General features: G+C 36.9%; 2 protein-coding genes across 4 annotated transcripts; one reads left to right on the top strand and one right to left on the bottom strand.

Annotated features, from left to right (window-relative positions):
* Window positions 1–19,454: 19,454 nt before the first annotated feature.
* On the top strand, window positions 19,455–21,411 carry LOC129237448 (39S ribosomal protein L38, mitochondrial). The gene is made up of 7 exons (XM_054872215.1): window positions 19,455–19,654; window positions 19,754–19,909; window positions 19,967–20,112; window positions 20,185–20,304; window positions 20,430–20,521; window positions 20,597–20,895; window positions 20,969–21,411. Exons 1-7 carry the CDS (start codon window positions 19,510–19,512, stop codon window positions 21,256–21,258), a joined length of 1,248 nt encoding a protein of 415 aa, XP_054728190.1. The 5' UTR covers window positions 19,455–19,509; the 3' UTR covers window positions 21,259–21,411.
* Window positions 21,412–26,689: 5,278 nt separating this feature from the next.
* LOC129239716 (inositol polyphosphate-4-phosphatase type I A) lies at window positions 26,690–62,937 on the bottom strand. 3 transcript variants are annotated; one of them, XM_054875486.1, is made up of 16 exons: window positions 62,514–62,937; window positions 55,270–55,446; window positions 51,571–51,729; window positions 51,220–51,504; window positions 43,853–44,172; window positions 43,645–43,783; window positions 43,483–43,577; window positions 41,744–41,844; window positions 35,733–35,902; window positions 32,741–32,924; window positions 32,234–32,534; window positions 31,136–32,165; window positions 29,406–29,599; window positions 29,117–29,331; window positions 28,471–29,034; window positions 26,690–28,395 (listed from the first exon to the last, which is right to left on the bottom strand). In XM_054875486.1, the coding sequence occupies exons 2-16, from the start codon at window positions 55,385–55,387 to the stop codon at window positions 28,263–28,265; spliced, it is 4,008 nt and encodes a 1,335-aa protein (XP_054731461.1). In that variant the 5' UTR covers window positions 55,388–55,446; window positions 62,514–62,937; the 3' UTR covers window positions 26,690–28,262. The 3 variants fall into 3 exon arrangements, with proteins under 3 accessions (XP_054731461.1, XP_054731458.1, XP_054731460.1); XM_054875483.1 differs by lacking the exon at window positions 26,690–28,395 and having other exon boundaries at window positions 28,444–29,037; XM_054875485.1 differs by lacking the exon at window positions 26,690–28,395 and having other exon boundaries at window positions 28,444–29,037; window positions 62,681–62,937.
* Between the last annotated feature and the right edge of the window lie 9,152 nt (window positions 62,938–72,089).

Raw genomic sequence — 72,089 nt, 5'->3', positions numbered from 1 at the left:
CTAATCAAACATTAAGGATGTGCAATACGGCAGGAAAATCAAGGCGCTGAAATCGTCGATTAATCATTGGAGACCTTGTTGATATTGGTGACAAATCGTATTATTTGAGACCTCACGTGCGCCTTACCTCGTTTGGTTCTAAAAACTTGCCATTTATTTGAAGAGTTACGTCGCATTAAAAACTGCTGGTATCGCCCGTGATAGAAAATTTGACTAGTAACAATTCTCACTGTAGTAGGTTTTATCAAATTTCAATTGAATTTCCGTTGCGTAATTATAAACGCACGAAAATCTCACATATATTTTTTATTGTGTTTTAGAGAAAATATTATATTTTGTATGCACTTACAAGATAAATAAGTTTACATTATAAGCAAAATAAACAACATCATTCGTATTAGGGAAGAAGAGAGTAGGCAAATATAACTGTTGCAAAACTATAAAAGCATAATAAGCTGAAGTGACAGCCCTTGGCCGGATATAAATCCGGATAGTTGCCGTAACGTAGCACCGATTGGCGTGGGAACGCTGAGCTGATAGTCTGACATCCCAGTTTTGCGGATAACATATACTCGTATACGGGTCTTTCCGGTAATGTAGAATCGGCTGCCGGGGTTCTCTAATACCTTTAAAGCCTTTGATGCTTCCATATTGCATTTTCTTGTTTCTCAATGTGTTTTTCTGAGAGCAGTGGTTTTGATGATGTGGGACGGTAGGATATGTTGGCCTCCTTCAGTCGACGTTTCGATGGTGTTAATACTCACACCTACTACCTTTTTAGCAAGAACTGATCGTGCTTGGCGGGGACACAAAGAACGGTCCCGCCTAAAAAGTCGCACAATCACTTTATCCTGCTTTTTTCGTCACTCACTTCAAGCCGAGCTCGGAAAAGTCATCAACATTTTTGTACATTTTGTACCGCTGATTCCACATCCCAACAAACTTTTTTGATTTTTTAATTACTTTTGCAGCCGCGGCGTAAGATTATTTCGGCCCTTTCGAATGCGTGCATAAAAATACCGTCTCAAAACTCTTCGCGTACTTCTCACTCATTTTTATTTGGTTGCATTTACGGGAAAGTTTCGAACGGCGCTAACCTGAGATAGCACTGGCGTCGTAGCCCTTGAGTGGGACTATTATGCAGCAACGAAATATATCTTGAAGTTACAAGAAAAAAACCGATTCTTTTCTTCTGACACATACTGTATATTATACTTATATGCATAATAGTATACATATAGCGGGTGATCAGATTGTAGGCACTTTTTCCAATAGGGTTTTTTTGGCAGATCATGAATGTCTACTGTCAAACTAAATGCATAATTTTTTTCAGTATTTATTGGCAATTAATCTTGGAAAGCCTTAACCTCAACAACGTACATTTGTATTACGAAAATCGACACTACATAACCGTCCTAGGTTTTGCCCTAATAGGTACGTCAATAAGCGAAATTGGCGTATGTAAGCTGAAGAGTAATCCGAAGCCATTCAAGAACAGCCATTAGATCCATCGAAAACAACTGTTTGGTGCGGCTTATGAGCTGGAGGAATTATCGGCCCATATTTCTTCAAAAACGGGGCTGGCGAAATGTATGGTAGCAGTGAATGGCTAACGCTATCGCGTCATGATAAACAACTTTGCCTAAAATTGAAGCCCGTGATCTCCACAACATTTGGTTCCAACAAGGTGGCGCTACTTTACTGCGTCGTCGTTTCGGTGTGCCATTTATTTCTCGTCTACTGGTCCGGATTGGCCACCAAGAACGTGTGATATCACATCTTTGCATTTTTATTTGTGAGGGTATGCAAACTCTAAATGCTTTGTGGATATACCAGCTTCGGTTGAGGCATTGGAAGCCAACATTACTAAAGTTATTCACGCGATACCGACCGAAGTCCTCCAGCGAGTCATTCAAAATTGGTGCTTACGGATGGCCAAATTACGGCGCAGTTGCGGCCAACAATTGAAAGGGATTATCTTAAAAAAATAAATTTCACGAATTGTTTTACACAAAAATAATAAGGATTGCTCATTCATTTAGAATTTTCGTTGTTTTATTTCAATTTAAAATCCGATGTCTTTAAATTGATCACCCTTTACATACATACATATGTATGTATGCATACTGTTGATTGAAGAATTCACAACGTATTATATTTACTCTGCATACTCAAAAATGTACGCAAGTGTGTCGCCATATAAAGATAATTCATTATTTTCGTGATATCAGCGGAAAAGCAATGTCAGAGTAGTTTTTTTTATAAAATTACGTGTATTGTATCGGGTGTTTTTTTAGTTGCATGAAAACTATCGTTAACGATAACTATTACTTGACAGCTGAGAAGAGCAAACTGTGTTGGCATTTCTGTTCAGTAAGATTTGGCAAGTCATAAAAAAAAAATCATTCCAACAATATTGCTGTTTTGTATTATCATTTTAAGTTCTCAAGCCCTAAAAACACAGCCGATATATATATGTTAGTATGTAGGCATATACTACAAGTACATACATATGTACATATATGCGATTTAGCCACCGCCTATCCGCTCATACCGTTCTATTTAGTTTTTATCATCACAAACTGCTGAATTCCATATGTGGATATGTATTATACTCGTATGTACCTACATATGTATGTGTGTATGCGTGATTTTTTATATATAAATTTATATACAAACATATAAGAAATTAATTATATTGAATTGTGTGGCGTTAAACATTACCATAAAAGGAAATTTATTTTGGCTTACATATCATCACTAATATGGCAGCAGAAAACCATTCGTTATCGCGGAATAAGCGAGTAATGAAATTTTTTTATTGCGTCTATTCTGATAAAACAATATTTTAATCAATACGTCATAACAAAGCATAGTTTATGAACGAGTCATTAAAGTAAGTGAAATAAAATATGCGATTACATGCCGAGGTACATACATGCATACATACATTCAGATGTATTATGTATTTACACACTTAATCTAGAGAAATCGGAAGCTTCCTTAATATACATACATTCTGTCAAAAAAATATCGGGAATTGTTCGTTTAAAAAGCGCGCGTTACACATACGTCTAAATTTTGCTGTTTTTCTGCTGGAATGTTGGTACAACTGTCCTCTATATATAATGTCGTAAAGTTTGAGTGGGATCTGTCAATTAGCTTCTTTTGGCATTTAATTATATCACTCAACCGCAGGTGTGTAGATAAAAATATCGAAAAAAGAATTTGTCTTAAATTTTGTGTTTGTAACGGGGTTTCATGTACCAAATCATTGAATATCTTACAGAAAGCCTATGGCGAGTGTGCCTTATCAGAAACACTGGTCCACGAGTGGTATGAGGCTTTTGCAGAGGGCCGAGAAGTCGTGGAAGATTTGCCCCGATCTGATCTGATCGCCCGTCAACGGCTTCAACGGATGAAAACATCGACAAAGTCAGGGAAATGGCGACGAAAAACCATTATTTAAGTTTGATGGAGGGAGCTCGTGACATTAGCGTGTCTCACGAATCATTTTGCAACATTTTACACCATCAATTGGGCATGAGACGCGTGGCTGCTCGACTCATTCCAAGAAAAATGAATTTCATTCAAAAATTTCATTGGAAGATGGTGGCTGAAGACATGCTTCATAATAGGTGATGATACGTGGGAATATGAGTTTGCCATGCAAACCAGCCAACAGGTGGCTGAATGGCGCTATCCACATGAGCCGAAACCCAAAAAACCATGTCTAGGTCGGTCAAAAGTGAAAGTCATGCTACTCGTTTTCTTTGATTATCATGGTGATGTGCAGTCGGAATTCATTCCAAATGGTTCTACGGTGAATAAAGAATATTGCTTGGAAGTTATGCGAAATTTGAGAGAGAATATGGGTAGGGAAGGGCCCAATTTTTGGAAAGAAAACTCATGGATCTTGCACTATGACAACGCACCGTCTCACAAGGCTCATATTGTGTATACTTTTTTGACCAAAAACTCGACAAATATCATCGAACAACCCCAGTAGTCACCGGATTTAGCCTCTTGTGACTTTTTACTTTTCACAAAACTTAAATTGGCGCTCCGCGGACGCCGCTTTGAATCAATCATTGAGGAGAATTCGTTGAAGGAGCTGAAGAAGATCTCTTCAAATGCGTTTAAAAGGTGTTTTGATGACAGGTCTAATTGTTGGCATATGTGTATTGCTTCGAGTGGAGCCTATTTTGAAGGCGACAAAACAAATTTTTTATGATTAAACAATTATTTTTTTTTAATGGAACAATTCCTGGTACTTTTTTGACAGATTGTATTACTAAAATATTATAAATTAGGTTATTAAATTTCTACATAAATAACACATATTTTACTCATAACCATAACACATACATACATATAATACATACGAGTATTGTAGCACATGCATAGATATGAAAATACGTTCCTTTGTATTTCGTATTATGCACTTAAAAATGACTCATTTAAGTTCTCCTGTTATTTCATTTAATGTTATTGGATTCATATGCACTTACATATGCACGTACGCTCCGTAGACATGTGTGGCTTCCCTCCCTCATAACTTTATTTGGTATTTATTTGGTGCTCCTTTATACGAATATGCCTCTCCTTCGTTGTCTGTCTATCAAAAGGGTGACAAAATGCATCTGCGGTTAAAGGCTTGATGAATCATCTGTGCGTTGAAAAAAATAAGTATGCACTAATGTCTGCGTGAAAAGTCGCATATGGAATGGGACATGACTTCCTTCGAATCGCAATTTCATTTCGAAAAGCAAACAAAAAAATGTATTTTTTCAAATAATAATTTACTCCTTCTAAATGCTATGAATGGCACAGAGTGTTGAGAAGATTTCTTTAATATAATACACTAATTTTACTAATTAATTGAAATACGCTAATTTTTACAATCTTGCGAGGTTTTAGCTAAAGTTTTCTTAGTCGGCAACACTGGGCAATTTTTTCGACAAATCAGAAATTGTCAGATGATTAGCGTGCCTTGCGATATTTCATTTTATGGTTCATTGCAAACTGTCCAGAAAGAGTGGATTTTTTCTGTGGAGGCCGATGAACAATTAAAATTGATCGACTAAATTAAATTGAATTTTATCCTTTAATTTAAAACCCTTCTTTACTGATATTTCGAAAACTACGTGACTGAAAAAACAAGTAGACTCGAAACAGAATTGCAGCGGGACAGCGGGTAATGGGTGGACGGATTGTGATCAGCTCATCCAATTCCATTGGAAAATTCGCTCAGTTAAACACAATTGCGACGGAATGGCTTTCAGCTGAAATTTTGAGGATTGAATAAACTTAATTTTTTTAGAGAAATCTTTTCGTTTGCTATATTTGTGAAGCAACTCGTTGAAGTTCATTGTTACAAAAAAGAACTTATTTTTAAATTATTGATATTTTGCGGGTTTTCTTTTGCAAATCGAATAAATATTAGTTGCTTGATATTTGCCTGCTATTGCTTGTAAATAATATCATAGTCATCAACGATTAAAAAAGCAACCCTGAGTCTTCAAACCGTTGGAAAAAATAGACATAAATCTAATTATTTAGATGCCGTAAAAAGAACCGATTTTCATGCTATTAAATGAGTACTAATTTTAACAGCGGGTAACGGGTTGACTGGCTGACATGACCCGCTGCGATTCTGTTCAAGCGGTTATGTGAATTTTCTTTAGAAGTGTATGGCACGGGTTTTTGGGGTTTTTTGTGCCTGTAGATTGGTGAAATCAACGATCTACCAAGAAGACCAAGAAGGTGCATGTTGAGCTACGGCACTTGAACGCAATGGTTGTGAATATTATTGTTTGGATACACAAAAACATCAGCATGATGCGTTCTGCGAAGGTTAGGTTACGTTGAAGCGGTTGCCCTGTGGGACACATTCGGGCTCATAGCCCATTCTGATGACTGGCTATTAGGCATAGGTAGGTAGGTAGGTAGGGTGGTTGTCGTAAGACACACTTAGACCTTCAGCAGGTCCATTGTGATACCACTGGAGCTCATCCTTACTCTACGTGTTCCCTTTCAAACCATCCGGTTGCTTTAATAAACGAGCAGAGCTTCGTTAGTTTTAGATGGGCTATATCCGCTACATTGGTCAGAAATGCTGTATCAAGAGTGCGCAGCCTTCTCCTAGCTAGGCTTTCACACTCACATAAAAGGTGTCTGACTGTTTCCTCTTCTTCTGTATTTAGACAGCTTCTACAGAAATCGAAGTAAGGTAGTCCTAACCTTCTAGCGTGGCTGCCTATTAAACAATGACCTGTTAATACACCTATCATTTTTCTTATAGATTCTCTGTTGAATCTTAGCAAGATCTTAGATCGGCCGCTGTTCCAGTTCGGCCATGTCTGTCTGCTTAGTTCGCATGTTGTGAGGTTTTGCCAGATTGTATTTACCTTTTTGATGGTTTCCCTGTCTATAAGTAATTTACAAGTGGCTATGGGCATAGGTATCAGCGCCTTATCCGTTTCGAGATCGAGCGTTGTACCGGTTCTTGCAAGTTCATCCGCCTTACAATTTCCTGCAATGTTCCTGTGGCCTGGTACCCAGATAAGGTGCACCTTGTAGCACTTAGAAACGTCATCTAGTAGTTTAAAACATTCTAGAACTGTTTTTGACGAGTGCGTTTTTGATTCCAGCGCTTTTATTGCTGCTTGACTGTCCGAGTAAATGAAGACTTCGTTTGTGGATAATACTGTCGTTTTTATTTCTTTAAGCCTCTCTTTTATGGCAGTGACTTCCGCCTGAAATACACTGCAATGATCAGGTAAGCGAAATGATTGGCTTACTCCGAGTTTGTCGGAGTAGACCCCTCCACCTACTTTGTTATCCAGTTTTGAGCCATCTGTGTAGATGTTTAAGTCATTTATCTTAACAATGAGCCCGTTATCCCATTCCTCTTTGGAAGGAAATACTGGGACAAAGGATTTATTAAAATTGATGTCCTTGGTCCTACAGAAATCCGTTGTGCTGGGAATGCAGGGGAATTGTTCTAAAATTGAGGAGTGTCCTCTTTGGTTCGTTCTGAGTAGGCCGATTTCTCTTAGTCTGAGAGCTGCTTTGGCAGCTGTTTGCTTACCGTACTGCTCTATTGGTAAAATGTTAAGCATGATATTTAATGCATCTGTGGGTGTGGTTCTGAGGGCCCCGCAGATGCAAAGACTGGCCATTCTTTGTACGTGTGCCATGGTTCTTTTGACGTACAATTTATCTAAAGCTGGCCACCATACTAATATGCCGTATGTTAGGATAGGTCTGACAATTGCCGTGTAAAGCTAGTATACGATAGATGGGGAGAGACCCCAACTTAGTCCTATCAGCTGTTTACAAGAGTATAGTGCTATTGTCACTCTTTTTACTCTATCTTCGACATTTGCCTTCCATGTTAGCTTTCGGTCTAGTATTAGACCTAAGTAGCGGGCCTCATCACTAAATAACAGTGCCGTTCCACCTAGAGTCGGAGGAGTTATATTTGGAATTTTGTGTTTCCTGGTAAATAGGATGAGTTCAGTTTTATTGGGGTTGACCTATAGCCCATTTGCTTTTGACCAGTTTTCAACCATGTTTAGTAAATCCTGCATGACTTCTATAAGTGTATTGGGGAATTTCCCCCTTACTACCATTGCAACATCGTCCGCATATGCTACAACGTGTTGTCCTCTCTCCTCTAGGCTCTTTAGCAATGAGTTTAGTGCCAGCACCCACCAAACGTCATAAAATTGATTTTGATTGCGCCATCTTTTTAATGAGTTTGTGCGTTGGAAGTTACATTCCTAACTGACTTCCAGTGAAAGCTTGGTGACATTCAGTTCAGTGGAAGCGAAGTTATTGCGTCTAAAGTGTCAGTATGTTTGCGTCATCGGTACAAAAATGAGTTTCGAACAAATATCTAGTATCAAATTTTGTTTTAAAATCGGTAAAACGTTTACCGAAACATTTGAATTGATCAAAAAAGTTTACGACAATGATTGTCTATCTCGTGCCAGAGTTCATGAGTGGTTTTCACGTTTCAGAGATGGTTGTGAGGACATAAATGACAATGAACATACGGGTCCCTCAAAATCAGTAATCACCAAGTAATCAAAACTCCATCGAAATTGTTCGTAAATTTATCAAAAATGAAGCGAAATCATCATTGAAATTCATGGAATCGAAGTTGAATATCTCCAAAACATCGATTTATCGCATTTTAACTGATCATTTGGGCTTACACAGACCTTTCACACGTTTCATTCCGCACAAGATAACTAACCAAAAATTGCTCAGAATTCAACATCCGAAAGACTTCATTAATTGTCCACAAAGAGTTCATGCCAATGCGCCAAACCGTCAATGCAATTTTCTATATATATTTTTTTTAATATTATTATATACTTTTTTTAAATCTCATCAAATTTATTCGATTCTAGGTATTATCTAATATTTTTAAGTAATTGGAAAGCATCGAACTTTACTATTATTTTTCAAATTTTAATTAGTACAAAAGCAACAAACTTCCTATCCAACATACACAAGAAAGTTCATTAAACGTCTACGGATATCCATTTCTCGCCGGTAAAATTTTATATAATTTTTTCTTAAACGCTTTCAGCAAAAATATTGCCCTCTAAAAAGCCATTTATGTCAACTTTATGTGTTAAGGATTTAAAAATAAACATGCCAACGGATGTACGTAATAAATTATTTATGCTAGGCACATGCAAGAGTTATTATTGAAAGGTTGGTATGAAGAAAATAAAATCTAAAGAAATATGAACATTTTGTAAAACTACGTGCAAGCGCACTTACACATCGACATGCACAGTGTGAGTGTACATCTAAAAAATTACAGCTCAGAACACTTAAATTGCAGAACCTCGAAGTCAGATAGTTCACAATATTATTTTATGTACCATAAAAATAAAAGTTTACACCTTCGGAACAGAATTAGTATGTAAAAATAAAATACAAATACAAGTAATAAATTGTCCCATAAAGTTCTCAATCAAGGAGAAGAATTATAAATTGTGCTTTTTGTTTTAAAAAATATACTAAGTTTATATGAGGCTTGATTTTCTTCGCTTACATCATTGCTTGACACTTAAGAAAAAAAAATTGAATATTGAAGAAAAATAATGTATCTGTGCATGCATAAGTAGTCTCTTTCTTAGAAGGTAGTTGAGAGAGAGATGGAGATATCCGATCGTTACTGCTTGAGGTCTCTTTGGGAAATTACTGGTAATCCTGATCAGTTCACGAGAGTGTGAACCAGTTTAACAAGCGGCTTAGAATGTCCCTCATCTAATAGATTATATACGGTGTGTTTTAAGAGCTTGAGAGCTTAAAATGTTAATACAATGCAGAAATATTGTTGGAATGAATTTTCTTATTATAATCTGGTAGATAATTTCATGGCATTTCTTTTTGTAATATGATATCCGGCATATGGCCTCCGTGGTCACAAGTTACATGGTCCATTCAATCAGTCCAATTTTTGATTACTCTTTCCAATAAATCTTGCCGTATGGCGTCAATGGTGGCTTGAATATTGCAATAAATCGATTGTTATAAATCGCGCTGTTTGGCAAGTTGCACCGTCTTGTTGAAACCAAATGTCGTTGCTGTTTAGCTGATTAATTTTTAGAAACAAAAATTCAGTCGCATAGCTCGATAGGACTCCCCATTCATCGCAACGGCAGCTCATTTCTCATTTCGAAAGAAATAAGGACCGATATGCCGCCAGTATTCTATGAACTTCGCGAACAGATTTTTTTTTTTCAAAGTAAATTTCCACAATTTGGAAGCATTAAATGATCCTGGCATTATACGATTCCTGATGGCCTGCCCAACCTTGGTTGGAGGTTTGCCAAACCTTACTGATCAGAAATGTGAATACGGTTCACCATTCTGAGCTGTCAATCCATAGTTATTGATAGTTATCCTTCAGCCACGCGATATAAGGTGGCACAAAATTAACCACCCTATCGAAAGATTTATTATTTTTGAAAATGGCGTCGGCATATGTCAATCATATTTGACAGTTACGAACTAGACTGCTGCAGTATACCAACAGACAAACAAATAAAGGTCAAAATAAATATTTCTATAACTCAAAGTCATTTTGTTTTTATTTAATGAAAAAAATATTCAAAAACAAAATTAGATGGTTAATGTTCTGCCACCTTATACAGTCCATCGTCTATTTGTCTATCCTAGAAAGTAAGCTTTAAGACAAACTTTGAGAAAGATAGCGATATGCTAGCGTAGAGGGGCTTCTTCTGTTCAGTTCATCTATCAAATCTCTTTAGCCAAGGCGAATCTATTCAAGGTGCTAACATTCGAGCCAAAACAACATTTTTTAACTTAGAACTGTCAAGGGAAAGAGAAAAGAAGAATGGAATGAATGGTAAATGGATAAAATTAATTTGTTGGACATTCACAACAACTTTCCGTCATTCTGTTTTACTGACATTTCAAAATTAAACGCGATTTGAAGAACCAGCAATCAAGTACTCTAATCACACCACCTTCTAGTACGCCTTGTCTGTTGCCATCTTCTGCACTAATGCATGTGACGGTCATCGTCGGAAGAGGTCTTGCGACAGTACTTCAACCTTATGTTACATCGACCATTGAAATAAATGGTTAGGACAAAATTAGTCTTAATCTTCATAACCAATAAAAATTAAAAAAAAAAAAAATTGGAAATATATTAAAAATATATCAAATAATTTACTTATTATATTGTTTATTTATATATATATTATATTATTGTTAATTTAATTTTATTTGTGTTACTTTTTAATTAATTGTGTTACTACATTTATAAACAACTTTCAATTGGTATTTGAAAATCATCCATATACTTTATTCAACTTGAATTTTGTCAATAGACCATTTTTTTCATTGGCTGTCGTCATAACTCGAAAACTATTTAAAAGAAAAAATTATATAAAACGTCTTCATAGTTTAATGGATTTAAATTTACATATTTATAATTAAAATGGAAATCTCCACAAAAGCAAAAAGGGACCTAGATTACTTAGGTACAATTTTTTTCTGTGTGAATGATGGATATTTTTATGAGAAAACTACACGATTTATTGAGGAAAGAACTTTTATTTAAAAAATTATTTAGTATAACTTCAAAACAAATAAATTATTATTCGGCTATTTGTATGTTCGGACGAATAAATGGGCGAATATCGAAATGTGTGTTATATTGGGCAAGGGTTTGGTTGCTATTCATAAATTTTTAAATCATATCAAAGGGAATGAGTTTATAGAATTTGAGATAGTAGTTTTTCAATGAGAAGCATATAACAGAAGGGGGGGCATGAAAGAAGTTGAATTTCGTTGAGGGATCTAAATTTTTAATTGAGTTATTCATTGCATGGACGAATATCAAAATATCTGTTTGTGGGAGGAGGGTATGGATGTGGATTTTCCCCGTATTTTTTAGCTTTTAAGAGCTATCGTCATGTGAAATGTGGGCGTGTCTCGTACGCGATTTATCTCATTTTTAATTCAATGCAATTCAATTTTCATTTGAGTTATCTTGTACATAGTGACGGCAAGATAGACATGAGTTAATCATTTCCTCTCACCATTTTGCTACACCTACATACATACATATCTCTCCATCTGTTTCGATTCCGTCAGTCTTTTACAAACAGCCGTTATATGTACAAAGTTATAATGCACTTGTGCTTGGTGAAAAAATTCAGAAGGTGTGTGGACCGTTAAGTGGCTCTCAGCGAATTTGATGACGTAACCCGGGTGACAGCTGTTTGATTACGAGAAAACTTACGTGAGATAGCTGTCAAAAGTGTTTTTTATAACATTCGTCAGTAATGCCACACTGGAAAAAACATTGAATGGGTATTTTTTTAAACAAAAAATGGGAAATTTTCAGTTTTCCCACCCGCATTGAGGTTAGTATTTAGTGCGTAGTTGACCAATAGGCTTATATCACCCGTATACAGCTACATATTATAAAAATAAGCACATTCAGTATGAAATAAATAAATAAGCAAAAAATTTGTATGTAAATTAAATTTTTTAAAAATTTAAATACAAAAATAATGAAATAGTAATAAAGTAATGAACACGAAAAACATAATTAAAGTAAAAAATAAAATATTAAACAACGAACAAAGTAAGTTAAAGCAGAAAACCTTTAATTTTTTATAACTTACAAATAGTTAAGGGGTTAGGGGTAGTCGGAGACCAGAAAAAATTATGATTTTGAATAATTTTTTTTTGCTAGTCAATTACTTTATTTAACAAAAATAAAAAAATAGCATTAATACACCGTTTTCGACTTGACTTTAGCAAAATTTAAAAAAGGAAAAAGTTAGTAATTGTAAAAGTTATCGCTGTTTGTGTGGATCCCGTTTCTCTAGAAGTCGCTTGCGGTGATCATCACAAGTCCGTGGAGATTCATCTAAAATCAATCGGACAAGAGAAATTAATTTTATTTATAGATAATATTGTGCCTGATCGAAGTTTTGTTTGTTTTCAAAATTAACAATATGGCGACCTCAGGAGATATTTTTTAGATTTTCGAGAAAAAAAAATCGAAATTTTTGAAAAAAAAAATCCTTCGGTCAGGCACGAATTTTTTAAATTTTTTCAAAAATAGTATGTATACATTTTCTTGAAATCTACCAAAGCGGTTTTTAAGTTACAGTAATCACCAGTTCGAAAAACATAGTTTTGAGAAAAACGCATTTAAAGTTTTGCGAAGGCTTCTGTGCGCCCGAGTGCCCTTTGTTAATTGTTGAATAACTCGAAAAAAATTTGTCGGATTCACTTCGAATTTTCACACAATATGTTTGAGATATTAATTTTTTTTAATTCTGACTACTCCTAACGCCTTAACAAAAGTATGTTTGTTAAATATCTCAAACTCAATTCCTTACCCAGGCTTTTCAACCATAAAAAATTTACATATACAGTTTTCAGTAAAATTACATGTATGCAAAATGTATTCATTTATTCACACAAGACGAATTAAAAGTAGCAGCCGAAGAGGCTTTGAGAAATTCTAAAAACACACTTTTATTTAAATTATTATGTTTCAATTGAATTTATTTTAAAACAAATAATTATAAATATTTAAATCGCGACATTTTTCCATTAACGCAAAAACTAACTGTTTTCGTCAGTTATTTTTGGTGAATTACTCCTGGCAGCCCGCCATTTGGACTATCAGCTGTTTATCAGTCCATGGATTGTCAATGGTGCCAAGTATTGAAACGAGTTTTGGGGGCTACTTTGGACTAAGTAGGCAACTGAGTAGTAAAGTCCTCTCTCGACGAACAAAACTAACACTTTATAAGGCTCTCATCACGCCCGTCCTAACGTATGGCGCAGAAACTTAGACGATGACAACATCGCATGAGGCGTCACTTGGGGTGTTTGAGAGAAAGATTCTGCGGAAGGTTTTTTGACCTTTGCACATTGGCAACGGCGAATATCGCAGGTGATAGAACGTTGAGCTGAATGAGCTTTACGACGACATAGACATAGCGCAGCGAATAAATACCCAGCAGAAGAACAACATCTACTGATTGGACAAGTTTGTGAATGCGTGTGAAATGAGCGTTCAGAATTCTGCTGCCGAGTCCCCAGTGACGTGGCAGCCGAAGTTAATCGCTCAATTTCTTTTTTCACCAAAGCTGAAGGCCAAACCTGGTAATCTATCGCCTTTGGCACTTGGGCACTAGTGAATGTGTCTATAAAACTTCAGAGAATTCGCCAAGGCCTCCGTTAATATTCATTCTGCTTTTTGTTTAAGGGGGTCTTCTGGTCTCCAGCGAAAAAAAAATCGATTTTTTTTTTGCATAATTTTGTTGTATGTGTATGCGAGAATACGCCACAGAAAGGATTTTTTGAAAATCGCATTTTTTCAGATTTTTCTGGGCACCGAAGTGTACCCTCCTCCGGCCGTTTTATCATAAACTTTATCTTTAAACGCGTTTCCCCGAAAATCGTGTTTTTTAAGCATTTTGGTCACACTTTTCATAGTAGTTATACTCCGATTTCAATGGTTTTGGTCTTAAAAGGTTCGGAAAACTTACCGCTAAGTTTCCCCGTGTACGATTTTTGAAATTTTTTTTCATTCCATTTTTATAACCTTTTAAAGTTCAAAAAATGAGCAAAAAAAATTTTTTTTGCAAATTGTTGCATAACTTTTGAAAAAAATTAAAAAAAAAAAATCTGTCACGGGAAGACTTAACCAGGGCAACTCTGAAGACAACGCATATCTAATTTTTGCTTTCTGATTACCCAGGTGGAAAAACCGTGACCAAAATGGAGACCTGTTTCGTTTGGAGGTGGACGTCTTCAGCGCCATTTCAAGGTCGCGGGTGTTAATTTTTTTCAAAGTCAAAACCATTTTTTAAAAGCCAAGACATGTACCTTTAAAATAAAAAAAAAAATTTTTTAAATATTCACAGGAATTGTCACAATCAATCCCCAAAAAAACCCTTCATTTCAGGGCCTCGAGACCAGAAGACCCCCTTAATCAATCAAGGCATATATGAGATTTGCTCAGAAAACCGATTTCGGTTATCATAATCTTGAGTAATTTTGTAGGCGCTTTATGCATTGAAGAGGGATTTTCAAAAGGAGTTGTAATCATTTTGAAATTATATTGGCAAAGTTTATAGTGATAAAACTCGTGTTTTATTCAGCATTTTCCTGAGTTCTATAAATGTAATCTTATAATGTGATTTACGCATACCAGGAACAGTGAATCTTTTAAGGTAAATCGACGCCAGTTTTATAAAATTACGTAGATACTGCTATTATATTTTTCATAGCTGTGAAAAGAAACTAAAAACATACATTCGTGCATGAAAAGTACACAAATATAATATTTATACGTGTGTGTGAAAGGCCAACGGCCGGACGTAGGTAGCCGGTATGCACATATCCGTTTATAGATAACTACTTATTTGATTATAACGTACGAAACTACACTTTATTTGCTTTTAGTAATTGGGCGTGTGCCCTGAGCCGAGTTCCAATGAAAATGTGAAAAAGACAGAATGTTGAATAGGAATACCGTGCACAGGTAAAGGAGTGCGAAAGAAGAGAGTAAGTTCAAGTTCAAAATTATATTTGCACACATATTTACGCGTATGTACGTACCTACTTATGTTTGCACATCTACTGATACATGAAATTGCATACATTATTTATTTATAGCTGCATACACATACATATGTACATGCCTATGTGCATAGAATTTCCCATACATGGAGAATGGTAAAAGGAGCAAGCAAAGAGTGGCGCTATAGTCTACTTTAACGTTGAATTGAATACAAATTTTTGTAAGCTCAGGCTATGAGCGAAAACAAACGCTGAATGCTAAAGCACTAAAGTTTGAGGTCTTCTACACTTCACCCACAATCCAGCTAGTACGGCTAGCCGAACGTTTATTTATTTGCATAAAATATTATAACACTGCTGCGAATGCACCACAGCACTTGAGACCAGTTTCGCCTCGAGATATTTATTTGAACGCCACCGCCATCGCAGCAGCACACTTCATAAAAAGTGAAAACTTGCAGGCAATGCGGTTGGTGCACTTTAACAAATGCACTGTACAAAGCCATTGCGCCTAAAAGTACGCCAAACTGCAGGTTAGAAAATAAAAATAAAATGAAGCGTACATTGTTTTGTCGTTGTTGTTGCTTGCTCACAGAATGCGGCACTTTTTCACTCACACACAAATTCACTCGCATTCAAAGCTACTATGTATAGGCAAACTACCACACGTCCATTTCAATGCTTGAGTTTTGTGCAAATTTTGTGCAAACTTTAGTGAAATTTGACAACATCGCAATGCGCTTCTTTATATACGTGGTGTGTCTGTATGTTTGCATCGGTCTCATTTTTGCATGTGTACATATTAGTACCGGCCGGGTTGCTCAGCCTTGGGCTGGGTCACTTGACGACCGGTACGGGCACTGCACTGTATGCTGTGCATGCCGGGTTGGGCTGGTGTACTGAGCGCATGCGTCAGAAATAAAATGTGCGCCGATTCAATATTTTATTTTATTTTTTTGCATTGAGAGATGTACTGTCTGAGGGTTTGCCTACGTCCATGCGGTAATTTATAGCCGTATGATTTCCCGGCTTTCTTATTTCTGTGTACATTTGGAAGGGAAATCGGCGCAGGAGCTATTGATTTTTTGATTGCGAACAATAAATATGTACATAAAATACATATGTGCATAAGAGAGGTGTGTATACACATATTTACTTATTAACGTGGTCTGAATGTGTTTAGTAGAACTTATTAAAGTTGATATCTTAGGGGCGGTTGTTCAGTGCAAGTTTAATTGTGGTGAATATTTGAACTGAGTTTGAGCCTGGAAACTGGGAAGCATAATTAAACTAGCGCTTGGTGCATAATCATAGTCTAAATTAAGCCTGTTCTGTATTTATTAAGCAGCGGTTTAAGAAAAACCAGAGTTTATTTTAATCATAGATGAATAAGTATCTGACTTTTAGCTTAGAATCGGCTTTAAATTAAACTTATCACCAGCTGGTACTAAAGTTGGTTTTAAGCAAATTAAAATCAAAAGAAATTTACAAATGTATGTAAGTGCACTTAAATATTGAAACCTAACAAAAATGTTTCATTTTCAGGATATTGAGATATATATGTATATAGAATAGAGTTTTATATATTTACAAATTATAAGAGATTGTAATACATTTAAATTAGGTGAAAAGGCGTTTTATCAACAAAAAAAGTTGTGAATTTTGCGTCACTTTAAACTAACACTTTATTGTACCAAAATCCAATGACAAAACTCCATTTTCCCAAAATTCTGCTTTAAAAGTCTAAAATTTTTATACACTTTTTTCATTTTTTTTTTCTAATTGTGCAAATTATGAAAAATTTTAATTTATATGGTTTTTGTTCCGATATGAACTATATTTTTCCAAAAAAAATAAACGCAAAATTAAATAAAAAGTACGCATACACACGTCAAAGCTGATTTTTTTCTAAAATATTGTGCTAAATTGCCATGGTAGTTAAGAAAATAAACCCAGTTCTAAATATATAGCCCCAGTTTAAGCGGTTAGAGGTAGCCAGAATTTTAAAAATAACATTTTTTTTGTATCTTCTTAAATATAATATCTTTAAAATATTGTTTGAAAATTTTAAGTGAATTCGACAAATACTTTTCAAGTTATTCAACAATTAACAAAGGGCACTCGGGCGCACCGGAGTCTTCGCAAAACTTTAAATGCGTTTTTCTCAAAACTATGTTTTTTGAACTGGTGATCACTGCAACTTACAAACCGATTGGTAGACTTCAATACAAATTTTTACTGCTTTTGAAGGATTGTTTTTTTCAAACATTTTTTTAAACAATTCATTGTTGGTTTTTTCTCGAAAATCTGAAAAATATATCCTGAGGCCGCCATATTGTTTATTTTATAAAAAAAGCTTCGATTAGGCACAAGATTATCTATTAATAAAACTAATCTCTCTTGTCCGATTGATTTTAAATGAATCTCCTAGGACTTGTGACGAGGGACAAGGGACTTCTGGAGAAACGGGCTCCACACAAACAGCGATAACTTTTACAATTATTAATTTTTTTTTTTTTTAATTTTTCTAAAGTCAAGTCGAAAACGGTGTATTAATGCTATGTTTTTATTTTTGTAAAATAAAGCAATTGACTAGCAACAACAAATTATTGAAAATCATCATTTTCTCGGGCCTCTGACTACCCTTAACTAAACCCGATTTTAACGCGTTACCGATTATGGACAATAAACATTAATGATTGCCAAGAGAAAGTGGTCCAAAATTAAACCGACTTATAAAAACTAAACATTAAATTTGAAAAAAAGGTCTGTGGACCTTTACGTTCTTCTTAAGCTCAAATCCTACGCAGAGCAGTGGTGGCTTGACCTTCTACCTTAACCTAGCCTTATGTTCAGTCGGCTCTCCTTCTGCGAAGTTTCCATATCACGCGGTCCTGAGTCGTCTCTTGGCTGACATTCCTGCATCGCATGTCATTTTCAATGATGTTTCCAGGTTTATGGTGTTCTGCCCGGCCCTCTTTTCGCTACCCCTCGCTACCTTCTTATACCATGACCGTACCAGCGTAGGCGGTTTTCCTGAAGCTTAGTGTTGATTGAAGCAACTTTATTACTACCAAGAATAAAATTGTTTTGTCCAGCAGTTTAACGCCGCTGGCCCACCTCAGCATCCGCATTTCTACCGCGCACTGTTTGAGCTCTAGTTTACGTGGTACAGCCCAGCACTCGGATGTATATATCATTGCCAGCCTGATCATACTTTTGTTGCTTTTAGCTTTTAATTTTTGTGGAATTTTCTTGTCACTCAGGACACGGGAGGTTGCTCTGCAGCCTCGCCAACCACATTGAACTCGGTGAGCAACTTCTCGTTCGAAGGTGCCATCTTTGCTGGCATGCGAGCCCAAGAATTTAGAGCTTTCAACGATTTTGAGGCGGACCTTATTTATTGTAAGAACTGGAATCTCATGAAAATGATTTTTCTAATAACGGTCGCCCCTCGGCAGGCAATGGTAAGCCTCCGAGTGTATTTCTGCCTTGAAAAAGCTTCTCATAAAAAATATCTGTCGTTCAGAGTCGGCTTGAAACTGTAGGCACCTCCATTTGCGGAACAACATCAAGACGCACACCACAAACAGGAGGAGGAGCTTGACCAAAAACCCAAAAAAGGTGTACGCACCAATTATATATATCTATATATAAATCTTACGATACAACTCGTGCTTTTTTTCAAAATGGCACTCACGACACTGGAGCTTATGAAATTTGTTGCGTGCTTGAAGTTCTGTCGATAGCCTATCAGATTCAAATTGTGTATTAGACTTAACCATTCAGCCCTTAGAGATGACTTTTGAAATATGAGGAAAGACTGGTATTTCAGTATGTCCATATTTAAGCACTGAGTTGAGAAGTTCACACCATGCTCCAATGTATTAGAGATATGGTATTTAGTATGAGCTCTGCAGAATATAGATCCAAAGCAAATGAATCTTATAGCTGCGTAAAGCTCTGAAAGTCATAGCGCCTGGAACGCTTTTTATGGAGATCTAGCTTTACAAAGGCCGAACAATTGGCACAATCAAATCAGGGGACTCTTGGCGAATACAAAATGTTACCCTTTAGAAAAGGTTTTTTCCTAATGTGTTTACCAGAATAAACCTGTTTAGCGGAAACTGGGAAAACTAAATTACGGACTCAGCTCCAAATTATAAATTTTAATGAATTAATAAATTTTTCCTGATAAATAAACAGAGCTTAACTTCAATTTTCTGATAACTTTCAAGTATATATCGCACGGCATATGCGCAGCCTAAATGCAGCTTAACATTTTCAAATCTGAATGGTTGTGTTCTTTCGGCTATTGTGAACGGGTAAACAGCTGTTTGGAGTTCACTACATTAGAAATGTTAGGTTGTGTTTATTGTAAATCTGAGTGGTAAAATGGCATTAACTAATTTATTAGGGAAAAACAGTATAGGCGCCCTTATCGGCAATAACAATCCTTTGTTGGTTTCTGTGCGACTGGGACATAGAATACGCGGCAAACGGCCAGGTGTCGCAAAGTCTTTAGAGCAACGCTTGCAGGGTAGGTGGTCATTGTCGCGTGCCAGTTGCCCCTTCTAATCGAATGTTACGTATTAACCAAGTTAAATAAAATGTACTTTTTTCTTCCGATATACTACAGAGGAAAATGCCAAAGATCCTGAATTAACTGCACGCGTAAACATTGGCTTTCCACATTTAAAGCCCTCGCGTTCCGAACAACTGAAGCAACGTTTGGCGCACTTGAAAGCACAACGTTCTAACGCACAAGTGGAGAAGTTGGCCCGTGCTAACAAATGTATGAATGGCAATTAAATGAAATAAAATTATTCTAATAATAAGTGTGAAATTCCAGTGCTTATTGATCTGGATGCAGTGCAGTCGGAATATAGGGCAACAACTGGCCAATATGATTTGCGTGTAATTGCCGACCATTATGGTATTTTTGATGACTTATTTGGTCTGGCATACTTTGTGCCGCGTATTGCGTTGAACGTGCAGGTACTATAAATAAAAATTATTTTCTTATAACGTCAATAAAAATATTTTAGAACTAATGGTTAATATTTTTAGTACCAACTGGATGATAATACGTTCAGCCCAGTTTACAATGGTAACGTTATAAAGCCAGCAGAAGCGCTTAATGCGCCCGAGGTTATTTTTGATGGCACGATCGATCCAATAACCGGAAAGGTATGTGGATGTTTAAAGCGTTGGAAGTACAAAAGTAACTTCTATAATCGATTTTCTCGTATAAAGTTTAGTTGGATTAGAACCAGTATAGGCCACTAATATGTTAAATTTGTCCGGCTTTACAGAAATCTGATGGGGAATCCTTCTGGACGCTTATTGCTACTAATCCAGATGCCCACTTCACCGACAGTTCGTCCGAATATGTGCACTGGTTTATGTAGGTTGAATCTATTCATTTGTTGAATGCAGTGCTTTTTTTTTTAAAGAAAATATGTTTCTTCCTATTTTTCAGCTCAAATATTCCAAATGGCGACGTTAAGCAGGGAGAAGTAATGGTAGAGTACTTACCACCTTTTCCGCCAAAAGGCGTTGGCTACCAACGCATAGTCTTTGTGCTATACAAACAAGTTGGCAAACTAGATTTCAGTAAATATAAGCTGCCATCGAGCGAGAAAAATAATTTAGAAAAACGTACCTTTAAGACACTCGATTTCTATCGTGAACAACAGGATAATATAACACCGGCAGGACTTGCCTTTTTCCAAAGTGATTGGGACAGTTCTCTTGCTAAGTTCTATCACAATGTTCTAAGTATGATTGCTATATTTCATAGTACGTATTTGAGTTAATATTAAAGTTTGGCTTTTTCGTTTTTTTTTTGTAGATATGAAGGAACCAATTTTTGAATACGACTTCCCCAAACCATACGTTGCCGATCAGAAATTCTTCCCATTGAAGCAAGCGTTTAACCTGTATTTGGATCGTTATCGTGACCCCAAAGAAATCAATAAAGAATTTTTGGAACGTAAATTAGCGAAAACACACCCATTTGAAGGTCCGGAAAAACCATTACGTTTCCCAAATGCGCATCCTATACGTGGCGTGCCGTCATGGTTAAAAACCGAAATACGCAAACGCCGGCTCGGCATTGGCCGTATTAATGATTATAAATAATCGTTCATCTCTAATTGGTGCATGATAAAGAAATGATGTATCAAATTATGCGGCTTTACCAAATTTGTAGAACTATAGTAAAGAAATGCAAAATATAGGAAAAAGTTATAAAATATATGCGCTGAAATCTACATTTTACGCAACATAAAACTATAGCTTTTGAATTCTCAATTACATTGGAGTTTTCGGGAGAACACTGCGGAAGGTTTGCGTCCAAAAATCAAAACTAATGCGCTGTCACAATGGGTCCGTTGCGGTTATAATAAAGAAACACCATCGATAAAAATTTGCGCGATACAAAATTGTTCTTTAAACAGTTGTCATTTTCGTTTTCTTCGGCCGTTTGCAACTGTGTCAGTGTGCGTTGTAAGGGATGCTCATATTGGCTGCTGGTCCTCCGACAGACCAAAAGCCAGATATGACTGCCGTGTCCCAGTCTCCAGGCGTTTCTTTCAGGTCGTAGATAGGCCATAACGTTCTGCTGACTTTGCATGCTGTCTGGTCCCTCCATCTACAATCCGCGTTTCGGAAGTATTTTAAAGAAATTGTATTCTTGATTGCATCCAGTGGTGTGAATACCGATTCTGCATGGCAGAACCCCTTCTTGCCAGTTCACATGCGTTTTCGTTTCTTTCAATGTTCCGATGGCCCGGGAGCCAGATTACGGTAATGTTATAGTGTTTACTCAAGGTGGTAAGGCTATTCCTACTTTATTCCACCAGTTTAAAGGTTGTTGTAGTCCAATCCAGTGCCTGGATTGCAGCTTGACTATCCGAAAAAATTGTCCTTAGAAGAGAAATCTACGATTAGTAACTCACAAGCTTCCCCAATCGCCAGTACTTCCGCCTGGAAGAGACTGCAGGCATTAGGAAGCCATACAGATTTTTCAATTCTAAGTCTATGAGAATATAGTATAAGTGTATCTGCTTCAACACTACAGACCATTTAGAGCCATCTGCATAGACTGCGGTGTCGGTTCGTTCCCCCGACAGTCGGTTCTACATTACCGGAACGGCCCGAATTTACTATATATTCGGCCACTTCAGCAGCACTTCCCGTACATGTATGGGGAATGTTTTTGCTAGTACAACAACAACAACTGCGGTGTCGAAATTGTTTAGTGAGAATTCCTGTTGCTTTGGTACTTTTTGCGCAAATATTTGCATTTCACCTTTCTGAATTTTCAAATAGCGGACTCCTCAGCAACCTTTATTGTACGCTAAATGCACAATTTTTACAAGTTTAATGAGGTTATTCTTACATAAATAATACAAATACAAAGGAAATTTCCTTTTAAACGTTTCGATTTCTTTTAATGCATAAAATCTAAGCGTGTGTGGATACACCACCACAAACGTTACAACCGTTCATACAGCTCATTCTTCGGATAATCTTTGATGCTTTTTATAAATAGTTATGAATTCCTAATGATTTTATTAAAACATTAACAAAGAAATTGCTTAAAATTAGAAAACTTCAATAGGGTCCGTTTTTTAGTAAAAACTCATTTACACAACAGACATGTTTCAGTGTATGTGTAAGGTTAAAGATTTGATACTTAAATAATTTCATGGCTATATTAGCACTGGTAAAAAAACAGGGACCGTAACGATTGTAAGTAACGTTGAAAAAGTCAAATTTCATCCTTAAGTGCTAATTTTTGCTTTACGCTCAACTGAAAATACATACTTCGTAGATTTGATTATTTGTTCGAAATATAGTACGACTTATATGATGAGTTTTATGTTTCTTTCATTAAATAAAGCTAACTTATATAACTATCACTTGGGTAATCGATACAATTAAATAGGGATGTCGGCGGTAGCGTAGATACCCTTCTGTTTTAGACATTCTTAAAAATATTACTCAATTCTTAAGATGTTATATACAGTTAGAATTTTCAAAAAATCGATTTTTTTTTTCATTTTATTTTCTTAAGGGGTTAGGGGTAGTCAGAATTTTCAAAAAATCGATTTTTTTTTTTTGCATTTTCTTAAAGTATAATGTTTTAAAAATATTGTGTAAAAATTTGAAGTGAATCCGACAAATACTTTTCAAGTTATTCAACAATTAACAAAGGGCGCTCGGCCGCTCCGGAGCCGATAGCAAAACTTTAAATGCGTTTTTCTCAAAACTATGTTTTTCAAACTGGTGAACACTGTAACTTAAAAACCGCTACGTAGATTTCAATAAAATTTATACAGCTTTTGAAAAACATAAAAAACTTGTGCCTGATCGAAGGATTTTTTTTTTCAAAAATTTCGATTTTTTTTAACAATTAACTGTTGGTTTTTTTTTCTAAAATCTGGAAAAAAATTTCTGAGGCCGCCATTTTGTTCATTTTGAAAAACAAAAAAAAACCTTCGATCAGGCACAAGATTATCTATTAATAAAACTAATTTTTCTTGTCCGATTGGTTTTAGATGAATCTGCAAGGACTTGTGATGTTCACCGCAAGGGACTTCTGGAGAAACGGGCTTCACACAAACAGCGATAACTTTTGCAATTATTAATTTTTGGTGAAGTCAAGTTAAAACATGATGTTTTTATGCTATGTTTTTATTTTTGTTAAATAAATTAATTAAGTAGCAAAAAAAAATTCGTGAAAATCATCATTTTTTCGGGCCTCTGACTACCCCTAACCCCTTAATGTAGGTACATATATTTGAGAATACACACAGAAAATTTAATATCGTTCCGGTGAATATTTTCGAAGTTGCACGCAAATTTGAAAAGGCGTTTCAGGCATAGACTCAGGTCTTTTCAAATTTTCAACGCGTTTTTCTCAGAATGGTGTCTTCAAAGTCGGTGACCAACATTACTCGAAAACGGCTAAACCGATTAGTCTCAAATTTTAACACGAGCTTCTTAAATATCTTTTTTAGTAATTGCTCGAAGATTTTTTCTCACCGATAAATATTTTTTTATAAACAATTTAAGGCCGAAATTTCCCTCAAAAATCGATTTTTTGTTGTAAAACTGCCATTTTGTCAGAACAAATTTATTTTGCTTTACCCTTTGATTAATTACTAGATTTACATTACTTTAGCGAAATCTGTTTGGTTTTTTAATTTCAGAGGAACCAGTTCAGAGATATAGTGTTCAGCGCAAAACGTGTTTTTTGAGAGAAGCTCCCGGAGACCAGCTGTAGTTCCCTTCCAAATAAATATTTTTAGTAATACTAAGCCTTAAAATACAAAAATACGGTTTAAAGATAAAATAATATGTGTATAAATTTTTAGATCAATAAATTTAAAAGTTTTCTCAGAAAAAATTCTGGAAAATTCGTTTTTTTCGGTCTTCTAACTGTATATAACCCATTAGGCCTTACTTGGGCCGTGCTTAAGTTTATTATGTGGCATAAGCTATATTTTTTGATTGGAAAATAGAGCTCATATGATAAAATAATTATATTGCGAAGAAATAGTAAAATTTATTGAATAGGAAAATAAATGAAAAAATTAAAATTATAATTGCTAATAATAGTTTTATAGCACATTTGAATGAATCTTTAAACAACGATCATCTCATGTATATATTTCCGACCCTTCCTTCAGCCTGATTGCTTGTATACAAATTTCTTTCTATAACTTTTATTTACGGTCCCTGTAAAAACAAATACATATTGTATGTATGTATACTCGTTAACAAATATTTGGCACAATTGTTAATTGTAATAAATTCTTGTTTATATTAAAGACAATAAATAGCGTTTATTATTTAAAGACACATTTCGAAAAAAAAGTAATTACGTAGTTTACGCATTTTTAGCAGTCAAACATTTTGTTTTTTCCATTAAACGAGCTTTAAAAATAAAGGTAAAACAATATTCATGCGATTTCTGATGCAGACTATTTTGCCCCTAGTCAAAAAAAAAAAAAAACAAAAAAAAAAAATTGGGAGTCATTGACCTTAAGCTTCATATTATTAACTCGAATTGATCATCGTGGACATTTGCCAAGTATTTTATAATTTAGTAAATGCATTTTTCAACTTTCAAGCTTTTAAAATTTTTGCGCTGCACAGCTAATACTAATTTAATAAAATTAAAAGGTGACTTTGTTTTTAAATTTAGCAATCTATATTATATTCCCAATTATATTTCATCACCTTCAGAGTTATCCCCATCGACAAAATATACTTCAAAATTGTTAATAGTTTTGAAGATTATGAAGTATTTAAGAACCGATTTGAATGAGAAAAATATCTCGTTAAAAAAAAAGAAAAAAAGAGAAAAACATAAATTGAGAAGATTAATTAATTTAATAAAAGAACGGCAGCCGGCGTAGCCGAATGAGTTGGTGCGTTACTACCATTCGAAATTCAGAGAGAACGTAGGTTCGAATCTCCGAGAAACACCAAATTAAGAAAAAGTATTTTCTAATAGCGGTCGCCCCTTGGCAGGCAATGGAAAACCTCCGAGTGTATTTCTGCCATCAAAAAGCTCCTCATAAAAAAATATCTGCCGTTCGGAGTCGGCTTGAAACTGTCGCTCCCTCCATTTGTAGAACAACATCAAGGCGCACACCACAAATAGAAGGAGGATCTGTTTGGTCGAGTGTATAGTGTACGCGCCAATTATATCTATATATAAGTTATCTAAATATGTAGGCCCTTATGAGTCGATGTAGGATGTTCGCAGGAAGATTTTTCTGGAACAAATTCCTCATTACTGTCATTACTGGTTTAAGAGGTAAAATAGAATTTTTTCATTACCCACTCTTATGGGATATCTTTTACTTTGGGAGTATACAATATAAGTGTAATAAGCTTATGCCAAACTGTATAAGGAATAATGGTATACACGCAAGAGACTACTTATACAAAGTGAAGCCCAAAATAAACAAGACTGAGCTAAAATAGAAACGATAGGAATTTTGTTCTGATAACTTCAAGTTTATTTATTCAAAATACTCCACTCTGGCCTCGATACACTGTTTACGCGATCTAAAAGCTTTTCGAGAGAGTGTTTCAGGTCGTTAACCGGAATGTCCTTCAAGAGGTACAAGCGTTTTGTATGGCCTCTACAGACGCAAAACGTTTACCTTTCATGGCCAAATACAATTTCCCAACTAGGAAAATGGCTGAATGCTATTTGAATGATGGTTAAAATACGATTTCTAGTCAAAAAATCAGTCACAAGAGTGGACCGATGAGATGTTGCATTATCATGCAATAAGCGCCAGCTTCCTCCTTCGCGGTATTCAGGGCGTATATATGCGATGAAACAAACACTTCAAAACGCCAGGTTTGGCCCGTTGCCACGAACTCCTTGTGGACAATTCCCTTGGAATCGTAAAAACAAATGAGCATCGACTTGATTTTTGACTTCTCCAAACGTGATGTTTTGGGTGGTGGCTCATCTGGGGCCTTCCATTCGGCACTTTGACGCTTAGTTTCAGGTTCATGTTGTAAAGAAAGTTCTCGACTTTTCTCGCCTCTTTAATGAGGTCTTTCGAATGTTGAGTTCTGAGAAATTTTTGTTCCTCAGTTAACTTGTGCGAAATGAAACGTGCACAGAGCTTTCGTAAGCCCAAATGATCAGGTAAAATGCGATAAATCGATGTTTTGGAGATATTCAACTCCGATTCCATGAATTTCAACGATGATTTCGCTTCATTTTTTGATAAATTTACGAACAATTTCGATGGAGTTTTGATTACTTGGTGATTACTGATTTTGAGCGGCTCGTACGTTCATTGTCATTTATGTCTTCACAACTATCTCTGAAACGTGAAAACCACTCATGAACTCTGGCACGAGATAGACAATCATCGCCATAAACTTTTTCCATCAATTCAAATGTTTCGGTAAACAGATTTATAGATTTTAAAACAAAATTTGATATTAGCTGTTTGTTCGAAACTCATTTTTGTACCGAGGACACAAACACTGAAACTTCAGACGCAATAACTTCGCTTCCACTGAACCGAATGTCACCAAGCTTTCACTGGAAGTCAGCTAGGGATGTAACTTCCAACGCACTAACTCATTAAAAGGCTGACGCCATCAAAAACATTTTTATGGCGCCAGTCTTGCTTATTTTGGACTTCACCTTGTTTTTTGAGAATACTTGAAGCTTTTTTTTGGGTAATTAGAATGATAAACCAAAAGTTATAAGTAACACTTTTCTCTTTACCTCTAATTACTGGCTCATGTAGTTTTCAGTAGTCTAGTAGTCTGATTGACTATAGAGATAGATTTTAAAACCCAGAATTTTTGGCACCAAAACAAAAACCAGCTAAATAAACTAGACTAAACTTTTCATGTAAAAACAACAAATTGCAAGAATGTTTTAAGCAAATTGCTTATTTGAGATGTGCGATTTTTGCGCAAATGAATTAAATGTCGCTGCACTGCTTACTTCTAATCTGCTCTCATTTTGTGCTAAAGTGAGATTATTTTCACAAGTGTAGGTGTAAGGTCCTTTGTGGAGCAACATCAAGACGGACGCCACAATTGGGAGGAGGAGCACGACCAAAAACCTTACAGAACTGTACGCGCGAATTATTTATTTTTTATTTTTAGGTTAGAGCACTCACAATTTGTGATATCTGTTGCTTCAATTTTAGCATCTACTCAGTTTGTGACATTTTGCCACATGTCGATTTAATTGTTCATTTGTTTGCGTTGTAAAGGCTAATAACTTCATAATTTAGCCGGAAATACCAAATAAGATGTACATTTGCTGCCTTTGATATGCTTCTAAAATCAGAACATGGAAATTCTAGAAGCGAACTGTGAGTACTCTAACTATGTAAGTCATTCCTATTGTTAATTTTTTTAAACTATTAATATAATCAGTTAATTTTAGCTTTATACTTGAGGTTCTGTTTTTGGTTTTATCCATTTTCCAACTAACTTATGAGGTTAATAAAGGTTCCTACTTAAAAATTTTCATTCCATTACTTATTGTGTTAGATGTAATTACTTTCTACTGCCTATTTGAATGGCTTAAGTCTTGCCGCTTGTTTTTTGCTTTATCTTGCACATATTCCTCGCTTTTAAGTCTCTACCTTGCGATAGGAACCTGCTGGTGGCCGGTACATAGCCGGCAGTGAGAGCATCTGTGGCAGATTGAACGCGTACTTACGCTTATCGATATTCTTAAATACATTATCCATGCGGGTACCCTCGCTACAAATAGAAAATACGGAAAATATTTAAACAAAAAAGAGTTACTCAATTGACCATTTAAGTCCATCATCCTACCTCCGCATTGTGCTCAGCACATGTGGCACGCTTTTGGCAGGCAGATGAAATTCTTGCACCAGCACGCGACATTGCTCCAATGTTACCGACATACCCGTACGGTCTTTGGCACTTTTACATGAGGTAAAACGCAAACCCGACATCAGACGACACGCATCCTCGGCCAAGTGTAAAATTTTCACATTTTTCGATACATTAGAACGCAGTTGCTCCTCCATGAGTCTGAGTATATTGGCAAGCGCTTGTGTTGCTGGCGGATGTGGTTCCTGCTTGCTGGGCGTATCTGGTGTAACTAGTTGTAGTTTACGATATCGACTGTAATACTGTTTCAGACGCACAAAGTTATCCCAATTGGAACGATGTTGCTCGCGTGTTTGCCCCAACGTCTCGGCGAGTGTTGCCTTCTCGTTAATGCCGATATTGAAGAAAACCGGTGTAAGCTTGAAAGTAAGCGTCTCCTGCGTTGGCATAATGGCATAGACGTGTTCCGGAACCGGCAGCAAGACGTTTAGTGATTGTCGTGAACCGACAACACGTGGCAGAGGCACTAGTGTGCGTTCATCGCTGCTGTAGGTGAAGAGAGAGAAATAGAAGAAATGCATTAGTTAATCGTATTTAGAGCGCTACTTTCTTGAAAATCAATTACTTTTGTGTGCTACTTCGCGTAAGCGTGAAATTCACTGCCGAAAGATCTTCGATGGCGATGCACATATCACCCCACATATCCGTCTCGTTGCCATACAGCGATAGCAATCCTTCAAAGTATGCTAATGGTCCTAAATCCCTGAGAATCTTTATAAAGTTTTCGGTTATTTCACTGCCCCACAGTTTGGCCATCAGTGCGCTAATTAATGCCGTTAACTGTAGAAATGTAAAAAGTACAAAATTTTAATAATTAAATTTGGAATGTAAATTAATTGCAGCAATCTACTCACAGCTTGTGAAAAGCACACATCCCGTCGATACATGATTTCTAAATTGATGCTGTTGCGCTTCATGTCCTGTTGTAGGCGCTGCACAGAGTGCATCAGACGCGCCGTTTTCAGTAGACCGTCCATAGCATGGCGTAGTTTGCGCATTGAGGGGCGCAGCTCGGAAGCCCAGTCAGTCGTAAGCGATAAGTCGAGACCTGAAATAGAAGAAATCATGTAAAAAAACTTGTCATAGTACCTCCTTGTCATAGTTGTCTCCTTAAATCTATATGAATTTACCTTATTGCAAAACGTTAGATAAGTTGTGGGCTTTAAATGCTAATACTAAATACTAATAAAACAACCCACAACAAAATAACTAAAATAAAATAAAGTAAATAAGGAAGTGTTCCTTGGAATTTATAATACCAAATATATGATGAAGTAAACTGAAATGGGTAAAAAAATGGAACTATAACACAACAATGTCAGTTCTGCTGGAATCCGGCAGTAGCAATAGTGAGGAGAATGAAATACCAGAATGAATGAAATACCGTCTCCACGACAGTCGGTTCTACGTTACCGAAACGACCCGGATTTATATCCGGCCAAGGACTGTCCCTCCAGCAGCATTCCCCATATGTAAGTATGGGGAATGTTTATGCTGATACAACAACAACAACAGCCAGATAAAACGTCCAGGCCCGGCTGAGATATGCAAACCACCAAGGTAAAAACTTATTGTACCCTGTAGAATTATCGAATCTCTACACTTTTCACAAACGAATCCAACCATTTTTTTCTTTTATCTATTTGAGATAAATAATGTTTTACAGATTTTAAGACTTGATTTCACATCGGACGCATTAAGATTGAATAAACTTCTTTGAGTCATCTTTGTGATCTTCTTTTTGATTGGCGTCTTAACCGCCAAAACGATTTTGGCCGCGTTTAAGATAAGTTTTTGGCTTCCTTTTCCTCCACTACCATCAGCAGGTACAGCATCCATTCGGACAGCTTGATTTAGTCAGCGGAGCCACTGGATATTCATTCGCTGCAATATGTCTATATCGCCATCAGAGTGTGGAGTTCTCATTTGAGGCGTTCCTTGTGTTTTCATTGAAAAGGATTTTTACGTGGGGATCTCAATCTCAGCGTATAATCATGGGCTATTTCGCCTTTTCACAGTGGCTCGATTCCGAACGGGTGTTCGGAAGCTACCTAGAATATACTTTGGATAAGCGCGGAAGCTGTGAGCTACTGGAACTGTATGCAAAAGAATCGTCCTGGCCACTCCCAGGTGAATGGCGAATGGAGACTCCAGCTTCCAGCTCATTGTACGATCGTCTGCGATATTCGCCGTCACCAACGTGCAAAGATCCAAAAATCTTCCGCAATAATTGGAACCGAATCTGGATCTGAACACCTATGTAGCGTAATACCGTTATTGAGATTTTTTATGGTTTCATCACTGGGTGCCGCTATTATAAAAAAAGTTTCCATGCCGCACAAGCATACTAGCTACAGTATACACAGTACAGCCCGGTTCATGCTGCCTAAACAATGCCTTATTTATATACAGCCGAGATCTGTACCACAGCAGTATTCCTTAGTAGAATGGATAATGTTTTACAACAATTGCTACACAGGGCGCGAAATTCGGTATGGATCTGCTAAATAACTGAAATATATTTGAGTCGGTCTTTGTAATGAAAGAACTCAAGAATAAAAATGAGAATATAGGTATTCCTCACCGTCCGTGAATTTGTTGCCTTTTTTGGGCGCCAGGATTGTTTCCATATCTGCTGTCTGATGTGTTTGCGCATTAACATCTTGCGTTAAGTCCAAATTAAGACCATTGCCGTTGTCATTCGTCTGCCCTTCATCTGCGACCGTATCAGTTTCTAGGGTTTCGGCAACTTTACTTTGGCTAGCCACAAGATCCGGGGGCACAGGCGAGTGCGTGAATCCTGCGCGCTTCATATTGGTTTTTGGATGGCGCAGACGTATTGCTGGGCTACCACAACGGCCACAGAGAAACTTGATTTTGCTCACCAAACACATTACGCTCGCCTCGATGTTCAATTGCGTAAGATCGAGCGGTTCTGGTTCCTCGGTCGGCCGATAGTAGTTTGCCGAAGGAGAAGAACTCATAATTTTTGTATCGAGGAAACTACCATGGTGATGTATTGTGGTGGAATTATGATCTACATCTGATTCCGGATCCATGTGCGTATAGAAGTTCGGATTACTCTCACCCGGAGTAAACGCATGCGAAGTGGGCATGTTGCCTACGAAGGCAGGCTGCGCAACATCAACATCATCTAGGTCAATCAATTGAAGCGTTGAACCTGCACAACGATTGCTGACATTCTCGCTATCAGCAACACTAAAGTGTCCATCGTTAAATGCCATGTCAGATGTGGTATCATTTAAATGTACGGGTAGGGATTGGAATGTAGCTTCCATCTCAGAATCATTTTCAGCTGCAGCTACAGTGTTGGCTATGACAGCACGATTACGTAGTTGTTCGTTGTATGTTTTTACGGTGCGATGAAGTGCATGTATGGCGTTTATGTCCATTGTTGAGGGTGACGGACGCAGGCAGAGGCTATTGGAACGAACCAATGGACGGCCTGTACAACCAGCAAAGCCCGTAGATGTTTTTGTGCGAGGCCAGAGATCAGGGGGCGCCACAATGGGTGTGGCAAAATCTTCCAGCTCTGGTGATTTCAAATCCAAAGCGCAGAGTTGTTGCGTGATTTTGCGAAACGGTGACATTGGCTGCGGAAGTGATTATTCGATTTATTAGTTGAGTACTTAATTTAAAATATTCATAGAATACGATTTACCATCAACACATTATCTGGTTCGTCAATGATGCGATGTTGCTCCACAAATGCGAAAGCCTCTTCGACCAGATTTGGTTCCCAAATATTCAACAGCGTTTTGGTTTTTGTGATCATTTCGTTACATAAAGGCATCATACCTTTCGGGTTTTTACTTTTTGCGAGTAAAAGCAATTGGGACATTATTTCGACGATCTCTTTGCGTAGCTGCTTAATGGCCTGTACGGCGTCATTGGCGGCCTGCACTTTGCATGCGTTGCCCTGTTCAAATTTCGATGGCGAATCTTTGGTTTCTTGCAGAAGTCTGAAAAATTCCATTAAAAAACAGTTGCTGAATGCATAATAAAACTTTTTTCCCTGCAGTAGATTTCGTAACTACGATATTTCTATTTAAAAAAAAGTGATATTCCGAAAAAAATGCGACAAAAATTATGCAAATTTAATTTTAAGCTAAGAATAATTGAATAATTTTAAAATACTTTTTCAAGCATAAATTTCAAATAAAATTACTTTATAAGGCCTCCAGTGCGTCCATTGGTTGCATGGCGTGTAAATGCACCAACTGTTATAATGTCTAGCACACCAGACCGATTCAGCGTATCATTCTGTGCCCACATTCGTTGCAAGTGCAAATTGACTGGAACAAACTCGAGCGACTCATCAGTCTTTACGGAGGAACGTTTGAAGTGCGGACCTACGAAATAAAGAAATATTTAATACAATGAGGATAAGCGAAAAATGAGCTACACATGCTAAAAAGAGGATTATCATAGAGTAAACCAGCACCAGAACAGTAATTTCCACAAACCTTTGACTGCAGTTTACCCTTAACTACAGTTAAGCATCAAATAATAATGCCCCAATTCCCATGTTATTTTTCAGAACAACATTCTTTACAAGATACTTTAAGGAGTAGCCTTACAACTATACTAACAGAAGAGGTTTCACTAACTTTTCTATCATAAAATCTTCATACGAAATATTATTTTTTATCAGAGAGCGACCGAACATCAACGACCGAATCGAACTTCAATTTCAGCCAAGGCCGAATCGAAACCGAAGCTTAACGTTCGCTTCAATCAATGATTTTTACGCCTTATGCGATTTTAGCCGAGTTTAACAAAGCGCGCCAGTCGGTTCTTTCTTTTTCTAACCGGCACCAAATGAAGCCAAGTCCTTCCCCCCCCTGATCTTTTCAACGCAGAGGAGGCCTTACTCTTCCTTTGCTACCACCAGCTGGTACCGCAACGAGTACTTTCAGAGCCGCAGCGTTTGTATCCATTCGGACGACATGACCCAGCCAACGTAGCCGCTGGATCTTTATTCGCTGCGCTATGTCTATGTCGTCGTAAAGCTCATACAGCTCATAGTTCCATCGCCTGCGATATTCGCCTTTGCCAACGTGGAAAAGACCAAAAATCTTCCGCAGAATCTTTCTCTCAAACATTCCAATCGTCGCTTCATTGGATGCTGTCATCGTTCAATCTTCTGCGCCATACGTTAGGACGGGCATGATGAGAGTCTTGTAGAGTGTTAGTTTTGTTCGTCGAGAGAGGACTTTACTACTCAGTTGCCTACTTAGTCCAAAGTAGCACTTGTTGGCAAGAGAGATTCTACGTTGGATTTCAAGGCTGGCATTGTTATCGGTGTTAATGCTGGTTCCTAAGTATACGAAGTCCTTTACAACCTCGAAATCATAGCTGTCAACAGTGACGTGGGTGCCGATACGCGAGTGCGCCGACTGTTTGCTTGAAGACAGGAGGTACTTTGTTATGTCTTCGTTCACCACCAGACCCATTCGCTTTACTTCTTTGTCTAGTTTGGAAAAGGCAGGCCTAACAGCGCGGTTGTTAAGACCGATGATGTGAATATCATCGGTATACGCCAACAATTGTACGCTCTTATAAAATTAAGTTCTGTGGCTCGTACGATCCTTTCCAACATCAGGTTAAAGGAGTCACACGACAGCCGGTCACCCTGTCTGAAACCTCGTTTGGTATCAAACGGCTCGGAGATGTCCTTCCCAATTCTTCTGCTGGTATTGAGCAACGTCATTTTGCATAACCGTATTAGTTTTACGGGGATACCAAATTAAGACATCGCGGCATATAGGTAATTCCTTTTCGTACTGTCGAATGAAGCCTTGAAGTCAACGAAAAGACTTCCAAGACTTGTCGTATTGTGAATACTTGGTCGATGGTAAGCTTTCCAGGTCTAAAGCCACACTGATAAAGTCCATTCAGTTTGTTGATGGTGGGCTTCAGCCTTTCACACAATACGCTCGTTAGATCCTTATAGGCGATATTTAGAAGACTAATCCCGAGATAATTGGCACAGGTTGCAGGATCACCCGTCTTATAGATTGGGCAGAGCACACTTAAATTCCAATCGGCAGGCATGCTTTCATCCGACCATATTTTGCATAGAAGCTGATGCATGTACCTTACCAGCTCCTCGCCGCCATGTTTGAATAGCTCAGCCGGCAGTCTGTCGGCACCCGCGGCTTTGTTGTTCTTTAGCCGCGTTATCGCTATTCTCGGAACGACAATTCCGTCGTCAACGATTGGGGTATCGGGATCTTCACATTCTCTGTGACATGCGCAGCTATCACTGTTTAACAGGTTCGAGAAGTGTTCCGTCCATAATTTAAATATGCTCTCGTTTATTCTTTCGGATAATACGTGTCTCTTCCTTTCTTAGCTCTCGGTAACGATCCCACATGTCACGCGTTGCGCCCTATCGCAGCGTGGCTCTATAGGCAGCATCTTTTCTTTCTGCGGCATTCCATGATATTCCTCGTGGAACCAATTTTTTTTTCGGAAACCGATTTCTTTTTCGGCAGCGGTTTTGATATTAGTATCAAAAAATGTTACAAAAACTCAAAATTACAATAATAATTAAAATAAATTAAACGTTATTTTTTGAAAAAAAAAAAAAAAAAAATCTTAAAGAGTTATTTGGACAAAGTTCGGTCTTCTAAGCCGAAGCTGAACCAAACTGAACTGAAATTTTGTGGCCGAAGCTGAAGATCGGTAGTTTTCTACTTTTTACTTTACTTTTAGCACAAATACATCTGTTTTCCGAAACCTCATATGTAAACAAAAATCAGCCATTTAATTGAACTCAATTGCACTGCAACTCAGTCTGAAAGTTCCTCAAATATAGCCATGATCGTTCCGTTTATTTAAAGCCATATTTTTCAGGATGGTGTACACGATTATTAGGAATTTGTGAAATTATTATTTTTTAAATATTTCAACAAGCTTGTCAAAGTGCTACATTTTAAGGACAAAAAACATTGTTTTCTATAAGGCCGTATTTTTACAAATCAAAAATTTTGTTTAATTAGCATTTCAACCTTTGAAGCACATAGTGACCATCAATAAGCAGTAAATAATTGTAGACAAGCTTGAAATTTAATAACAAACATTGGCTTTTTACAGGATTCGGTTAATCCATACATATTTTGAATTATTTTCTTAAATATCTAACATTAGCTCACCTTCCTCCTTTGTAATTTGCTGCAGATTTTGTTTCGCTTGCGAATAGTCTTTCAATAATTTAAGGTGTTTATCAAGTAAATCCATTTGACGCCGTCGCCACTCGCCACCTAACTCGCCCATTCCAGAGATTTCTTGTAATAACTCCTTTTCACGCAGTATCCATATAGAGCTTTAAATATTAAAACAAAACCAAATATGAAATATATGTACACTGGCCCAAAGTTATAATCGAACAGTATGAATTTCTAAAATTATAACATATTAATAAAATAACTAAAGTATATTTAACTAATATAATTTATAATTTACAAGGTAACATTTATGCACATTTAGTAATGACACAAGAACTGTAAATAGTTGTAATAAGTAAAATAATGCTCGATTTTTAAAAAAAAAAATACCAGTCTAACGGTTAGACGCGATAGAAGTGAAACCTTCCGTAAAACAAACTGAGAGAGAATGAGACGAAAGCAGCATTAGGGGCGGGATAATTATAGGTTCATTCATCCTCAATGTTTTCAATTTCAACAAATGATACGAGTGGCTTATGATAGCTAAAATATGATACAAATGCTTTGGTTTCGATGTTGTCAACATATCTTTGAAATACCGCGTCAATTGTTGTTTTTGATCGCGTTGTCGATTCAGTGCGATTGTTACACATTTTTAAATTGAATGTTGTATTGAGAAAGTCAATTGAAGGAACCGCTGTGTCCAATGCAAAATTTACGTTGAAATCACCTCTTAAAATCATTGGAACTTTATCGTATCCGCGATACTTCTGGTGTATACTTTATTAAATTTTCGTGAATGAATTCCGTGATGCTATTTATTGATTTTGGTTCTCCGTCACCTTTGGAAAATGTGTAAACAGTAAGCAAACTTTATTCAAATATTTTCCCTCATTTTTGCATCAGTAAAATTAAACAAACGCCGTAGCCGAATGGGTTGGTGCGTGACTACTATTCAGAATTCACAGAAAGAACGTCAGTTCGAATCTCGGTGTAAACACCAAAATTAAGGAAATCTATTTTTCTAATAGCGCTCACCCCTCAGCAGGCAATGGCAAAACACCGAGTGTATTTCTGCCATGAAAAAAGCTCCTCATAAACATATCATAAAATAAAATAAAATAACTGTATAAAAAATTTTTTTTTCTTGTGATTCGAACCAAGGATTTTGGATCGGAAGCTCACATTGCTAGTCGCTCGGCTACCGCGCCATGCTGTCGGCGCTGGCCTAAAAGTTATTTAGTTCGTCGCTACGTTTATATCAACATATAATATAACGCTTCGTAGCTAAATAGCTTTTAGGCCAGCGCCGACAGCATGGCGCGGTAGCCGAGCGGCTAGCAATGTGAGCTTCCGATCCAAAATCCTTGGTTCGAATCACAAGAAAAAATAAAAGTTATTTAGTTCGTCGCTACGTTTATATCAACATATAATATAACGCTTCGTAGCCAAGAGGGTCGCTTTTTCCGTTTCACTTTTTCTCAAATCAACGATTCTAAAGAAGTTTTCACTTCAAAAATGGAACTTAACACGTTGACGCCCGGAAACGAGATTTCTGTGATTCAAGTGATTCAAATAGTGATATAAGAAGAAAGTTCAGATAGCGACATATTTTCTTTTAGAAAAAATGTGTATTCGTATTCCATCTTATGAAGGCAGTGATCCTGATATAAGCCAAAACATTGGTAACATAAATGAAAATAAGAGTAATTTTGTGTGGAATGATGTTTATATACCGCCACAACTAGAAACTTTTGGTTAAAAAATCTTGGAAATTTGGAAAACATTACTGACAAAATTAACTTGTTCTTTAATGGAGATTATTTTTTAATGGAGATTACTTTGCAAATTTGTGCCGTGAAACAAATAGTTAGTATCAACAAAAACATAGGTAAACAATTGAGAAAAACACAATTGATGGTATTATTCCTGAATTGAAGCGATTTCTTAACATTACAATTTTAATAGGTCAGGTGAAAAAGGCTACATTACGTAGTTATTGGTCAACAGATCCATTAAGTGAAGCACCGATATTTGGAAAAATTCATATATCTAATATATATTAATTTCAAAAAAGTTATCGAAATTTACACGCCTCACTGTGGTCAAGTAGCCCGGCGTTCTGGCCAAAAATCCCAAAATCGAAAGTTACCGTTTGAGGTAAAGCTTCATATATTCGTCAACAGATGGCACTGGAGCATTAAAATCCAAAGGGACAGATGTTTACATTGAACAGATGTTCCGTGGTGAACGCTCAAACTTGACATTTGTCGGGAATCGCGCGCGACAGTACACATGCACGTTTTCGAGCGCCACACAAAAATAGTTGCAAATTCACAATTTTTCAACGAAGAAGGGCAAACTAAAATGGATGTTGTTCGGAAAGGTACGTACATTACGAAAATACTTTACTGTAGCCATATTGTTGTATTTTTAGAGGCAATATTAATGACGCAATACAAGCTTTTTTCCCCCCTTTTTTTTCAATTGCACTTCTTCTCGTAGATAATTATTTTTATTGCCACGAATTGCCACGGAGATATTTACGTTTCCTAGTGCAGAAAAGTATACAGATTTCGAATCCGTTTAGATCTTGCTCCCGCGCTATCCCCGCTCGTCAAAAATACGCTTTCTTTGCAGCAGGTCGCTGCCGAGCTTGAAGCGCGTGTTGGGGCATTTGAGCCGCGGGGGGCGATCGAAACTGGCTTTATTTGTGTGTATGCCTGGGAAATGTTAGGAATGAATATAATATATGCAGAGTGTTTATTTCTACTTTTATCCCAATTTCTGTAGTGAATATTGTTATTAAAACAATAAATAATTATTAATAAATGCAAAAGAGTGCTAAAAATCATGTTTTGATTATATTCAAAAATTATATAATAATAATAATAAAATAATTAATGTAATAAGTATTTTTAAATGGTAATTAAATTATTATTTTAAAGTAATTTTTTTTTAATAGGATTCAAGAGCAAAATTTTTTCATGGACAAGGATGAAAATATTCGATGCCATCCATGATGTTTTTCTGTCAGAAAAATTTGATAATTTAATAGAAATTCTCTGTAATAAACTAATGGACGACGCCACACCTTCCTTTGTTATCGAAAAAAAATCAAAAATGGCTTTGATAAAAGTTATTTCGGTTTTGAAAAAGAAATGGAAAAATGCTCGCAGTACGGAAAATCGTTTTCTGGAGAGTAATAAAAGCTGGTTGGACGATTCAACGAGCGTAACGGTGAATAGTTTACATAAATTTACATTAATATAAATATATTTATAGTAATTTATATACATTAATGAAGTTTTCATTAAACCAGATCAACTTTATGGATCTAGAAGTCAGTGCTGATGACAGTTTGAAGTCAACGACACCAAGGAACAGTAGTGGGCGCGGGCGTCCAGAAACTTCTTTTTCGGAATCCAGTGATCGCTCAAAGAGAAGGAAAGCTCAGAAATTGCGTGACAGTTACAGTGCACAAGAGCTATCGTACGCCACGAAAATGGTTCTTCGTGAGTCTGGAGCTACCTTAGCATCGAAAGTCGTCGCAGATGTTACCACCACATCTCCCATGCGAGCAAGCAAGTACATCAATGTTGTCACCGGAAGCAATTGCCCTTCTCAGTTATGAAAGGCATGATTTCGCAGATGCTGAGGCAGACAGCATCCTTGATGTAAACAATGACGAGGAGATATGAATAATATAAAATATTTCATAAATAAATGTATGATACGTCCCTTTCAGTTTAAGTGTATTATTTTTCAAGACATATTTTCCCTCCTTTTAATGTGGCATATTCTTTTGAAAATCGTACGTCTACTGTCGAAATCAGCGACCCGAAAAACCTTGGTAATGTGAATTTCAGTAAAATCTGAAAACTTTTCGCAAAAACTGTCCGCCATTTTGGGTCCGCCATTTTGAATTTTGAAATTCTGATCTCATATTCACAATCAGCGACCCCAAAAACCTTGGTAATGTGAATTTCAGTAAAATCTGAAAACTTTTCGCAAAAACTGTCCGCCATTTTGGGTCCGCCATTTTGAATTTTGAAATTCTGATCTCATATTCACAATCAGCGACCCCAAAAACCTTGGTAATGTGAATTTTAGTAAAATCTGAACACTTTTCGCGAAAAATGTCCGCCATTTTGGGTCCGCCATTTTGAATTTTGAAATTCTGATTTCATTTTCAAAATCAGCGACACAAAAAACCCTAGATGTAAAAATTTCATCAAAATCGTACTATTTCTCTTTGACTTATTGTTTTATGACCAAAACGTCTGGCTACTTGACCACTGTGCGCCTTCCAAAATAATTTTCAGGTCTAAAATCATCGGTCTATAGTAAATTTCAACAAAACCTTAACGGGCGGCAAAGTGTTAAGAATAAAATGTTAATGACATCATTAAGAAAGTTTACTTGAGAAGTAAACCTTCAATGAGTGAGACAAAATTATTACAAATGTAACGGGTGATCAATCATGAGGTGCTTTTTTCAATAGTTAAAAAAAAAAAAATGTAAATTATGTTCAAAACCTTTATTTATCATTTGAAAGGGCATTCTTTGACATTTACTTTTTGAATATGACTTCATTCAAATGTTGGCCGCAACTACGCTTAAGGTGGTCCATTCTGAAGTTCCAATTTTCAATCACTCGTTCGAGCATTTCGACTGGTATGTCGTGAATAACACGCGTAATGTTGGCTTCCAGAGCTTCAATCGTAGCTGGTTTATCACCATAGACCTTGGACTTCACGAATCCCCAAAGAAAAAAGTCCAAAGGTGTGATATCACAAGATCTTGGTGGCCAACTCACAGGTCCTAAACGTGAAATCAGCTGCTCTCCGAAATGACTTCTCAATAAAGTCATTGTTTCACGAGCTGTATGGCAAGTGGCTCCGTCTTGTTGAAACCAAATGTTGTAGAGATCATTAGATTCAATTTCAGGTAGCAAAAAGTCCGATATCATGGTACGGTAGCGAGCACCATTCACAGTTACGTTGCGGCCATCATCATTTTTGAAAAAATATGGACCGATGATTCCACCAGCCCATAAACCACACCAGACCGTTGTTTTCTCTGGGTGTAAAGGTAGCTCTTGAACCTGTTCTGGTTGCTCTTCATCCCAAATACGGCAATTTTGCTTATTGACGTAACCATTGAGCCAGAAATGCGCCTCATCGCTGAACAAAATTTTGCTCGAAAACAGCGGATCTTCTTCAATCTTTTCAAGAGCCCAATCAGCAAAACGGTGACGTGCAGGAAGGTCATTTGGCTTTAGTTCTTGTACGAGCTGTATTTTGTATGCTTTTAAATGAAGATCCTTCCGTAAAATTGACCAAGTTGTTCCATACGACAGTCCAAGTTGCTGAGAACGGTGCCGAATCGATTCATCGCGGTTTTCACGTTAACTCTCTGCTACTGCCGCTATATTCTCAATGCTTCTTGCTGGACGTGGTCTATTCGGTCGAGAATTATCCACCAATGAATATTCGGATTCAAATTTGTTGATGGTATTTCGAATAGTGTTTAAGGCAGGCCGATTATGTTGACCATAATGCGGTCTAAGCGCACGAAAAACATTTGTCACAGAACGCTGATTTTCATAATACAGTTGAACAATTTGTAGACGTTGTTGCGGTGTGAGTCTTTCCATGATGAAATGCCAAACGCTGTTCAACAAATCCACGATGACAGTTTGCCACAACTCGCGCGCGATCTGTAAAAAAAACGCAAATGAAAAAAACTCCTCTTAATTGATCACCCGTTACTATATATTTTGGCATTTCTTAAAAAAACAAAAAAAATTATATGTTCACAATAAAAAAATATTGTGAAGAATGATACGTAGTTTCAAACTACAGCCTCAGATGTGCTCACTCATGATTGCCTTTGCTTTTGATTTGTAAATTTTTTCGCCATAACCAATCACGATGACTTTTAGATATACGCACATTTTTTTAGCTTGATACACTTTAAGAATTTTTTTCACTTACAGCAATTGCTGAGGTATTGAGAAGCTGTATTTGCTCTCAAGCAGCGTTTCATGAACACTAATGTCGCCTCCCATACTCGAGTGTAAACGATATGTGTGAATCTGCAAGGCAAGTTACAAAAATTGAAAAAAAAAAACTTTAAAACATATATACTAGGTTGTTTAATACGGTTTACGGTTCGATAAGAAAAACACAATTTTATTCTTTGAAATACACTTTATCATTCAGTATAGTCTCCATGAACATCAATATACTTGTTACAACGAGTTTCCAATTTATGAATTCCATCCCTGAAGTGAGAAACTGAAAGGGCTGCAAAATACTCTACCACGGTTGTTATGACCCCATCATTCGATGAAAAACGCTTTCCACACATGAGTTTTTGTAGGTCTGGAAACAGATAGACGTCGCTAGGGGCCAAATCTAGTGAATACGGTGGATACTCCAACAATTTGAACTTTAAGTCATGAATTTTAGTCATTTTCAAAATGCTCTTGTGGCACGGTGCAGTGTCCTGATGAAAAATAATCTTTTTCCTTTGCAAACTAGGTATTTTTTCACGAATTTTTCCTTCAACTGGTCTATGAGGTTACAATAATATTCAGAATTTATTGATTTACCAGTTTGCAAGTGAATGAAGTGATAAAATGCCTTTCGCATCGCAAAAAACTGATACTAACACCTTCTTGGCCGATTTCTGGGCACGAACTCGTTTCGGTCACAGTTCATGCCACTCTTTATTCTCTTGTTTTGATTTAGGATTACGGTGATAGACCCAAGTCTCATCCATAGTGATCAATCGACGCACAAAATCCACTTCATCCTTTCGAAAACGCTCTTAATGTTGCTGCGAAAGTCGCAATCGAAAGTTTTTGTTTCATTATTAGCGAAAGCGGAATGCGGCATCCATTGTGCTCACAGCTTTCTGAAACCCAAAACTTCAGTCAGTTGCTTACACTGCCCAATGAGATGCCCAGCGCCTCTACTAAATCTCTTTTAGTCACTCGACGATTTTCCAATACGATATCCTGTATCTTTTCTAGTTTTTTGGTGTTGTTGCTGATTTTGGACGGCCTTGGCGTAGATTGTCTTCAAGGCTTGCACGAAAACATTTAAATTCAGCAACCCATCTTTCTACTGTGTACATCGATACTAAATCGCTTGTAAACAAAAATGAATTGACATATTGAAATGAAACTTCACATACGTGCATATGAAGAAGGTACCAACATAACAAAAAAAAAATTAGGCTAGTAGCAACACCCTCTCTTTTTTTTCCTTGTTCACTCCACTCGGAAGCATAGGGCCTCGACAAGACTGGCAGGGTAGCTGATTTGCCTGCCGCTACCAGTTCAAATAGTGGGAATACCCACCTGTCGTTGCTTAGGAACAACGCCTTCTTCTGATGCAATGTGTTACTGTGTGTTTTTGTGTGTTTTAGCAGCCACAATGCAAATAATGCGCTGACTATTGAGCGGGAGTAAGGATGCAAAGTATAATTTTTTGGGTTTGAGGAGTGATATTTTTTTTTTTAGAAATAGGGAAAGTAGGAAAATTTGGAAAAGTACGAGAACCGTGCTTGACGTGGGATTCGAACCCACAACCTCTGGGATGGCAGGCTAGTGCACTTACGCTAAACTACCCAGGCCGACATCCTCTCTTATCGAACCGCAAAACTTATTGTATAACCTAGTACATGCAAACATTATAAAATACATTTTTAAGCTCAGAAAACTCACCAATGGATTTGCGAATACTGCTTGCAAAAGTCCTTGAAAAGGTACAAATAACTTAACGCCCAGTTTGGGTGGTAGAGACTGTGAGCGTCGATGTCCTAAAGAGAAAAGTACAAACAACTAAAACTTAAAGATGCGAAAATTGATGAAAGCATCGTTACTTACCTTTTGTTTGTTCCTGAAACACTTGCGTCGTGGAACGTGGTGGCGATTGTCGATCTGTCTCTGGAGCCCATGAGGCAATCGTTATAAAGCCGCATTCGCCATCCATTGCACGTAGAGGAATGCGAAAACGCGTTGCATCCTTCGGAATTAGAAAATCAAAAAATGGTGTAAAAAATAAATTACATCTATTCAAAATTGCAAAACCCACTTGTATGACACCTAATGCCACCTCAGCAAAGGCGAGTGGCACGGCGGTGTGCGACAACCGTTCGCGTACATCGTACACAGTAAAACGCAACAATGTATTTGCCGTAAAACCATCACTTCGCTTAAATCGGATGGTGCACAAGAACTGCGGATTTGCAGAGCGCTCGACGATTTCAGTACCTGCAAAATCACGCCACAGCATCGTATCACCTGGGGAGAGCGACGAGCAAACCACGCGCGTATTGGGCAGTCGTCCGTGATCGCCACACGGCAAGCTATCACAGGATAAGGCAGACTCACAGATCGGTATTTCGGCGAGGTCTAATGGGAATAATAAGCGAGGCATAAGTCAAAGAGGGAGACAGAGAAAGGAAGAAATAGAAATAGAGTGTGAGAAAACAACATAAGTTACGAGCACAGCCCACACGTTCAGAGCGGAAAGAAAATGAAACTGGCGTTTGGTGGAAATTAGTATTTGCAAATGGCATTTTTATTTCAAAAATAAGGCACAACACAAATATATTTGCTTTAGTTCTTTTATTAGTGCAACTTTTTGTTTTATTTATTGAGCTTTGTTATATAGCAGAAAAAATAGGGTTTACAATAAAATAGATAAAGAAAATTCATGCAAAGTTTTTTTGTTTTGCTAACAAAACTACATGAGAAGTCGTGTTGAAACCAAATAAAAAATTCTTAAATTGTAATAAATTGTAAATGATTAGTATTCTTTTGAGATTGAGACAAATAAAGGATTAAATCTACATTTGGATAAAATATCGTGGCTGTTAGTAGCAGTTCTTGGCTGAATATAAATTCGATTCGTTCCGGAAACTTAGACTTAGACCAACTTCGCCGAATATAGCACTCGCCAGAGTATCGGATTTTTTTTCATGGAGTGCTAAAATTTTAACATTTTGGGTCGAAAGTGCAATTAATTTATGGAAAATATCATGATTATAAATGACTTCAGACGTATACAGTCGAATTTAACGAGGATTTGTAGTAGATTTTAACCTTCAACCGTTCTCAATATAGTTATAATGAAAGGTCGTTAAAAAAGCAATTAGAGGGTTAAAATGACCAAGAAAATTTTAGGCAGACATTTTTACGTTCCCACGACAGTCGGTTCTAGGTAACTGGAACGACCCGGATTTGTATCCGGCTAAGGACTGTCACTTCAGCAGCACTCCCAGTATATGTATGGGGAATGTTTATGCTGCTACAACAACAACAACGGGGGTCGCTATAAAACTCGTACTGATTAAGATAATGTAAAAAGCTTAGTTCAAGGTTATGCTTACACATTTGGCATAGATACTTTACGAATTCCTACATTTACGGTTATGAAACGGAGTTTTTAGCCCTAAAAATATTGGACTGCTATTTATATTTATTTTATACATTAGCAGGCAAGTCATGTTTGATATCTTCAGGACCAATAGTAAAATTTAGTCTGTGCTCGAATGTGTCTTTTTGACTATCTTTCAAAAGAAGTTTCACAAAAGCTTATTTAAAAGGCAGTTAAGAAGTTAAAATATTCCAAAAAAAAATGTTTTTCAATAGAATATTTTACTAGAAGTCATCGAAGATAAAACGAACTGTTACGGAAAAAAGAATACCTCCATTTGTGAGGTTAGAATCGATTTTCTTTCACAAATTAAGAACTCCTGCTTTATGCCACCTAAGATAGATAATTTTTATGGGAATCTTATTTATGATAGGCAATATGAGAATTATTATCAAGTGCGCTTAAGGTGTTATGTAAGTAATTCTTCTACAATATCTGTCCTATAAAATTTAATGTTATGAACGAAATATTTTACAATAGAAGATTACTATTGGGTATGGGAATAAGTTTCATGCATGCTTCAAAGGTTATGTTCTGCATCTGGTGGGATCAGAAGGGTGTCATCTATTATGAACTCCTTAAACTTCTTTACCGACTGCAGCTAAGGCGTTTGAATCGAGCTCTCAAAGAAAAGCGGCCGGAATGGGACGGTAGACATGACAAACTGATTTTGCTGCATGACAACGCCAGGCTACACGTTGCTAAATCGGTCCAAAAATATTTAGAGGGACTGAATTGGGAAATCTTGCCCCACCCGCCGTATTCCCCAGGCATCGCACCTTCGGATTACCATCTGTTCCTGCAATCAGCCTTATTGGAGAGCGGTTCACTTCTTACGAGAGCAACGCAAACTGCCTCAATGAATGGATGAAGGATCAGTGACTAGACGGCGTCGAATTTTTCTAATATTTGTAATATAAGAGCCTTTTTGAGCCTCTTTGACAATTAGTGCAGTTTCATTGTCTTGTTGGAAAAATCGACCTTGCCCAAGACACAAGAATTCTACTGATGACTTCGAATGTTGTTCCAACATGTCTTTAAATTTACATCGGTCCATAGTACGTCCAAAAAAGGTCGCCTTGGCAACGACAGATGCAGCTATAGCTCCCCAAGCCATTAAGCTACCCGCGCCATGCTTGACAATTCATGTCAAATTTTATATTTCCATATCAGTCGCCATATTTTAGCCCGGTCAGGAGTTCCAAATATATTGAACCTCGATTCGTCAATAAATAAAACTTTAGACCAAAAATCCAGTTCCAATATGTGACAGTGGAAAATTAAGTCGAAGACAACGATTTTTTCAGAGGCTTTCTAGGTGGTGTCCTGCTGAAATATTCGCTATTATTATGAAATCTCTTAATAGTTCTTGGATGAACACTTTTTCCGGATGTTTCGAAGATATGTTGGACCAATTTTGAGGAGGTAATTCTCGGAATTCCCTTAAAATGGAGCTTACTATATATCTCTTCTGACGACGATTTATCAACTGAAATTTTCGAATAACTGTACTTCACATCTACTTTTGCAATGTTTGCTTTACTTGAGTGAACCAAAGCAGATGGATGTATGCAGACTTCTTTCGTACCGCTTTTTTGTTCTTTGTTAATTTTTTGCTAAAAAGCAAATGAAATAATTTAATTTTTGTATTTTTATGAATAATTACGAATTTCGAAAAAAACTAATATACATCAACAGTTTCTTCAATTATTGGCCTCGTATACCTTCTGGGAAATAAGAAAATATGCTGCTGCATGTAGACTTAAGTCCTTCAGGGTATGTGGAAGAGTCAGAGGACAATTTTGGTTGAACCATATTCCCGTTCTTAATCATTATTCCGACGAAATCAATTTAAAATTTATAAAATACAGAAATTTGTTATCCAAATAAAATGCAGAATATATTACCCAGCTAAGAATTTGTTTTGGAAAGCAAGAGCAACCGGCAAACGTGAAGAAAGAAAATGAAACAAATGAGTTTACAACATATTACGAGGTGTGTTCAAAAAGTATAGCGAATTTTGTGTTTGTAATATCTTCGTATTGACAACTTAGTGCCAGAACATGATCATATGGCATCTGTATAGTTTTTGTATATTAATAATCTGGGATATTAATAAATAAAAATAAAAGAAAATACTAGAGCAACGATCAAAGGAAATTCGCTAAAATTTTTTATTTACGTGCGAGGAAAACCCCTATCCGTAAATTTTCTAAAGGGTGTTTTTTAGAGGTTAGGTTTTCAAGTTGGCACTCCTTTTTTCGTAGATGGTCTTTTTGACACCTGTCACTTGATTTATGCTCAGTTTGGTTTGCCATTTCATAATGAATAGACTTACACCTGAACAACGTTTGCAAATCGTGCAAATTTATTACGAAAATAATGGTTCGGTTCGCGCGACGCATCGCAAGAAAATTTTGTTCAGCGATGAAGCTCACTTTTGGTTGAATGGGTATGTCAATAAGCAAAATTGTCGCATTTGGAGTGAACATAATCCACAAGCCATTGCTGAGACGCCGTTACATCCTCAAAAAGTCACTGTTTGGTGTGCTCTATGGTCAGAGGGAATCATTGGTCCAAATTTCTTTAAAAATGAAGCCGGCCATAATGTTACAGTCAATGGAGAGCGCTATAGAGCCATGATTAATGACTTTTTCGTGCCTGAATTGGACGATATTGATGTGGACGACCTTTGGTTCCAACAAGACGGCGCTACATGCCATACAGCCAACGCAACAATCGATTTATTGAAGGAAACTTTTGGTGAGCGCATTATCTCGCGCCGTGGACCTGTGGCGTGGCCTCCAAGATCGTGCGATATAACACCGCTGGACTATTTCTTGTGGGGCTACGTGAAGTCGCTTGTCTACGCAGATAAGCCCGAGACGATTGACGTCTTGGAAGAGAATATTCGGCGCGTTATTGCTGACATACGGCCACAATTGCTGCAAAAAGTGGTCGAAAATTGGGCCTCTCGGCTGGAATTTATTCGAGCCAGCCGCGGCGGCCACTTGCCCGAAATCATTTTTAAAACATAATGGCAAACCCTTATCTTTATAATAAAGCTAAATTCTTGGCCATAACATTAAATTATATACGTTTTAAATATTTCATCTTGAAAACCTAACCTCTAAAAAAAACACCCTTTATTTTACAAATATTGGTGCAATCGTGCTGCGCCCGAACGAATGGTAATTTTCAACCTTGCATCGGTTGAAAACTTATTTCTGGAGCAGCATTGCACAAGAAAATTGCTTAGTTTGGCACTCCTTTATGAGGATCGAGATTAGGAGGTTGAAAAAACCACATAAATATCTTGCGCATTCCCAAAAAAAAAAAACAAAAAAATTAAATGTATACACTGCATAAATAATGTGCACATTAATAATAAACACAAACATATATTTTTATGAAAATTAAAACTTCCCAATATTCTTCATTTTCTCAATAAAATATAATCTTTTCAAACCAATTCTCTCCCCTGTGGTAAACGCAATTGCGAACGAAGTTGAATCGATAGAGCTAAATAGCTAAATGGTAAACAGTAACGTCAACGTTCATTCGACAGACGGGCCTAAGTTACCGGAACAACCCGTCTTTATATCCGACCAAGCCTAGTCACTCATGTTGCATTCCACAAAATCATAGCACGAATTTTCATTCGAGTTTCAAAAACAACGAACTCTTTAAGGGTCGAGCATAAAACTGCCCTTCAAAGAATGTAGACTTAGAATGCTTAACAAAATATCTAAGGACTCCTATAAAGTACCAACAATCGAATCATCATTCGATTATTGAAAGATTTAGCTACAACTTTTGGTCTATAACAAAAATAAGTGAGTATACTTTTTAATTTCAATAACATTTTAATAAAATGAGATTTGAGCTCCTTGATCTACTATCCTAACCCTTTTTATACTTTTTTATTGAAATTTATCTATTCGAAATCTTAACACAAATCAAAATTTTTTAATTTGAATTTCTTTGCATGCAAAAACAAACTTTCTTAATATACTAAATATAGTTTCTAAATTTTCTACTCAATTTAGGTTTAGCATAATTTCGAACTAAGGCATGTGTTAAATATTAATATATAGTATCATGTTTACTCTGATCCAAAAATAAAGCAACTCAGTCACTAAAATAAAAAACCGTATCTGGTATTTAACTCGTCCATATCAGCGCTTACCACGGTGGTCCGCACTAGACTGCCTCATCGGACCAGCGATGGTACGCATCCGATTGTGCTATTAGAAAAAAGAAAATAATGAAAATTTAACGTACAGGGTGCGCCATCTTTTATGTCGGTATGTAAACGCTTTGTCATTTACCAACCGATCGACTTCAACATACATGTTTTCGATACGTCAATTCAGTACAATTTCAACCATGGATTGCTTTACACCGAAACAACGAGCTGAAATAGTGGCTCTATACATCGAAAATAGTCGTTCTATAGTTCTAATTGAACGCGCATATCGCAAAAAGTATCGCGGCAAACAGGCACCGTCTGACAATACTATCCGTCATTTGGTATCGAATTTTTTTGAGCATGGGACAGTAGGAGATCGTCAACATGCCGTTCATCAACGACCAAGACGTTCCAATGATTTTGTTAAAGCAGTAAGAGAGAGCGTTGCCCAGGAGCCAACAGTGTCGTATCGTCGTCGCGCTCAGCATTTTGGCGTCAGTGAAACCACAATGCGGCGCATTTCGAAGGATGATTAAAATTTGTTTTCATATAAAGTGCAATTGACACAAAGAATATTGCCGACAGACCATTCACGTCGCTTGGAATAAGGCCAAACAATCGCTCGAATGATTGACACTGAACCCAATTTTTGGAAGCAAATTTCAATGACTGACGAGGCACATTTTAACCTCTCTGGCAGCGTGAATAAACAAAATTGCCGCATTTGGGGAACTGAGAATCCACACGAGATCTATGAAACGCCATTGCATGACCGGAAAGTAACTGTTTGGACCGAAAACCATCATTGGGCCATATTTTTACCGAGAAAACGAAACGGTCGATGGAAACCGATATCGATGGATGTTGGCTCATTATGTGTGCCCGCAAATGCGTGAAAAAGGTTTAGACGGTTACTGGTTTCAAGAAGACGGTGTGCCATGCCATACTACGAATGCAACAATTGAATTTCTGCAACGAAAATTCTCGGGACGTCTAGTGTAAAAAGGAGACGACATCGACTGGCCCCCCAGATAACCTGACTTAACCCCCCTGGACTTCTTTTTGTGGGGTTATCTGAAAAGTAAGGTTTACGCCAACAAGCCGCAGACTATTGACCAGCTTAAGGCAAACATTCGTGCCGAAATCGACGCTATTAAAGCCGAAATGCTTGACAAACGCAGAAAAAAGATCGCAGTTTGTGATTGCTAATAAAGGTGGCCACTTGATTGATATTGTATTCAAAAAATAGTTTTAATAAATTGTAAATAACCAAACCAAATAAACATACCGCACTTATACAAATCAGTTGCTTTTTTTTCAAAGCTATTCAATGTTTTCATACCGACATAAAAGATGACGCACCCTGTATATTCATAAATTTTTTTTTTTTTTTTATATCAACGCGCGGCATGAATTCGCACGCCGCTTCGTAGCGAAAAACATGAAAATGGACCACGGCGTGAACGTGTTAAATACTTCTGCAGAGCATCTATTACATATATAGATTTCAATAATTCATATTTGAATTGAAATTTCCCCTATTTATATACTTCAATTTAACTCTACTTTTGGATCAGATACTGTCTTCTTGGCAAGTCTTTCTACAAACATTCAGCGATTTTTCTATCAAAGGATGTTTAAAAAAGTATTCACACAACTAATTCATGAGGTAAAAAAGTATTCTTTTTTTAATGAAATTGCTCTTAACTTCAATGAGATTTGTTAAATTCTTTTTCTACGAGATCTTAACTATAGCTAAATATTTACATACATTAGTTTTAAACTGAGCTATGGCAATTCGAGAATACTCAAAATTGTATAAGATCACCTTCTTCCACTTTGGTGGCTACAGCGCTTTGTATTGTCGTTGCAGACGCACCGCTACCAATGCGTGCAGCATTTAATAAAAGCGCATCACTAGCCGTTGTTAGCATCCCCACTGGTGATACACCACCTGCGATGCGATTGCCCATTTTAATAAAGATTTGATCTTGTAGATATTTAATTTGACGATCTAAATACGCAGAAGAAGCCAACTGGATGCACTTTACCCACTCGAGGCGCTCTTTAGCTGTGCGTGTGGAAATGCGCTGTGGTTGACTGCCTTCGAATTCTAAAAAAAAATTAAGCCATTATAAAAAAATGTAAATTTAATTTATGATAAATACTCGATATTCACCTAAAATGAAAGCGAAACCATCGAATTCACGCTCCTCGTTACGTATCAATGGTCGACAGTTTTCAAGCACCAGCAATCCAGAGGGAGGTGATTGCGGATCGCGATCCTTTAAATAAAATAACAAATTGCCACGTAGTTTACACCAACGTGGGTAATTCACTGAAAAAATAAACAAAAATATATAATAAGGAAAGTTTATTTCAGAATACGCGTAAATGTATTGTAAGTGTAGAAGCAACTGATTTTTTTCTAAATAGTGGTTTTAATTCGGAAAGTGAAAGTAAACGCAAAGATTGACAATTGAAGTAAATTACACTAAAGAAGCGCGCTTTTAGAAACCGACACCGAAATCTCCCTAAAAATGTGTAAATCTGAGTAGTGTAGATTTTCATAGAATACAGAAGTAAATATGCCGATTGTACAGTGCAGCGCTAGAATACATTTTTATATGAATGTTATGCGTGTTTTAGAATTAGAATGGTGTGGTGCGATAGGTGGAACAAAAATAAATTCTTTACCTATATTTATAATTGTTACAAAAGATATATCATGGTTTTGTGTAAAAGAGTTCGTTTATGTATGGTATTTGTAGTCCTGTTAAATATGAGAAAAAAATATAACGGTTAAAATAATGAGAGATTATTTATATATGTATTTTTGCAATAAAAAAAATGTTCTAAATATTGAAAGGATTTTTCATCATGCTTTTAAAACATTCTTGGAGACCAATAACAGTAAAATATAAATAATGGAAGAAATTAATTAATCTTATATAACAAAAGTCATTTCATTATTCAGATATTTCTAAAAATAATAATTTACATATAATGTATCACAAGCATATCGTCCCCTTAGTATTAAAATAGCCTATAAATTTTTTGATGTTTTAAGAAAATGAATTTCAAACTTTTTGTCGAAAGTAGCTCTCACTCAAATCTCGTTATGTCTGTAAATATTTATTATTTTTTGACTGACGTTTTGACCCACTTTGTGGAACTAGAATTTGACAAAATTTTGACCACATATAAAATCGACGATGGACAATCCAAAAATTCAATAAAAAAAATAATAGCCTATGAGCACATAGGCTATTGTTATACTAAGGGGACGATATGTTTATAAGTAATTGAGGACCTGACGAACTAAGCTGGATAAGCCCAACTTAAGGGGTTAGTCTACTTTGTCACTTTAAAATTTTTCAATTTTTTTTTTTTGCATAATTTGAAAGTATATATATCCAGAAATATTGTGTAAAAATTTTAAGAAAATCCGAGCACTCTAACTATTTTTTTTTACCTGAACATCATTTCGTCTACCTGCGCGTATAGCGTGCATTAAAAACTTTAAACGCGTTTTTCTCAAAACAACGTTTTCAAAATCTAGCTCCACTGTATCTCAAAAACTAATCAACCGATTTTCATAAAATTTGGATCACCTATTCTAGACATAATTTGCACCAAATTGACGCTCGGGGGTTTTGAAATTTTAAATTTTTACTATATATTTTTTTTAAATATGCGAAAAAAAAACCGTTCTATCAAAAATTTTCCATTTTTATCAGCCATTTTTTTTGTCTTCATTAAAACCTAATATCCGAGGGTCATTTTGTAGCCAGTATCTTACTGAATCTGAAACATTTTGATTTTTTTGTTTCAGACAAGCCGTTCTTGAGTTCTGATGGAGCTGCCTCACCAACCCATGTTTGAGACGTTACGCTTCACTGCTATTTTTTTACTAAAAATACTATAAAATTGAATAAAAAAAAATTTATTTCTGAATTTTAAGACTTTATTTATTAAATCAAACAAATTTTATATTACTATCATTTATAGTTTTCTCAAAAAAAAAATCACGAATATAGCCTTTTTTTCGAGTCTCCAAAGTAGACTGACCCCTTAATTTCGACACATGTTTTTGCTAAAAATTGCACAATGCACAGGAAATATTTTACAAAAGAAGATTCCCAATTTGCTTTTTACAACTTGCAATAACTAGACCGCCTACAACTATTAGTAAGGTGCGTTTCATAATCATAAGGCAACCCTAATTTTTCAGAGTATTTTAATTTATAGATTTCAGAGGAAAATACAAATTTTAACATCGATTAAAGTAACAAAAGTTATTTGTTTCATTACAGAATTTAGAACTTTTTTAATACATAAACAAAATTTTTAGCAAAAACGTATTTCCAGGCGTTTCAAAATGATAAGACACTGTTTAATTAAAGTGATCGTTAACAAAAGTATACTTTTTCCAATTTTTTTTTTCTGTCGTCTAGAATATTTTAGTACTCTATGGAAGCACCATTTGCTTTAGTGATACAAAATAACATTTTTTCATCATTTTACACTTTTTAAGTAAATTTACATCTAGAGAAGCCCATTCTGCCTTAATTGTCGCTTTAAGCTCGTTGGTGTAGTCAAATTGGCGATTGTTGGCGTAAACTCTTCTGACTAATGTACTCCAAATGTTTTCTATTGGGCTTAGATCCGGAGAACACGGCGGCCAGTCCATAGTTTCTATGGAACCATCGGTCAAATACTGCCTTGTTTCCCTGCTTACGTAGATTCGGGCGTTGTCTTGCTAAAAACGAAGTGCACTTCCCGATTATCCTGAATAAAGGGAAGGAGACTATTTTTCAAAACTTTTTTGTAGTCCCCCCACTATTCATTCGCGATGATGTAAACTGTATATCAAGAGTTGATTTCGATGTAAATGCACCCCAAACCATAACAGAGCCTCCACCGAAGTTGCACTTGGAAAATAAGAGGGGGCTCTTGCGCAAATATCTCCAATAATTTAAAAAACCATCGGGCCCATCAAGGCTCCATTTTTTTCACCCGAAAATATAACTTTTTTAAAAAATAATATGAAACTGGGCAACATTAAAAATATTCCAAATATCCTACTGTGTCCCAGTTGGTGTCTGGTTTTTCTGCAAATTGAAGACGCGCCAGCTTGTGCCGCAACAAAGGGGTCCTTTTCTTATTTTTGATAAATGATTGCACCTCAGTAATGTGCGCCAAACTGTTCTTTTTGAAACCTTGTTTTGAACAACAGCGGCCATGTTAGCGCAAGACTTAGTCGAGTTAGAAGCTTTTCTTATGATTGCTCGCTGTTCTCGACTTGATAGTTATAATTTTCTTCCAACGGTCTTCAAAATGTTGTAATTCTCAGAACTGCATAAAAAATTCCGGATAACACAACGACTTCTGCCTGTGTTGTTTTTTGCCATTAATTTGATTGACAATCCTGAATCCTTGTAGGCCAAAATTTTTCCACGCACCTCTTGTGTAATATTGAACCCCTCGGCATTTTAGGTTAAATTGAATAAAATTATAATTAAAGCCATCAGCACCTTATATCTCTTCAGAAGCTTATTTTCGACTAGTGTCTTATCATTATGAAACGCCGAAAAGACTAGTAAAAGTGCAGCTTCTTGAAAAAGATAACGGTTCTACAAAATAGTGTGAGTTTTCGCAGCAGAAACAATTGATGGAAGTCTTAAGTCTATAACTGTTAAAATGACGCCAAATAAAAGCTACTCCGGAAAGTAAAAGCGAGCTTATGGTAGTTTTAAAAGTGTATACCAAAGGTGTCTTATGATTATGAAACGCAACTTAACATTTCAAATTTGATACTCTCGAATAAAGCAAGATACATCTGTACATCTGTATCTTTTTTTTTATGTCCTCTTACCATCAACACGACGAAAGAATCCTTCTTGACGTTCGGTGATAATCAATAGTCCTTCCTTCTCAAATTTCGTTGCTGGGTTTGAGGCTAATGTCATTAAACTCGACCTATTGAAGCGCATATTTTAAAATTTGTCACTTGTCACTCTCCAGTCTGTTGCACTAAGTATGGTTGTTGTTGCTACAAAGACGATGTAAAAATTAAAGTAGATTGGCGAAAATACTATACAAAAATAAACAACAGATTAATCAAAATGACTGAACGAACTATTGGCTATGGACGTCATTAATTGGTGGTATTTAATGTGAACAATAATGTACAATGAACCAAAAGAAACTGGTACAGCAATATTCAAATATTCAAATATTCAAATTTATATAAATGTATTCTATATAAAAGAAATTATTCACAGACTTTTAAAAAAATTAATTGCGCTGAATATATTATAATTTTAACTATTCTATAGGCATATGCAAGGCACATTCATTAAAGGGCACTAGACCAACAACAATGTTCTGTACGTTTGATTGTCAAAGCAAAGTATTGAGAAACTAGAAAACAAATAATGAATTCGCCTTGTTTCATTCTGAGCTGACAGCCACATGGACACGGCGAAAGAAAAAAAAACAACTCAGCTGATTTACCAACACCACCTTTAATAGATTCGCCTTGGCATAATTGTTGTTTTAATATCAACGGTAACTCCGTTTATTTAAGTAATAACCGTAATAACATAATTTTTCAAAGTCAATAAAAAAAGTCGGGCACCCTATTTAAATAAACTATGTATACGAGTATACCGTTATTTTTTTCGTAATGGAACTGTTTAGTTTTATTTCTCATACTTTGTCATTTTTCAGAGTGCAGATGAATAAGCAAACATCGAGTGGTTTAACAGAACTACTGGCGAAATCTCATTCCGGAGGGAAAAGTGTGCGTCAAATCGCGGAAACTTTGAAAAAAAAAACTCAGGTCCACAGTATTTAATATGTTGAAAAAATATGATGAAAACCATTATTTTCTTAGAAAAGGTGGTGCTGGAAGAGTTATTACATTTAATAAACGAGAACCCGGAAATTTCGGCAGCTAATATTGCCAAATCACTTTAAAATCCGTCAATTGTGAACGTACGCTTACAAACTATCAGAAATTTTTTGCACAGTAACGAATACAGAACGTATATTCCTAGAAAAAGTTCGCTTCTTTCAAGGATTAATGCGAGCAAAAAGTTGAACTCTGCTAAAAAATACGTTAGGAATCCGAATGAATTTTGAAGCAACGTTACTTTCATCGACGAGTCGACATTCAACTTATTTGGGTCGAATGGCCGCAATTTTATCTGGAGAAGGGAAGGTACAGCGCCCAATCCGTTAGTGTTGTTGGTACGGTGAAGCATGACGGCAGGCATGTTATGATTTGGGGAGCAATGACGGCAAATTGAGTGAGCTTCATATTGTTTTAATGAAGGTACTATGACTGAAATAAATTATCTAGAAATATTAAAGGAGCAAAACTGTCGAAAAATTACAGTTACCAGCAACGTTCACCTTCATGCACGACAACGATCCAAGGCAAACTGCGCTGATTGTAAAGAAATGGTTGCTTTACAATGTGAAAAAGGAATTGCCCCATTCTCCTCAGAGCCGAGATATCAATGCCACAGAGCACTTGTGGGTCCACATTGAAAGAGAATTCCGCAAACGGCATTAGTAGTAAAAATTACCTAAAATCAGCCATTGAAAAGATATGGGGAAATATTCCAAGAGATGTCACCAAAACCACCCCATGCAACGACGTCTACAAGCAGTAATAAGTGCAAGGGGATACTGCACAAAATATGTGTGAGTTGTAATTTAAGTTACTAGCTTTAACCCGCGACCCCGCTCGCGTAGGAGTAGTTTTGAGGGATTTAGGATATGTATAACAAACTATTATTTCATAGAAAATATTTTTTTATTAATAACCTTAATATTACAATACCCGGCATCCGTTGCTATGCCTCGTTGAATAAAATCAAAACAACCAATCAGAAAAATATCAAGCAAAATTATTTTTATTAATTTTCTATCTCAAACCGTTTTTGAACTTTGCATTTTGGTCATAGTTGAACAGCTTATGCGGATTATGAAGTCTAAAGTGTGCTATAATATAAATAATGAGAAATAGGAAAAACTAAGATTTTGTAGATTAAATTTAAGCAAATCTTCGATTATTAGTGACGAAAGAGGGCGGCGCGGGCTTGGGGCTGTGGAAAGGGATTTCCATCATAAAAACATGCCTATAACCTTCATTGGGTGAAAATATGAATGTATAAAAATGTTTACGTCATTTGGTGTTGTCGTTTCGTAGTGATGCGCGGACAACGTACAGAAATTCACCTTTATAGTATAGATTGTCGTGTTTACTGGAAAACTTCCGAATAATTTAAATATTATACAATATTATTTTCGCTTTTTATGATAAAATACTGAATATAAATATAAAGATTGAAGTTAGAACAAACAAGTAACCCAGTTTATTTTGCGTTCGCTGTAGCTAGGATGTCCACTTAAAATTTAGGCAAGAATAAAATAAAAATATGTCTGATTCCCTTCCAAGTACCAATAAACCAACCTAAATCCAATCAATCTCCTCCATTATATCAAATTATATCAACAGCTCTGGCTGGCTGTAGATATCTGCCTGTTGGAGGTCTCATAATGGTATCAAAACGGAGTTTTAGTGCTACTTGAGGAGTGTCAGACCGGCCATTTCACCTACCTACCTATAAGAAAACGCTGAACATGAGAAGGTGTGATATGGATAAAAACCTAGTTCATCTTATTGCCTAGCTCACTGCATTCCTCATCTGCACAGAACCAAGATCGATTATTGCGCTTAAAACGAATAGAGAGAAAGGCAGTATCTGGACTATGTAAATTAGTTCAAAGGCGCCCTCATCTAACCTTGAATTTCCTCGATCTCTCTCTATGTCTCTTAACACAGCTGGTGTGGGAATGTAGATATGTAAGTCGCTCACTCAACTTTAAAATGAGATGCTGTATATATGTATGTATATGTAATTTTGCACAGTTGATTACAACTTAATACATATCCATATGGTAATATTTGTTACTGCATTTATAGCAGGTGAGATATTTTTCCGCAAGCGTTTGCCACAGATGTTTGAAGCAAAAAATACAGCTGTTTAATACTCACGCATGGACTTCGACTATTGTATGAGAAAAAGTGAAGCTTATTAAAGAATCTGGTATTTTCAAAAATGTAAATGCAATAATTTTAATAATTTTTCTATTGACAAAATGTTACCATCCCCTGAATCAACCTTTTGCCTTGAAAACAGGGCAGTTTTATGCGCAGTTGGTGAAGTATAACTCTACTATTTTATTCAAATCAATCGATTTTACGTTAATTAACTTATTTTCCCGAGAGATAACGCCACCCTGCTTATCAGCAACACTTCACAAAAGCTTATCAATAGCCTTCTCTCACAATGTACTTATTAGTATAAGCCCATAAGTAAATATGCACAAATTTGAATATTGATATTATTTAATGCACTTTATGTATGCACATATACATATTTATATTTATACATATGTAAATATGTGTGTATACTTATACATACATATATAGTTGGCGCATTCACCCCGCTTTAAATAAGTGACAAAGCTTCTCCCCCGATCTGTGGTGCGCACCGCCTCAGAAGGACTTTGAGATCTGTATGGCAACACACTACGTAGGTGTGTCATTGCCTAATGAGAGCATCCCTTGGGCGTGTCTACCTATTACGCAGTGCCCCGTTATAACTGAAATCAGTGTGCTAAGACTGTGCTTATTTTGGCTTAGCAGAGATTCCGTGCGTTTAGCATTGAGAGTCGGTCACAGTTGAAGGGCGATTTTGTAGGTGGTTTCATTACTCCATCTTTCATTCGCTGCTCATTGTCTATGTACTCATCGGTCAATTTGGTGCCGAGTCTCGTTAGTTCATCGGCTCTACAGTTACCCTCAATGTCGCGATGGCTGGGAACCCGTGTTACCTTTAGGTGAAATGACTCAGCCATTTCATTAAGAGATGCGCGGCATTTCATGGTTATCTTGGAGGTTGTCGACTGTATTGTGAGGGATTTGATCGCTGCTTGGCTGTCATTTCTAGATATCGCATCACACTGCTCCAGTGTCGCGGTATTTATTGCCATCAGTTCAGCCTGAAAGACACTACAGTAGTCGGGGAGCCGAATACTGAAGGAGATCCCCAGATGTTCGGAGTATACACCTCCAGCTTTAAGTCATCTGTGTATACATGGATGGAATCACCTTGTCTTACATCGTTCCGTTCCTACTCTTCCCTTGAGGGTAGGAGGGTCGAGAACGATGTAGTGGCAAGTGTAGGCGGGAGTGCATAGTCCACCAATCTGGGAAGCCCCAAGACTTTACCGTGACCGTAATCCGTGTTTGACCACTTACTTAGAGTGTTCAGCCTTATTGCCGCACTGCGTGCGTTACATCTTGCCTGCAAAACTACCGGAAGGAAGTTTAATGTGTGAAGTGGCCTAACCACTGCTGTGTAGAGCCAATGTATCATTCTGGGTTTAGCTGCCTATCTCGTACAAGTCCTAGATATTTTGCCCTTTCTGTTACTCTAAATTGTTTTCCCCCTAGGAATATTCGTTTAAGAGCAGGTGTTTTATGTTTCTTGGTAAACAGTATTTGGTCCGTTTTTTTCGGATTTACTTCTAGTTCTCGACTTTTACACCAAAGTGATAATCTGTTGAGACGTAAGTGCATACATTTATGTATTTACAAGAATTTATTAAGATTCAGAATATTTTTATATTTTTGGGATTCGGAAAATTTTAGTTCTGTAAATATTTAAGATTTTACCTTTAACAAAGATATTTTCGACCTTATTAAGTATATCGAAGTGGCAGTAAGATCAAAAATGAGGGTTGTAGTTGATAAGCAAGGGTAAGTATTCTTATTTCCACGACAGTCTGTTCTACGTAACCGGAACGACACGGATTTATATACGACGAAGGACTGTGACTTCAGCAACATTCCCGTATATGTATGGGGAATATTTATGTTGCTATAGAAACAACAACAACATTCTTATCAATCCTATAAAGTTTCATAACTAAACAAACGTGGCCCAATTTGAACAAATCCAGAATTATGAGTTGTTAAGAAAGCCACGAGCATATAAATTCACAATTACATTAACAATAACCGGCCACTGGCTTTTGAGAGACCATGCCAGGAAGATGGGGTGGTCGTACAACAATAGATGTGGCAGTTAAAAAAAAAATAAATAATTGGCGCGTCGTACACTTCTGTTAGGTGTTTGGCCGAGCTCCTCCTCCTATTTGCGGTGTGCGTCTTGATGTTGTTCCACAAATGGAGGGACCTACAGTTTCAAGCCGACTCCGAACGGCAGATATTTTTATGAGGAGCTTTTTCATGACAGAAATACACTCGGAGGTTTGCCATTGCCTGCCGAGGGGCGGCCGCTATTAGAAAAATGTTTTTATTAATTTTGCTTTCACCGAGATTCGAACCAACGACCTCTCTGTGAATTCCGAATGGTAATCACGCACCAACCCATTCGGCTACGGCGGCAGTGGCAATCAAGAATAATCTAAGGAAACAGTCTTTCACTATCTGTGTGAGTGCCCAAGTCGGGTTGCTCGACGACATAATGTAGAATGCTGAGGGAGTTCTCAATGTTCAAATTGAAAGAAATTGCAGGAAAGAAAATACATCGACAGCGGCAGATTCTTAGTCAAATCACGAAGATCCGACTAATAAAAAATAGTGGTTCTACAAGGGGTGTATAAAAGATGGCATATTTTGTGCCAATTGGGTCTGGGCTGTGTCACTGACAACACCTCCATTACCATAAAGTTTCATATTCCGCTTTTCCTGCCCTATTTTGTGGTACGAGTGTTGATGTCCTATCGTCTTTGAATGTCAGATGGTTTATAATGAGTCTTTTTTATTTCTAAAATACACTCAGAATTTGCCATTGCCTTTCGAGAGTCGACTAATGTTAGGGAAATATATTCGATTGTGTATAATACGCCAGCAGTAGGTTGAGATGCCAAGACATAGAGCCGGTAAGGCACATACGAACACACAGGGCGTTCGCGGCCGCTTATAAATACGTATTTACTTTTATCATGCATAAAAAGTATACAACCACATGCGACCGGGAAATAACAGCACAAACATTCAGTAAACGCCTAAAAAGGTCAACGGTAATCGCTGTGGCTAAGGTGTATTCAACGAATATTAATATTTCATTTTTATGGCCAACGATGTCAAATTAGATTACGATTGTGTATTTTATGGAAGACAGAAAGCGGTAATACCAAATAATTTACAGTAGGTTCTGTTTTTATGCGGCTTTTTTTTATGCGGTTTTGAAATAGTGCGGTTTTTTTTTAAATTACAAAATGCATGTCGACCTATCGGGAATTGTACATATAAACAAGATTCTAAACCAGCTAAGCAAAAACTCATCACAGATTACATCAGAAATGCTAACCCTACAAGTATGGAAGATATATAAAGATATAATTTTCAAAAATACAATATTTTGTTTATGCGATTTTATTTAATTATTTCAGATTCATGCGGTTTATGGAACGTATCTATAGTAATAATATGGGACTAGTGCCCTTTTTTATGCGATTTTATTACATTATTTCAGATTTATGCGGTTTTAGCATTTGAAACGTATCTATAGTTTTACTATAGAACTAGTAGCTTTTTTTATGCTGTTTTTTTTTATGCTGCTTCTTGCGGAACGTATCTACCGCATAAAAACAGAACCTACTGTACTTATATACATTTCTATGTAAACAAAACGTATGATTGATTTCACTGTTCAGTGGATATGCGTTTACAACCTATTCAGGTGATGGAAACGAACATCAAGCACATCAACCGGTATGAGAAGCGTACTTTCAAATGGATTGCCCATCATAGAGCAATATAAGTGCATAGGCAAATTTAATATTTTCGTGAGTGGGTCGCTTTTGTATCTGGTTTATTGCTAGCTTGTAGCTGAAGGTAACCGTTGTCTGATATCACCAAGCAACTTGACTTTGAAATGAAATCACCGCAAATACAATTGCTTTGGCTTAATTGATTTACTTTGTTAAGGTAAGAGGTAATCAGATAATGTGTAGAAGGTAACACCTGGAAGAAATTATGTAGGAATTCTATGTATGTGAAGAACTTACGTATATGCCAGCACCATGTGGGTTGGAAACTCAATACATACGTATTACTAAATTTTTAATGTTGCAAGTGTTGCGTATAACTTCGCCTTAGGTAAGCAAGTTGCACTAGCAACACACATATAAGCCTTTCTTAAATTATAAAATATTATATTTATGTTTATTCGTGCCTGCTTTGAAAGGTCTGCAATATGTATTTTTTCACTTTTGTACGAGTAGAATCGTGTGTACGGTAGTGGCATAATCACTCTCACTGTAAGTAATTTTAATTTCCAAATTAATTTTCTACACTCATCATTTTATAACTCTTTTGGGTGTTTTTCGCGAGTCCTACTTTTTCTAGCTGCAATTTTGCAGCGTAGAAAGTTTTTCTTTTTTTTTCATCAACTAAGCAGAACACCCGCAATAAATTATTACAACCAAATAACAACAAATTCTTAGAAGACTGATAAAATTCGCCAAGTGACAGTGACACTTGGCAATAACAAAGTTGCCGGACTAAAATAATTTCTATGACCAGATGGGCAATCAGCTGTTGTGCTCTACTAGGTTCGAACATGGTGTATTAAATAAAAGTACGTTCACATATGCATTAATTTCCAACAAATCCACAAAATGTATTTACCCGTTCACATATGGCAGATTACCTGCAAAGTTGACAATCAGCTGTCAATACTGTTGTGAAAGGTTTTTCTTAACAGAAATTATTTTGGTGGAATATTTCGATGTTTTTGGTTTGTTTAACTAAATATTATTAACGTAGCTAACTTAGAAAAATAGAAGGAATGGCTAGTTTAATTGCGTAATTGGCTGCTAATAATAAACAGTTGGAGGGAATCCGTAAACGACATTTACTAAGGTTTCAAAAAATACGTATTCGAAATTCGATATTACATTTTATAATAAGTAATAAGAAGACACACGCTTTTTTCGGTTATATAAATGCATAGTTAATACATAATACCTAATAAACATTTTATTGGAATTATAACTACAAATCTATTTTCTTTGCCGGCATCCATTTTATTTAGTTTTTACTTTGACGTTTCTCTTTATATTCATAAAAATAACGATCTATTACACAGGAAACACAGGGTTGTATATAAAAAAGTATGGTTATTATCCAGGATTATTTTATAATCTCTGATTTTGGGAGAGAAATTTCGTATGAGTAATCTCGCATTTTAATTGCGGATTGGAAGTTAAGCAGATAATCTACTTACATATATATGTGTGAACATTTTATAAGATAAGTATATGAAATTTACTCTTTCCATACGCTTATTTGTCATGTAGGTTGTCCTTGCTTACAGCTTTTTTACCTCTTGTTTTTAATAAAAAATTGTGATCTTGAAGTTGAAAAACAATTGACTAAAAAAATTATTTGAAAACAAAAAACAAATTAATTAATGTGATCTTGGAAAACAATTGAATAAAAAAATTATTAAAAAAAAAAACAGATTAATTAATTAATGCCAAGCACTCGTTTTTCGGATAGAACAACTCAAGGCAACAACGTGTTAATGTTTTCTGCTCCATCCGATAAAACTGTAGCCTTAATATTTGTGGATGTATTTCATATTTCAAGGTAATTATTAGTGAAATACATATGAAATAATTATAACGTTGTGATTGAATGGATTCTTTGTACCACCAATATACATGCATACTTAAAATAAGTGGCTTTTAATACCTCAGGCACAAAGAAACACCAACGTGTCAATGTCCTTATTTCACTTGGTTTAGCACACTTTGAATGCATTTTGAATTAAAAATACTCATCTTGCGCCAGTTTGGCCACATTGAGTGATTGGGAATATCTAAGAAATAATTTCATAGCGGAATATAATTAAAAATAATGCATTACTTTAACAAAGTTCGTTCAATATTTGATTTCTATAATTCTGAAAGAACTTCGTTTCAGATGGCAGCGCGCATTCATTCACAGGGCGACACATATACAATTAAAGTCATAATTTTAAAATAGCTTATAGGGCGTTCACAATGGCTCCGTTTTGCGTCTGATGCGGCACCGCATCGCCGCATACAAATAAAAAAAAAGCCGATGTTCTTGTCGTGAAAGCAAAATATTATATTTCGTTGTGTATAACAGGTTTCTGTTGGTAGTGAAATATATTATAAAGCAAATGCTTAATGAAGCGAAGGAGAGTTTTATTAGAATTTGTGGTAGTCGTAGACGGTGGGTGCGACCATAACTTCGAGATCGGGGCGAACATTCACTTTTCAGGGCAACTTAGTTAAGCTTTCAAGCTTTAATCGAATAGGTAAGCGTGAATTTGAATTGACACAATTAATTTAAATTCTTTTATTTCCGGCATTTAATTTTATATAATGAAAAACACCATCGATAAAAATTTGCGCGATACAAAATTGTTTTTCTTTAAACAGTTGTCATTTTCGCGACAATTCTTCTTCTTCTTCTTAATTGGCGGATAACCGCTAACACGATTTTGGTCGAGTTTAACAAAAGCGCGCCAGTTGTTTCTTTCTCGTACTACCCAACGTGAGTTGGACACACCAAGTGAAGCGAAGTCCTTCTCCACCTGATCTTTCCAACGCAGAGGAGCCCTTCCTCTTCCCCTGCTACCACCAGCTGGTACCGCATCGAGTACTTTCAGAGCTGGAGCGCTTGTATTCCATTAGAACGACATGACCAAGCCAACGTTGCCGCTGGATCTTTATTCGCTGCGGTATGTCTATGTCGTCGTAAAGCTCATGCAGCTATTGCTCCGCCGACTGTTTGTTTGATGACAGGAGGTACTTCGTTTTGTCCTCGTTCACCACCCGTTCACGTTGCCTCTTTATCCAGTTTGGAGAACGCAGAACTAAAAGCGCCTTTATTGAAGCCGATGATGTCAATATCACGCCTGAGCAATTAAGTTCTGCGGCTCGCACGAACTTTCAGCCTTTCACACAATACCCTCGCTAGAGCTTTCTAGGCGATATTTAGAAGACTAATCCCGCGGTAATTGGCACAGATTGCAGGATCACCCTTCTTATGGTTTGGGCAGAGCACACTTAAATTCCAATCGGCAGGCATGCTTTCACCCGACCATATTTTGCATAGAAGCTGATGCAGGTACCTTACCAGCTCCTCAGCCGGCAGGCCATCGGCGGCCGCGGCTTTGTTGTTCTTTAGCCACGTTATTGCTATTCTCACCTCGTTATGGTCGGGTAGCGGAACGAAAATTCCGTCGTCAACGATTGGGGTATCGGGATCTTCACATTCTCTGTGACATGCGCACCTATCACTAGATGGCAGATGTCAGTCACCAGATCACCGTCTTTGTTCGTACAGGAAAACGCCCCGGTCTTAAAACCTTCTGTAAGCCACCTAACTTTCTGATACAATTTTCGGGCGTTGTTCCTGTTGGCCAGCATCTCAAGCTCCTCGCACTCACGTATTTTAGCCTCTCGTTTCTTCTATCGGATAATACGTCTTTCTTCCTTTATTAGCTCTCGGTAACGATCCTACATGCCTCGCGTTGCGCCCGATTGCAGCGTGGTTCTATAGGCAGCATCATTTCTTTCTACGACATCACGGCATTCATCGTCGTACCAAATGTGTTTTCGGGCTCGCCGCCATTCGATTTCTTCTTCGGCGGCGGTACATAGAAAGAAATGTTGCCCCATTGTCTGAGAGCAGGAGCTGGAATTGTGGCTTTTCGATGTTGAACATCGGAAATGGCTTGCAAAGCTCAAAAATGGGGACTTAGACGTCGATGGCACGTCCCGCAGCGGAAGGCCTGCTGAATTCGATGAAGAACGTCTGAAATAACTTTTGAAGGTGAACGGTCGCCAAACCAGTCTTGAATTGGCGAAAAAAAGGACTGCGATCATAAAACGATTCTCAATCACCTTCATTCAATGAGATTTACCGAAAAATTGGGAGTCTGGGTGCCTCACGAGCTCAACAGAAAACCAAAGAAAGTCGCCTTCAAATAGCTTCTTAGCATCTTACCCGCCATCAAGCAACACGCCGTCACAAACAACACTTTTTGCACCTAATCGTCACGGGAGATGAGAAATGGGGCCTATACATCAATATGAGGCAAAGAACGGAGTGGGTGTGTCCAGGAGATACGCCAAAACCGAGAATCAAGCCGGATCTTTGTCCAAAGACGATCATGATATATGTTTAGTGGGACTGGGAGGGCATGATGCATTGGGAAATGCTCGAAAAGAATGCCATGGTCAACGAGGAGCTCTACATAGCCCAGCTACACCGCGTGAATGCGGCTATTCGACTGAAAAAATCTGATCGACATGGTCAAGCCATACTCCTTCAGGACAACGCCAGACCCCATGACTCCAAGAGCTAGAATGGGAGGCACTTCAGCATCCGCCGTATTCTCTGCACCTTGCACCGACCGAATACTATCTTTTCTACTCGCTGTCAAACCACATGAAGGGTGTTACGCTCGATAACAAAGAGGTCCTTAAAAACTGGCTCAGCAACTTCTTTGACACCAGACTAGGGGATTTTTTGCGTGTACATATCGATGCTAAAAAATAGAATACTTGCCGTGATTTAACCATTTTTTGTTTTTTTTTTTATGTTTATATGTTTGGAGAATATCAGCACTTTTTCTACAACATAAGCCAATTTAAATAAAATAAACAACAAAATTGAATTCAACTGAAAGACGAACGGATAAATTATTGAACTGACGTCAACAAGAGAAATTCTGCCGACGTATCATCATGAATTTAGTCTCACGCTGAGCAGCCCGCCGCAACAATTTGACGCAATTCAATTCAAATTAATTCAACTGAGACACAATTCTGTCACCAACATTTCCATATACACAACTGCATATCTGCGTGTGTGTGTGTATGTACATAGTGCCATGGACGAGTGTTTGCATGTGCTATCAATGCAACAGAAGCGGCAACGCAACAAGTTGTCGCGTGGCAAGGTGGTTGGCTGACTGCTTCGCAAAATAAAAAACACACAAAAAAAAAACAGAAAATGCCAAGAAGCGAGGTAATAATGAAGAATACAGCAAGTAGACAGCCTGCACGCGTGCGATGGTTACGTATTAAAAGACATACATACGCATACATACATGTATCATAACTGGGGTATGTAGCTGCATTTTTTGCCGTTGCGTAGATACAAGATTGATTGCCGCGCGCACGTGTATCAGCAACATGAGCCAATTGTCACAAGGGAGAAGGCAGCGAGTGAAATGAGTATTTGTTGTGGAAGAGGCGGGAAGTACGTTCTCTTGAAGTTGAAGCATAACAAGCAAAAATAAATAAAAATATTCATGCAAATGTACAGCTGCCCTTCAAATAATTAGAACACATCGGTTAAAACACTTGTTTTTAAAATATTTTACTCTTAATTTTAGCTGGCATTATGTTTATAAACGATTACTAATAGTAAATTAAATCCAACGTACAATTAGTTGCTCATGCTTTAATTTATACAAATAATTACTGGGGAGTACTTTAACCTCTCTGTCATACAACGCTTAGTTCTTCTACAGGGTCCGGCACTCGAAGTGTAACCAACTTCAGACCGCTCGCACAACTGATGCACGGGTATTAGATGTCTGTTAGTTGACTGAATGACGGTCCAAAATATTGTTTACAAGCGCGCGGAAGCATTTTGGGAAAAAAGAAAATGAGTAATGGATTTCAAACGTAATAGTTTGATTGCATTATATTTGGCTGGAAAATCACAACCAGCGATTGTTCGTGAGTTCGAGTACCTCAAAGTAAATAAAGTTTTTGTTTATCGCACCATTACTCCTTACAATGGTACTGGTAGCATCGCGAAACGTCATGGAGGTGGTCATTAGAAGACTGCAGCGTCATATGAAATGGTGTAAAACTTGACGAAGCGACTTGAGCGAAATCCCCGAGGAAGTGTTAATCAAATGGCGAAAGAACTGAAAATATCTAACCGTAGCATCCGCTGCATACTGGAAAATTAGCTCAAAGTCAAGTCTTACCAGATCCAAAAGGCGCATGATCTCACACCAAAGCAGCAACAAGTCAGACTTGAGAGCTGTTAACAACAACAACAACAACAACTTGAGAGAACGAAGGAGTTGCTTCGCTTGGCCAAAACGGTCAATTTCCGAACATTGTGTTTTCTGACGAAATTTTTTTTTCAAATCGAGCAATTCGCAAACTCCCAAAACGATAGGATTTACTTGACCGACCATTTATACAAGAATTTGAGTCAACGATTGGCCACCAGGAGACAGCACCCATCACAGGTTTGGTTTGAGCCGCTGTAACTGCAGATGGGCACTCTTCAATCGTTTTCATCGAGCCTGGCGTCAAGATAAATGCGTAATACTATTGGGAAAGTATTCTGAAGGTTGCTTTGAAGACGTTGGCAGACAACCATTTCGGTGGCAGACCATGGACGTTTCAACAGGACTCGGCACCGTCTCACAAAGCTCGAGTGAACCAAGAATGGCTAAAAACAACGTTCCGAACTTCATAACGTCCACACAATGGCTGTCAAATTCACCAGACGCGAATTCGATGGATGGCAGCCGATTCGATTTGGTGAAACACCAAATTAAGAAAAACATTTTTCTAATAGCGGTCGCCCCTCGGTAGGCAACGGCAAACCTCCGAGTGTATTTCTGCCATGAAAAAGGTCCTCATAAAAATATCTGCCGTTCGGAGTCGGCTTGAAACTGTAGGTCCCTCCATTTGTGGAACAACATCAAGACGCACACCACAAATAGGAGGAGGAGCTCGGTCAACCGATTTGCTTTCGCTTCATCCGGAAAAATTATATTTTTCCAATATATTATAGACAAGTGTCATAACTACCAGCTCCTGCAGTTATTTAGTTACGATTTCGTTCCGGAAGCAGAGGATTCTCCCAAATGTTGAAGTATTAGTTCATCTTCTTTAATGAAGGCTATTTGACTCCTTAACGATCTCCATCGTCGCTAGTCTGTGCGAAAAAAGCAACCAACGACATTGGCCATTTAGAATTTAGACTTGCTGTCCAAAGAGCGGGTGCGAATTGTATTTGCAGATTGTGCCTCAATCGGGCCATTTATGCCAACATTTATGGCATTAAAGGAATTTTGAAATAAAGCCAATAGTATGTCCGTTAGCCTCATACAGGGTCCGGCACTGGAAAATTACTTTTATTCAATTCAAAAAAAAAAAAAAAATTGTAAAAATAAAACAAAATTAAGAATCACTTTTTACTTTTGCTAGATATGACCATCTTTTGCTTGACTATGGCCTTGAGGCGGTCCAGAAACTAATCGCAAGCTGCCCGAATGTGACTTTTGGCCCACTCGCGGTCAATGGCTTTTTTCGGCCAAAACCAGTACCTGTGGCGGGTGCTGCCTCCTGGTGGCCAATCTTTGACTCAAATTCTTGTATGAACGGTCGGTCAAATAAACTCTATCGCTTTGGGAGTTTACGAATTGCTCAAGTTGAAAAATGTTCTCGTCAAAAACACAATGTTCGGAAATTTACCGCTTTGGCCAAGCGAAGCAACTCCTTCGCTCTCTCAAGTCCTCCTTTGGAGCTTTTAAGGGTTGACTTTGAGATTATTTTTCAGTATGCGGCGGATACTATGGTCAGATATTTTCAGTTCTTTCGCCAGTTGATTAACAATTCGTCGGGGATTTCGCTTCTTCACTTTTTGAACCATTTCACGTGACGTTGCAGTCTTTTGATGACCACCTCCATGACTTTTCGCGGTGCTACCAGAATCATTGTAACAAGTAATGGTGCGATAAACAAAAACTTTATTTACTTTAAGGTGCTCGAGCTCACGAACAATCGCTGGTTGTGATTTTCCAGCCAAATATAATGCAATCAACCTTTAACGTTTGAAAACCATTACTAATTTTCTTTTTTCGCGTTTGCTCTCGGTAAAACGCTTCAGCGCGCTTGTAAACAATACTCTGGACTATCATTGAGTTGGTTACACTTCCAGTGCTGGATCCTGTGTTTAGAGTTTTATTTTTTAGCCTTGTAGAGAGTTAGTTTTGTTCGTCGAGAGAGGACTTTACTACTCAATTGTCTGCTTAGTCCAAAGTAGCACTGTGGGCAAGAGAGATACGTCTCGCATTTAAAAAGGGGTTTTTAGTACAATTTCCATAAGTGATTTTCTTTTTAATATGGTACTAATTATTTGTAAAACTTAACCTGGATTAAGTCATTTGGAAATGAGTGTTTATATGGCGTTGATAATTATATGCCCGTAACTGTACTTACGTTCCGCATGTACGTTCTTATGTTACCTATTCGGTATTACTCGGACCCGGTCATATATATTAAAATGTATCAGATGTGAGTGACGTAAAGGTCATTTTGAATTAAAATTTGCATAGTATTGTAAATAGGAGTACAAATGAACCCTGTAGGAAAAATCTAAAGAAACTTATTTTTCAGTTTCTAGTTCACAGTTGGATTTTTAGTGGATTTTTGCCATTCAAATGAGAATTTACTTGCTGATCACTGTAAGTGACATTGACGGTCGCCGTTTCTTTCATAACATAACATATGCTTTGAAAAAATATTTTTTTTACTAAACATGAACCCACGACTAAGGCTTTATAATATTCTACTTCCGTTTCGTATGCTTTTTTATTACGGGCAAAGAACGTATCAAAACCGGAGTTGAAATTCCGGCCTATTCCTCTTTCTCAACTCACTGTCGGAGAGTTAGAAGATTGCTCATTTCTGATTGAGGTTGTTAGTAGTGAGTGATCAGCTCCTCAATGGAATGCCGCGATGTTCACGTAAGTTCAGCTGTTACTCAGAAAACATCGATTGTCAGTGTTAGGCCCTAAATGAATGGAGGGGAAATATCAAATTATAAGAGAAGCTTTTTCTAATGCTGGTCGCCCCTTGGCAGGCAATGGCAAACCTGCGAAGGCATTTCTGCTATGGAAATAAGTTACATAGTTCTTACAAACAACTATTTGCCACTCGGAGGTGGTACAAAAGCGGCCAACATCAAGACACAAACCAAAAATTGAAGGACAAACTCGGCGAACCACCTAACAAAGAATATATACGCCAGTTATATATATACATACACATGAATACATACATATGAATATGCATATACAACACTTGGCTCCGACCGCGTCATTTTCTGAAAGGCCATGGGGCTATAAATCTTATAAAGGAAGAGCAAAGTATACGAGATTACGTAAAACGCTTACGTACAACAACAAAAATAAATGATAGTTAGAAGTATGTCTGGTAGTTGGATGTAGTAAAAAATCACTTTATGGATTTCACTTACAATTTACACTCGCATAATTGCATGCATACATAAGTCTTTAGCTGTTAGATTTTCACTCTCAGATATCGACAATTATATTTTTGCATAGGAGCTCCTATTTCTCTACCATAACAGGTGCCGGCTTCTGTTTGTTACTTCTTTGTCGTTAGCTTCGAGTTTTGCACGCGTTTGCAAACAGCTTTAAGCTGTTGATTTTACGTAACTATTATTTGATTTTTGTTTTTATTTGTTGCTACACAAATTGGCGGGAAAGAAAAACCCTTTCATGAAATAGAGCGAAATAACGCAGTTCAAAGCTTTTT

This window comes from Anastrepha obliqua, chromosome 2 (assembly GCF_027943255.1).
Source record: "Anastrepha obliqua isolate idAnaObli1 chromosome 2, idAnaObli1_1.0, whole genome shotgun sequence".
Taxonomy (NCBI): Eukaryota; Metazoa; Arthropoda; class Insecta; order Diptera; family Tephritidae; genus Anastrepha; species Anastrepha obliqua.
Note: the sequence above shows the minus strand (reverse complement) of the source record. Positions and strands in the feature narration are given on the sequence as shown.

Bases quoted from the DNA above. Each gene is read 5' to 3' on its own strand.
- LOC129237448 (XM_054872215.1), top strand. From the start codon at position 19,510: ATGGCATTAACTAATTTATTAGGGAAAAACAGTATAGGCGCCCTTATC. The intron at 19,655-19,753 runs GTAGGTGGTCAT...GATATACTACAG, and splicing joins TTTAGAGCAACGCTTGCAGG to AGGAAAATGCCAAAGATCCT. The intron at 20,896-20,968 runs GTATGATTGCTA...TTTTTTTTGTAG, and splicing joins GTTCTATCACAATGTTCTAA to ATATGAAGGAACCAATTTTT.
- LOC129239716 (XM_054875486.1), bottom strand. From the start codon at position 55,387: ATGCGCTTCAATAGGTCGAGTTTAATGACATTAGCCTCAAACCCAGCA. The intron at 32,166-32,233 runs GTAAATCGTATT...TCACTTCCGCAG, and splicing joins AACCAGATAATGTGTTGATG to CCAATGTCACCGTTTCGCAA. The intron at 29,035-29,116 runs GTAATTGATTTT...CACCTACAGCAG, and splicing joins ACGCGAAGTAGCACACAAAA to CGATGAACGCACACTAGTGC.